At 34.3% G+C, this 72,089-nt stretch overlaps 1 protein-coding gene and 1 long non-coding RNA gene across 2 annotated transcripts; one reads left to right on the top strand and one right to left on the bottom strand.

Moving 5' to 3' along the window:
* Positions 1–42,215: 42,215 nt before the first annotated feature.
* LOC125779967 (uncharacterized) lies at positions 42,216–61,818 on the top strand. The gene is made up of 3 exons (XR_007423481.1): positions 42,216–42,426; positions 45,229–46,390; positions 61,544–61,818. It is a non-coding gene; the product is annotated as an uncharacterized LOC125779967 (long non-coding RNA).
* Positions 61,819–65,772: 3,954 nt separating this feature from the next.
* LOC125779965 (uncharacterized) lies at positions 65,773–68,163 on the bottom strand. Its single transcript, XM_049461272.1, has 2 exons — positions 66,064–68,163; positions 65,773–65,984 (listed from the first exon to the last, which is right to left on the bottom strand). Exon 1 carries the CDS (start codon positions 67,911–67,913, stop codon positions 66,228–66,230), a length of 1,686 nt encoding a protein of 561 aa, XP_049317229.1. The 5' UTR covers positions 67,914–68,163; the 3' UTR covers positions 65,773–65,984; positions 66,064–66,227.
* Between the last annotated feature and the right edge of the window lie 3,926 nt (positions 68,164–72,089).

The raw sequence follows: 72,089 nt of genomic DNA, 5'->3' as shown, positions 1-72,089 counted from the left end.
GTCATATAGCCATAACGACAGTGTATTTGGAAAAATTTCACAATCTTATATTAAGGTGTAGAATCGATTTTGTAGTACATATGCACTAAGCAATCTATACCAAGCTGCGTAAAAATACGAACTATACATATTTGTGCTAATTAACCGTTTTGAGGTTATTGGAGTTGTCATATAGCCGTAACGACAGTGTATTTGGAAAAATTTCACAATCTTATATTAAGGTGTAGAATCCATTTTTTAGTACATATGCACTAAGCAATCGATACCAAGTTGCGTAAAAATATGAACTATACATATTTATGATAATTAACCGTTTTGAGGTTATTGGAGTTGTCATATAGCCATAACGACAGTGTATTTGGAAAAATTTCACAATCTTATATTAAGGTGTAGAATCGATTTTGTAGTACATATGCACTAAGCAATCTATACCAAGTTGCGTAAAAATATGAACTATACATATTTATGCTAATTAACCGTTTTGAGGTTATTGGAGATGTCATATAGCCGTAACGACAGTGTATTTGGAAAAAATTTCACAATCTTATATTAAGGTGTAGAATCCATTTTTTAGTACATATACATTAAGCACTCGATACCAAGTTGCGTAAAAATATGAACTATACATATTTATGCTAATTAACCGTTTTGAGGTTATTGGAGATGTCATATAGCCGTAACGACAGTGTATTTGGAAAAATTTCACAATCTTATATTAAGGTGTATAATCGATTTTTTAGTACAGATGCACTAAGCAATCTATACCAAGCTGCGTAAAAATATGAACTATACATATGTATGCTAATTAACCGTTTTGAGGTTATTGGAGTTGTCATATAGCCATAACGACAGTGTATTTGGAAAAATTTCACAATCTTATATTAAGGTGTAGAATCGATTTTTTAGTACACATGCACTAAGCAATCGATACCAAGTTGCGTATAAATATGAACTATACATATTTATGCTTATTAGCCGTTTTGAGGTTATTGGAGATGTCATATAGCCGTAACGGCAGTGTATTTGGAAAAATTTCACAATCTTATATTAAGGTGTAGAATCCATTTTTTAGTACATATACATTAAGCAATCGATACCAAGTTGCGTAAAAATATGAACTATACATATTTATGCTAATTAACCCTTTTGAGGTTATTGGAAATGTCATATAGCCGTAACGACAGTGTATTTGGAAAAATTTCACAATATTACATTAAGGCGTAGAATCGATTTTTTAGTACATATGCTCTAAGTAATCGATACCAAGTTGCGTAAAAATATGAACTCTACATGTTTATGTTAATTAGCTGTTTTGAGGTTATTGGAGTTGTCATATAGCCGTAACGACAGTGTATTTGGAAAAATTTCACAATCTTATATTAAGTTGTAGAATCGATTTTGTAGTACATATGCACTAAGCAATCTATACCAAGTTGCGTAAAAATATGAACTATACATATTTATGCTAATTAACCGTTTTGAGGTTATTGGAGATGTCATATAGCCGTAACGACAGTGTATTTGGAAAAATTTCACAATCTTTTATTAAGGTGTAGAATCCATTTTTTAGTACATATACATTAAGCAATCGATACCAAGTTGCGTAAAAATATGAACTATACATATTTATGCTAATTAACCGTTTTGAGGTTATTGGAGGTGTCATATAGCCGTAACGACAGTGAATTTGGAAAAATTTCACAATCTTATATTAAGGTGTAGAATCGATTTTTTAGTACAGATGCACTAAGCAATCTATACCAAGATGCGTAAAAATATGAACTATACATATTTATGCTAATTAACCGTTTTAAGGTTTTTGGAGTTATCATATAGCCGTAACGACAGTGTATTTGGAAAAATTTCACAATCTTATATTAAGGTGTAGAATCGATTTTTTAGTACACATGCACTAAGCAATCGATACCAAGTTGCGTGAAATTATGAACTATACATATTTATGCTAATTTGCTGTTTTGAGGTTATTGGAGTTGTCATATAGCCGTAACGACAGTGTATTTGGAAAAATTTCACAATCTTATATTAAGGTGTAGAATCCATTTTTTAGTACATATACATTAAGCAATCTATACCAAGTTGCGTAAAAATATGAACTATACATATTTCTGCTAATTAACCGTTTTGAGGTTATTGGAGTTGTCATATAGCCGTAACGACATTGTATTTGGAAAAATTTCACAATCTTATATTAGGGTGTAGAATCCATTTTTTAGTACATATACATTAAGCAATCTATACTGAGTTGCGTAAAAATATGAACTTTACATGTTTATGTTAATTAGCCTTTTTGAAGTTATTGGGGTTGTCATATAGCCATAACGACAGTGCATTAGGAAAAATTTCACAATCTTATGTTAAGGTATAGAATCGATTTTTTAGTTCATATGCACTAAGCAATCGATACCAAGTTTCGTGAAAATATGAACTATACATATTTATGTTAATTAACCGTTTTGAGGTTATTGGAGTTGTCATATAGCCATAACGACAGTGTATTTGGAAAAATTTCACAATCTCATATTAAGGTGTAGAATCGATTTTGTAGTACATATGCACTAAGTAACCGATACCAAGTTGCAGAAAAATATGAACTATACATATTTATGCTAATTAGCTGTTTTGAGGTTTTTGGAGATGTCCTACAGCCGTAACGAGAGTGTATTTGGAAAAATTACACAATCTTATATTAAGGTGTAGAATCCATTTTTTAGAACATATGCATTAAGCAATCGATCCCAAGTTGCGTAAAAATTCGAACTATACATATTTATGATAATTAACCGTTTCGAGGTTATTGGAGTTGTCATATAGCCATAACGACAGTGTATTTGGAAAAATTTCACAATCTTATATTAAGGTGTAGAATCGATTTTGTAGTACATATGCACTAAGCAATCTATACCAAGTTGCGTAAAAATATGAACTATACATATTTATGCTAATTAACCGTTTTGAGATTTTTGGAGATGTCATATAGCCGTAACGACAGTGTATTTGGAAAAATTTCACAATCTTATATTAAGGTGTAGAATCCATTTTTTAGTACATATACATTAAGCAATCGATACCAAGTTGCGTAAAAATATGAACTATACATATTTATGCTAATTAACCGTTTTGAGGTTATTGGAGGTGTCATCTAGCCGTAACGACAGTGAATTTGGAAAAATTTCACAATCTTATATTAAGGTGTAGAATCGATTTTTTAGTACAGATGCACTAAGCAATCTATACCAAGCTGCGTAAAAATATGAACTATACATATGTATGCTAATTAACCGTTTTGAGGTTATTGGAGATGTCATATAGCCATAACGACAGTGTATTTGGAAAAATTTCACAATCTTATATTAAGGTGTAGAATCGATTTTTTAGTACACATGCACTAAGCAATCGATACCAAGTTGCGTATAAATATGAACTATACATATTTATGCTTATTAGCCGTTTTGAGGTTATTGGAGATGTCATATAGCCTTAACGACAGTGTATTTGGAAAAATTTCACAATCTTATATTAAGTTGTAGAATCCATTTTTTAGTACATATACATTAAGCAATCGATACCAAGTTGCGTAAAAATATGAACTGTACATATTTATGCTAATTAACCCTTTTGAGGTTATTGGAAATGTCATATAGCCGTAACGACAGTGTATTTGGAAAAATTTCACAATATTACATTAAGGCGTAGAATCGATTTTTTAGTACATATGCTCTAAGTAATCGATACCAAGTTGCGTAAAAATATGAGCTGTACATATTTATGCTAATTAGCTGTTTTGAGTTTATTGGAAATGTCAAATAGCCGTAACGACAGTGTATTTGGAAAAATTTCACAATATTACATTAAGGCGTAGAATTCATTTTTTAGAACAGATGCACTAAGTAACCGATCCCAAGTTGCGTAAAAATATGAACTATACATATTTATGCTAATTAGCTGTTTTGAGGTTATTGGAGTTGTCATATAGCCATAACGACAGTGTATTTGGAAAAATTTCACAATATTACATTAAGGCGTAGAAACAATTTTTTAGTACATATGCTCTAAGTAATCGATACCAAGTTGCGTAAAAATATGAACTTTACATGTTTATGTTAATCAGCTGTTTTGAGGTTATTGGAGTTGTCATATAGCCATAACGACAGTGTATTTGGAAAATTTTCACATTCTTATTTTAAGGTGTGGAATCGATTTTTTAGTACATATGCACTAAGCACTCGATACCAAGTTGCGTAAAAATATGAACTATACATATTTATGCTAATTAACCGTTTTGAGGTTATTGGAGGTGTCATATAGCCGTAACGACAGTGTATTTGGAAAAATTTCACAATCTTATATTAAGGTGTAGAATCGATCTTTTAGTACAGATGCACTAAGCAATCTATACCAAGTTGCGTAAAAATATGAACTATACATATATATGCTAATCAGCCGTTTTAAGGTTTTTGGAGTTATCATATAGCCATAACGACAGTGTATTTGGAAAAATTTCACAATATTACATTAAGGCGTAGAATCGATTTTTTAGTACATATGCACTAAGTAACCGATACCAAGTTGCGTAAAAATATGAACTATACATATTTATGTTAATTAGCTGTTTTGAGGTTATTGGAGTTGTCATATAGCCATAACGACAGTGTATTTGGAAAAATTTCACAATCTTATATTAAGGTGTAGAATCGATTTTTTAGTACATATGCACTAAGCATTCGATACCAAGTTGCGTAAAAATATGAACTATACATACAGGGTAGGCCATTTAAAGTTGACCCATTTGTTTCTAAAAAAAAAGAACAAAAGAAAACAATGTTTTTTGTTCATTTCAAAAATAATTTATTTTGGTCCAAGGGGATTTGTTTCAGCTAATATTTAAAAATTAGATCGCGTAAATGGGCACCTTTAGCTTTGACAGCTAAATGCACTCTTTTTTCGACATTTTCCATGACTTTGGCCAATGTTTCGGATGATATGGCGGCTGTTTCACGTCGAATGTTGGCTTTCAGTTGAGCTAAGGTCTTTGGCTTATTAGCGTATACCTTGGATTTCAAATAACCCCACAAATAAAAGTCTGGTGGCGTCAAATCTGGTGATCTCGGTGGCCAGTCAACATCACCATTTTTCGATATCAATCGCCCGGGGAAGAATGGTCGCAATACATTGATTGTTGGTCGAGCTGTATGGCATGTAGCCCCGTCCTGTTGAAACCAGAAGTTATCCATGTCATTTTCGCGAATAATGGGTATCACAAAATCCGTTATCATGGCTCGATAACGCTCACCATTGACTGTTGTCGTGGCTCCATCATCGTCTTCGAAAAAATACGGTCCGATGATCATATTCGCGCAAACACCGCACCAAACTGTTACTTTTTGGTCGTAAAGAGGCTGTTCTTCAATTAATTGAGGATTTTCGGTGGCATAAAATCGGCAATTTTGCTTGTTTACGCCTCCATTCAACGAGAAATGTGCCTCGTCTGACATGATGAGTTTTCGCCAAAAGTCAAGTTCGTTTTCAGCCATTTCGATGGCCCATTTGCCAAAATTAAGGCGTCGCAGATAATCAGCTGGGTTTAGTTTTTGTGCCATTTGAATTTTATATGGAAACATCTTCAAATCTTTATGAATTATGCGTCGGAGAGTGGTGCGAGAGATGTCTAATTCCTGAGAGCGGCGATAACTCGATGTCGATGGAGTCTCCTCAATACTGGCTCGTACAGCTTCGATATTTTCATCAGAACGTCTTGTGCGTTGTCTGGATGCATGACTGGCATTACTGAGATTACCGGTGTTCACAAATTTTGCGTATAAAGACTTAATTGTGTTCTTAACTGGAGCACTTTTCACTTTATTTTTTTTGCGAAACGCACGTTGAGTTAACACAATTGAAAAGTTATTTTGAATATAAAGCTGAACAATTTCAACGCGTTCTTTTGGAGTGTACTGTTCCATGGTATAAATTGTCTCGAATGACGCTTCTAACGCGGTATGACATTAGCCGATTTGTCAGCGCTGTTAAAAGTTACAGCGTTGCCAGATGGGTCAACTTTAAATGGCCTACCCTGTATATATGCTAATCAGCCGTTTCAAGGTTTTTGGAGTTATCATATAGCCATAACGACAGTGTATTTGGAAAAATTTCACAATCTTATATTAAGGTGTAGAATCGATTTTTTAGTACATATGCACTAAGCAATCTATACCAAGTTGCGTAAAAATATGAACTATACATATTTATGCTTATTAGCCGTTTTGAGGTTTTTGGAGATGTCATATAGCCGTAACGACAGTGTATTTGGAAAAATTACACATTCTTATATTAAGTTGTATAATCGATTTTTTAGTCCAAATTCACTAAAAAATCGATAACAAGTTGCGTAAAAATATGAACTGTACATATTTATGCTAATTAACCCTTTTCAGGTTATTGGAAATGTCATATAGCCGTAACGAGAGTGTATTTGGAAAAATTTCACAATATTACATTAAGGCGTAGAATCGATTTTTTAGTACATATGCTCTAAGTAATCGATACCAAGTTGCTTAAAAATATGAACTTTACACGTTTATGTTAATCAGCTGTTTTGAGGTTATTGGAGATATCATATAGCCATAACGACAGTGTATTAGGAAAAATTTCGCAATCTTATATTAAGGTGTAGAATCGATTTTTTAGTACATATGCACTAAGTAATCTATACTGAGTTGCGTAGAAATATGAACTTTACATGTTTATGTTAATTAGCTGTTTTGAGGTTATTGGAGTTGTCATATAGCCATAACGACAGTGTATTTGGAAAAATTTCACAATCTTATATTAAGGTGTAGAATCGATTTTTTAGTACATATGCACTAAGCAATCTATACCAAGCTGCGTAAAAATACGAACTATACATATTTATGCTAATTAACCGTTTTGAGGTTATTGGAGATGTCATATAGCCGTAACGACAGTGTATTTTGAAAAATTTCACAATCGTATATTAAGTTGTAGAATCCATTTTTTAGTACACGTGTACTAAGCAATCGATACCAAGATGCGTCAAAATATGAAATATAAATATTTATGATAATTAAACCTTTTTAGGATATTGGAAATGTCATATAGCTATAACGACAGTGTATTTGGAAAAATTTCACAATCTTATATTAAGTTGTAGAACCGATTTTTTAGTACAGATGCACTAAGCAATCGATACCAAGTTGCGCAAAAATATGAACTATACATATTTATGCTTATTAGCCGTTTTGAGGTTATTGGAGATGTCATATAGCCGTAACGACAGTGTATTTGGAAAAATTTGACAATCTTATATTAAGGCGTAGAATCGATTTTTTAGTACATATACATTAAGCAATCGGTACCAAGTTGCGTGAAAATATGAACTATATATATTTATGCTAATTAACCCTTTTGAGGTTATTGGAAATGTCATATAGCCGTAACGACAGTGTATTTGGAAAAATTTCACAATATTTCATTAAGGCGTAGAATCGATTTTTTAGTACATATGCACTAAGCAATCTATACAAAGTTGCTTAAAAATATGAACTTTACACGTTTATGTTAATCAGCTGTTTTGAGGTTATTGGAAATATCATATAGCCGTAACGACAGTGCATTTGGAAAATTTGTACAATATTATATTTAGGCGTATAATCGATTTTTTAGTACATAGTTATGCACTAAGTAATCGATACCAAGTTGCGTAAAAATATGAACTATACATATTTATGCTAATTAACCGTTTTGAGGTTATTGGAGTTGTCATATAGCCATAACGACAGTGTATTTGGAAAAATTTCACAATCTTATATTAAGGTGTAGAATCCATTTTTTAGTACACATGCACTAAGCAATCGATACCAAGTTGCGTCAAAATATGAACTATACATATTTATGCTAATTAACCCTTTTGAGGTTATTGGAAATGTCATATAGCCGTAACGACAGTGTATTTGGAAAAATTTCACAATCTTATATTAAGGTGTAGAATCCATTTTTTAGTACATATACATTAAGCAATCGATACCAAGTTGCGTAAAAATATGAACTATACATATTTATGCTAATTAACCGTTTTGAGGTTATTGGAGTTGTCATATAGCCATAACGACAGTGTATTTGGAAAAATTTCACAATCTTATATTAAGGTGTAGAATCGATTTTTTAGTACACATGCACTAAGCAATCGATACCAAGTTGCGTAAAAATATGAACTATACATATTTATGCTTATTAGCCGTTTTGAGGTTATTGGAGATGTCATATAGCCGTAACGACAGTGTATTTGGAAAAATTTCACAATCTTATATTAAGGTGTAGAATCGATTTTTTAGTACAGATGCACTAAGCAATCTATACCAAGTTGCGTAAAAATATGAACTATACATATTTATGCTAATTAACCGTTTTGAGGTTATTGGAGTTGTCATATAGCCATAACGACAGTGTATTTGGAAAAATTTCACAATCTTATATTAAGGTGTAGAATCCATTTTTTAGTACATATACATTAAGCACTCGATACCAAGTTGCGTAAAAATATGAACTATACATATTTATGATAATTAACCGTTTCGAGGTTATTGGAGATGTCATATAGCCGTAACGACAGTGTATTTGGAAAAAATTTCACAATCTTATATTAAGGTGTAGAATCGATTTTTTAGTACATATGCACTAAGCACTCGATACCAAGTTGCGTAAAAATATGAACTATACATATTTATGCTAATTAACCGTTTTGAGGTTATTGGAGTTGTCATATAGCCATAACGACAGTGTATTTGGAAAAATTTCACAATCTTATATTAAGGTGTAGAATCTATTTTTTAGTCCATATGCACTAAACAATCGATACCAAGTTTCGTAAAAATATGAACAATACATATTTATTCTAATTAGCTGTTTTGAGGTTATTGGAGTTGCCATACAGCCATAACGACAGTGTATTTGGAAAAATTTCACAATCTTATATTAAGGTGTAGAATCGATTTTGTAGTACATATGCACTAAGAAATCGATACCAAGTTGCGTAAAAATATGAACTATACATATTTATGCTAATTAACCGTTTTGAGGTTATTGGAGTTGTCATATAGCCGTAACGACAGTGTATTTGGAAAAATTTCACAATCTTATATTAAGGTGTAGAATCGATTTTTTAGTACATATGCACTAAGCAATCTATACCAAGTTGCGTAAAAATATGAACTATACATATTTATGCTAATTAACCGTTTTGAGGTTATTGGAGTTGTCATATAGCCATAACGACAGTGTATTTGGAAAAATTTCACAATCTTATATTAAGGTGTAGAATCGATTTTTTAGTACATATACATTAAGCAATCGATACCAAGTTGCGTAAAAATATGAACTATACATATTTATGCTAATTAACCGTTTTGAGGTTATTGGAGATGTCATATAGCCGTAACGACAGTGTATTTGGAAAAAATTTCACAATCTTATATTAAGGTGTAGAATCGATTTTTTAGTACATATGCACTAAGCACTCGATACCAAGTTGCGTAAAAATATGAACTATACATATTTATGCTAATTAGCTGTTTTGAGGTTATTGGAGTTGTCATATAGCCGTAACGACAGTGTATTTGGAAAAATTTCACAATCTTATATTAAGGCGTAAAAGGAAAAATTTCACAATCTTATATTAAGGTGTAGAATCGATTTTGTAGTACATATGCACTAAGTAACCGATACCAAGTTGCGTAAAAATATGAACTATACATATTTATGCTAATTAGCTGTTTTGAGGTTATTGGAGTTGTCATATAGCCATAACGACAGTGTATTTGGAAAAATTTCACAATCTTATATTAAGGTGTAGAATCCATTTTTTAGTACATATACATTAAGCAATCGATACCAAGTTGCGTAAAAATATGAACTATACATATTTATGCTAATTAACCGTTTTGAGGTTATTGGAGATGTCATATAGCCGTAACGACAGTGTATTTGGAAAAAATTTCACAATCTTATATTAAGGTGTAGAATCAATTTTTTAGTACATATGCACTAAGAAATCGATACCAAGTTGCGTAAAAATATGAACTATACATATTTATGCTAATTAGCTGTTTTGAGGTTATTGGAGATGTCATATAGCCGTAACGACAGTGTATTTGGAAAAATTTCACAATCTTATATTAAGGTGTAGAATCGATTTTTTAGTACACATGCACTAAGCAATCGATACCAAGTTGCGTGAAAATATGAACTATACATATTTATGCTAATTAGCTGTTTTGAGGTTATTGGAGATGTCATATAGCCGTAACGACAGTGTATTTGGAAAAATTTCGCAATCTTATATTAAGGTGTAGAATCGATTTTTTAGTACATATGCACTAAGCAATCTATACCAAGTTGCGTAAAAATATGAACTATACATATTTATGCTAATTAACCGTTTTGAGGTTATTGGAGTTGTCATATAGCCATAACGACAGTGTATTTGGAAAAATTTCACAATCTTATATTAAGGCGTAGAATCGATTTTGTAGTACATATGCACTAAGAAATCGATACCAAGTTGCGTAAAAATATGAACTTTACATATTTATACTAATTAGCTGTATTGAGGTTATTGGAGTTGTCATATAGCCATAACGACAGTAAGCGATCTATACCAAGTTGCGTAAAAATATGAACTGTACATATTTACGCTAATTAACCGTTTTGAGGTTATTGGAGTTGTCATATAGCCATAACAACAGTGTATTTGGAAAAATTTCACAATCTTATATTAAGGTGTAGAATCGATTTTTTTAGTACAGATGCACTAAGCAATCTATACCAAGTTGCGTAAAAATATGAACTATACATATTTATGCTAATTAACCGTTTTGAGATTATTGGAGATGTCATATAGCCGTAACGATAGTGCATTTGGAAAAATTTCACAATCTTATATTTAGGTGTAGAATCGATTTTTAAGTACATATACATTTAGCACTCGATACCAAGTTGCGTAAAAATATGAACTTTACATATTAATACTAATTAGCTGTATTGAGGTTAATGGAATTGTCATATAGCCGTAACGACAGTTCATTTGGACAAATTTCACAATCTTATATTAAGGTGTAGAATCCATTTTTTAGTACATATACATTAAGCAATCGATACCAAGTTGCGTAAAAATATAAACTATACATATATATGCTAATTAGCAGTTTTAAGGTTATTGGAGTTATCATATAGCCGTAACGACAGTGTATTTGGAAAAATTTCACAATCTTATATTAAGGTGTAGAATCGATTTTTTAGTACACATGCACTAAGCAATCGATACCAAGTTGCGTGAAAATATGAACTATACATATTTATGCTAATTAGCTGTTTTGAGGTTATTGGAGTTGTCATATAGCCGTAACGACAGTGTATTTGGAAAAATTTCACAATCTTATATTAAGGTGTAGAATCGATTTTTTAAGTACATATGCACTAAGCAATCTATACCAAGCTGCGTAAAAATATGAACTATACATATTCATGCTAATAAGCCTCTTTGAAGTTATTTGAGTTGTCATATAGCCATAACGACAGTGTATTTGGAAAAATTTCACAATCTTATATTAAGGTGTAGAATCCATTTTTTAGTACATATACATTAAGCAATCGATACCAAGTTGCGTAAAAATATGAACTATACATATTTATGCTAATTAACCGTTTTGAGGTTATTGGAGTTGTCATATAGCCATAACGACAGTGTATTTGGAAAAATTTCACAATCTTATATTAAGGTGTAGAATCCATTTTTTAGTACATATATATTAAGCAATCGATACCAAGTTGCGTAAAAATATGAACTATACATATTTATGCTAATTAACCGTTTTGAGGTTATTGGAGATGTCATATAGCCGTAACGACAGTGTATTTGGAAAAATTTCACAATCTTATATTAAGGTGTAGAATCGATTTTGTAGTACACATACATTAAGCACTCGATACCAAGTTGCGTAAAAATATGAACTATACATATTTATGCTAATTAACCGTTTTGAGGTTATTGGAGATGTCATATAGCCGTAACGACAGTGTATTTGGAAAAATTTCACAATCTTATATTAAGGTGTAGAATCCATTTTTTAGTACATATACATTAAGAAATCGATACCAAGTTGCGTAAAAATATGAACTATACATATTTATGCTAATTAGCTGTTTTGAGGTTATTGGAGATGTCATATAGCCATAACGACAGTGTATTTGGAAAAATTTCACAATCTTATATTAAGGTGTAGAATCGATTTTTTAGTACATATGCACTAAGCACTCGATACCAAGTTGCGTAAAAATATGAACTATACATATTTATGCTAATTAACCGTTTTGAGGTTATTGGAGATGTCATATAGCCATAACGACAGTGTATTTGAAAAAATTTCACAATCTTATATTAAGGTGTAGAATCCATTTTTTAGTACATATACATTAAGCAATCGATACCAAGTTGCGTAAAAATATGAACTATACATATTTATGCTAATTAACCGTTTTGAGGTTATTGGAGTTGTCATATAGCCGTAACGACAGTGTATTTGGAAAAATTTCACAATCTTATATTAAGGTGTAGAATCGATTTTTTAGTACATATACATTAAGCAATCGATACCAAGTTGCGTAAAAATATGAACTATACATATTTATGCTAATTAACCGTTTTGAGGTTATTGGAGATGTCATATAGCCATAACGACAGTGTATTTGAAAAAATTTCACAATCTTATATTAAGGTGTAGAATCCATTTTTTAGTACATATACATTAAGCAATCGATACCAAGTTGCGTAAAAATATGAACTATACATATTTATGCTAATTAGCCGTTTTGAGGTTATTGGAGTTGTCATATAGCCATAACGACAGTGTATTTAGAAAAATTTCACAATCTTATATTAAGGTGTAGAATCCATTTTTTAGTACATATACATTAAGCAATCGATACCAAGTTGCGTAAAAATATGAACTATACATATTTATGCTAATTAACCGTTTTAAGGTTTTTGGAGTTATCATATAGCCGTAACGACAGTGTATTTGGAAAAATTTCACAATCTTATATTAAGGCGGAGAATCGATATTTTAGTACACATGCACTAAGCAATCGATACCAAGTTGCGTAAAAATATGAACTATACATATTTATGCTAATTAACCGTTTTGAGGTTATTGGAGATGTCATATAGCCGTAACGATAGTGTATTTGGAAAAATTTCACAATCTTATATTAAGGTGTAGAATCGATTTTTTAGCACACATACATTAAGCAATCGATACCAAGTTGCGTAAAAATATGAACTATACATATTTATGCTAATTAACCGTTTTGAGGTTATTGGAGTTGTCATATAGCCATAACGACAGTGTATTTGGAAAAATTTCACAATCTTATATTAAGGTGTAGAATCCATTTTTTAGTACATATACATTAAGAAATCGATACCAAGTTGCGTAAAAATATGAACAATACATATTTATGCTAATTAGCTGTTTTGAGGTTATTGGAAATGTTATATAGCCATAACGACAGTGTATTTGGAAAAGTTTCACAATCTTATATTAAGGTGTAGAATCGATTTTTTAGTACATATGCACTAAGCAATCGATACCAAGTTGCGTAAAAATATGAACTATACATATTTATGCTAATTAACCGTTTTGAGGTTATTGGAGATGTCATATAGCCATAACGACAGTGCGTTTGAAAAAATTTCACAATCTTATATTGAGGTGTAGAATCCATTTTTTAGCACATATACATTAAGCAATCGATACCAAGTTGCGTAAAAATATGAACTATACATATTTATGCTAATTAACCGTTTTGAGGTTATTGGAGTTGTCATATAGCCATAACGACAGTGTATTTGGAAAAATTTCACAATCTTATATTAAGGTGTAGAATCCATTTTTTAGTACATATACATTAAGCAATCGATACCAAGTTGCGTAAAAATATGAACTATACATATTTATGCTAATTAACCGTTTTGAGGTTATTGGAGTTGTCATATAGCCGTAACGACAGTGTATTTGGAAAAATTTCACAATCTTATATTAAGGTGTAGAATCGATTTTTTAGTACATATACATTAAGCAATCGATACCAAGTTGCGTAAAAATATGAACTATACATATTTATGCTAATTAACCGTTTTGAGGTTATTGGAGATGTCATATAGCCATAACGACAGTGCGTTTGAAAAAATTTCACAATCTTATATTAAGGTGTAGAATCCATTTTTTAGTACATATACATTAAGCAATCGATACCAAGTTGCGTAAAAATATGAACTATACATATGTATGCTAATTAACCGTTTTGAGGTTATTGGAGTTGTCATATAGCCATAACGACAGTGTATTTGGAAAAATTTCACAATCTTATATTAAGGTGTAGAATCGATTTTTTAGTACATATACATTAAGCAATCTATACCAAGTTGCGTAAAAATATGAACTATACATATTTATGCTAATTAACCGTTTTAAGGTTTTTGGAGTTATCATATAGCCGTAACGACAGCGTATTTGGAAAAATTTCACAATCTTATATTAAGGCGGAGAATCGATATTTTAGTACACATGCACTAAGCAATCGATACCAAGTTGCGTAAAAATATGAACTATACATATTTATGCTAATTAACCGTTTTGAGGTTATTGGAGTTGTCATATAGCCGTAACGACAGTGTATTTGGAAAAATTTCACAATCTTATATTAAGGTGTAGAATCGATTTTTTAGTACAGATGCACTAAGCAATCTATACCAAGCTGCGTAAAAATACGAACTATACATATTTATGCTAATTAACCGTTTTGAGGTTATTGGAGTTCCCATATAGCCATAACGACAGTGTATTTGGAAAAATTTCACAATCTTATATTAAAAAGGCTAATTACTTTTTGAAGTTATTGGAGTTGTCATATAGCTGTAACGACAGTGTATTTGGAAAAATTTCACAATCTTATATTAACCTTTATGTCAACAGCAGAACTTTTTTACGCACGTCAACAGCAACACACCCGGGTATGTACATACGTTTTGTATGGCAAATGGCATGCCGTTATAACTCGGCAGGTACACATTCAACTAATCGCTTGCTATTCAGATTTTTTTTTACTAATAATTCAATAATAATATTTCTAATAATTCAATAAATAATGATTCAGTAGTTGGTGACGAGGCTTTAGATGAATGTGTAGGTGATATTGGTGGTGAAGACTCAGACTTAGAAGAGCCCACGTTACCAGAATATGACCCAGAGGACGACAGTGATTCTGATGAAGAACTTGAAGATGCACCAATTGAAGCTGGGGAATATTTTACTGCCAGAGATGGTAATGTTTGGTCTTCGATACAACCACAACCTGTAAGATTCCGTACGCACAACATTCTAAGAAGTGCACAATCTGGACCAGTACGGGCAACGCAAGGTTTGACCATTTCAGAAACGTTCAAATTGATAATTTCAGACGAAATATGCGACATAATTTTTCGTGAATCAAATCGAAAGGCAAGGCTATTCTTTGATGATGGCAATGCAAAACATCCAACAAGAGAACCGAGATCATGGATTTCCATAACAGAAAGTGAATTTGATGCATATTTGGGCGTACTTTTGCTAAGTGGCGTTACACATTCTGGTTACGTGCATACGAAAGATTTGTGGAATACTAAATCACATCCATTATATCGTGCTGCAATGAGTGTACGACGATTTTGGGAAATTAGCCGCTTCATTCGTTTTGATAATGGAAACACACGCCAGCAACGCAAACAAACTGACAAAGCACCAGCAATATCGAACGTTTTTTTTGATGCTAAACAGCTGTCTTCGTAGATATTACGTGGCAGAAGCCAACGTCACCGTAGTTGAACAATTGTATGCTTATCGTGGTGGAACTGGCTTCACGCAATACATACCATCAAAACCTGCCAAATATGGGATAAAAGTGTGGTGGGTGTGCGACTCCATTTCGTCCTATCCATTGCTGGTACTATCAATATTGTTGAAAGTATAAATAACTAAATTAAATTTAATTTTTCAATGCAGGGACAAATCTATACAGGAATAGCACCGTCTGGTGAACGTGAAAGAAACGTTGACGAAAGAATAGTCAAAGATTTATGTATCAACCTTTTTGATGGAAGTGGAAGAAATATTGTATGTGACAACTTTTTCACCAGCTACAACTTGGCAAAATCTTTGATGATAGACAATAATTTATCCATCGCCATCGAAGCCATGATAGGTAGGCCCATCCGAGTTGTGGATGATGGAGCATATGAAGCGGAGGAGCGTGATAGTACGGGACGCCTAAAAGTAAAGGAGAATTGCTACATCTGCTCCAAACGACGCCCTATTCGTAAAGCATGCACATTATGCAACAAACCAGTGTGCGCAGAGCATTCCAAAGACTTGCCGCAATGCGATAGATGTAATTGAATTTCAATAATTTTAAATTTTTTCGTAGTTTTTTTAATATTTTTTATAAGTATTTTATAATTTATAATAATTTTTATGCCATAAGTATTTTTTTCACTCAAAATAAACTATATTTTTCAAATATTATCATATTTGCATGCGTTTTACTATACATATGGTATGGTATACCCAGGTATGTATGCTGTTGACGTAAGGGTGCAACTTTGTAAATGGGCTTTATCTACCAAACGGATGATCCAATCCTAACCAAAATTGAGACTATTGCGTAGAACAGTTTTCGCTAGGATATCACGAAATTTCAAGTCGATCCGATTATCCAGTTCAGAGCTAGAGCGTTTTGAAAACGCAAAACATACCCAGGTATGTTGCCGTTGACATAAGGGTTAAGGCGTAAAAAGAAAAATTTCACAATCTAATATTAAGGTGTAGAATCGATTTTGTAGTACATATGCACTAAGTACAAGATACCAAGTTGCGTAAAAATATGAACTATACAAATTTATACTAATTAGCTGTTTTGAGGTTATTGGAGTTTTCATATAGCCATAACGACAGTGCATTTGGAAAAATTTCACAATCTTATATTAAGGTGTAGAATCGATTTTTTAGTACAAGTGCACTGAGCAATCGATACCAAGTTGCGCAAAAATATGAACTAAACATATTTATGCTAATTAACCGTTTTGAGGTTATTGGAGATGTCATATAGCCATAACGACAGTGCATTTAGAAAAATTTCACAATCTTATATTAAGGTGTAGAATCGATTTGGTAGCACATATACATTAAGCAATCGATACCAAGTTGCGCAAAAATATGAACTATACATATTTATGCTAATTAACCGTTTTGAGGTTATTGGAGATGTCATATAGCCATAACGACAGTACGTTTGAAAAAATTTCACAATCTTATATTAAGGTGTAGAATCCATTTTTTAGTACATATAAAGGGTGATTTTTTAAGAGCTTGATAACTTTTTTTTAAAAATAAACGCATAAAATTTGCAAAATCTCATCGGTTCTTTATTTGAAACGTTAGATTGGTTCATGACATTTACTTTTTGAAGATAATTTCATTTAAATGTTGACCGCGGCTGCGTCTTAGGTGGTCCATTCGGAAAGTCCAATTTTGGGCAACTTTTTCGAGCATTTCGGCCGGAATAGCCCGAATTTCTTCGGAAATGTTGTCTTCCAAAGCTGGAATAGTTGCTGGCTTATTTCTGTAGACTTTAGACTTGACGTAGCCCCACAAAAAATAGTCTAAAGGCGTTAAATCGCATGATCTTGGTGGCCAACTTACGGGTCCATTTCTTGAGATGAATTGTTGTCCGAAGTTTTCCCTCAAAATGGCCATAGAATCGCGAGCTGTGTGGCATGTAGCGCCATCTTGTTGAAACCACATGTCAACCAAGTTCAGTTCTTCCATTTTTGGCAACAAAAAGTTTGTTAGCATCGAACGATAGCGATCGCCATTCACCGTAACGTTGCGTCCAACAGCATCTTTGAAAAAATACGGTCCAATGATTCCACCAGCGTACAAACCACACCAAACAGTGCATTTTTCGGGATGCATGGGCAGTTCTTGAACGGCTTCTGGTTGCTCTTCACCCCAAATGCGGCAATTTTGCTTATTTACGTAGCCATTCAACCAGAAATGAGCCTCATCGCTGAACAAAATTTGTCCGAAAAAAAAAAAAACCGAACACTGATTTTGGTAATAAAATTCAATGATTTGCAAGCGTTGCTCGTTAGTAAGTCTATTCATGATGAAATGTCAAAGCATACTGAGCATCTTTCTCTTTGACACCATGTCTGAAATCCCACGTGATCTGTCAAATACTAATGCATGAAAATCCTAACCTCAAAAAAATCACCCGTTACATTAAGCAGTCGATACCAAGTTGCGTAAAAATATGAACTATACATATGTATGCTAATTAACCGTTTTGAGGTTATTGGAGTTGTCATATAGCCATAACGACAGTGTATTTGGAAAAATTTCACAATCTTATATTAAGGTGTAGAATCCATTTTTTAGTACATATACATTAAGCAGTCGATACCAAGTTGCGTAAAAATATGCACTATACATATGTATGCTAATTAACCGTTTTGAGGTTATTTGAGTTGTCATATAGCTATAACGACAGTGCGTTTGGAAAAATTTCGCAATCTTATATTAACCTTTATGTCAACAGCAGAACTTTTTTACGCACGTCAACAGCAACACACCCGGGTATGTACATACGTTTTGTATGGCAAATGGCATGCCGTTATAACTCGGCAGGTACACATTCAACTAATCGCTTGCTATTCAGATTTTTTTTTACTAATAATTCAATAATAATATTTCTAATAATTCAATAAATAATGATTCAGTAGTTGGTGACGAGGCTTTAGATGAATGTGTAGGTGATATTGGTGGTGAAGACTCAGACTTAGAAGAGCCCACGTTACCAGAATATGACCCAGAGGACGACAGTGATTCTGATGAAGAACTTGAAGATGCACCAATTGAAGCTGGGGAATATTTTACTGCCAGAGATGGTAATGTTTGGTCTTCGATACAACCACAACCTGTAAGATTCCGTACGCACAACATTCTAAGAAGTGCACAATCTGGACCAGTACGGGCAACGCAAGGTTTGACCATTTCAGAAACGTTCAAATTGATAATGTCAGACGAAATATGCGACATAATTTTTCGTGAATCAAATCGAAAGGCAAGGCTATTCTTTGATGATGGCAATGCAAAACATCCAACAAGAGAACCGAGATCATGGATTTCCATAACAGAAAGTGAATTTGATGCATATTTGGGCGTACTTTTGCTAAGTGGCGTTACACATTCTGGTTACGTGCATACGAAAGATTTGTGGAATACTAAATCACATCCATTATATCGTGCTGCAATGAGTGTACGACGATTTTGGGAAATTAGCCGCTTCATTCGTTTTGATAATGGAAACACACGCCAGCAACGCAAACAAACTGACAAAGCACCAGCAATATCGGACGTTTTTTTGATGCTAAACAGCTGTCTTCGTAGATATTACGTGGCAGAAGCCAACGTCACCGTAGTTGAACAATTGTATGCTTATCGTGGTGGAACTGGCTTCACGCAATACATACCATCAAAACCTGCCAAATATGGGATAAAAGTGTGGTGGGTGTGCGACTCCATTTCGTCCTATCCATTGCTGGTACTATCAATATTGTTGAAAGTATAAATAACTAAATTAAATTTAATTTTTCAATGCAGGGACAAATCTATACAGGAATAGCACCGTCTGGTGAACGTGAAAGAAACGTTGACGAAAGAATAGTCAAAGATTTATGTATCAACCTTTTTGATGGAAGTGGAAGAAATATTGTATGTGACAACTTTTTCACCAGCTACAACTTGGCAAAATCTTTGATGATAGACAAAAATTTATCCATCGCCATCGAAGCCATGATAGGTAGACCCATCCGAGTTGTGGATGATGGAGCATATGAAGCGGAGGAGCGTGATAGTACGGGACGCCTAAAAGTAAAGGAGAATTGCTACATCTGCTCCAAACGACGCCCTATTCGTAAAGCATGCACATTATGCAACAAACCAGTGTGCGCAGAGCATTCCAAAGACTTGCCGCAATGCGATAGATGTAATTGAATTTCAATAATTTTAAATTTTTTCGTAGTTTTTTTAATATTTTTTATAAGTATTTTATAATTTATAGTAATTTTTATGCCATAAATATTTTTTTCACTCAAAATAAACTATATTTTTCAAATATTATCATATTTGCATGCGTTTTACTATACATATGGTATGGTATACCCAGGTATGTATGCTGTTGACGTAAGGGTGCAACTTTGTAAATGGGCTTTATCTACCAAACGGATGATCCAATCCTAACCAAAATTGAGACTATTGCGTAGAACAGTTTTCGCTAGGATATCACGAAATTTCAAGTCGATCCGATTATCCAGTTCAGAGCTAGAGCGTTTTGAAAACGCAAAACATTCGCATGTTTGTTGCCGTTGACATAAGGGTTAAGGCGTAAAAGGAAAAATTTCACAATCTTATATTAAGGTGTGGAATCGATTTTTTAGTACATATGCACTAAGTACAAGATACCAAGTTGCGTAAAAATATGAACTATACATATTTATGCTAATTAGCTGTTTTGAGGTTATTGGAGTTGTCATATAGCCATAACGACAGTGCATTTGGAAAAATTTCACAATCTTATATTAAGGTGTAGAATCCATTTTTTAGTACAAGTGCACTGAGCAATCGATACCAAGTTGCGCAAAAATATGAACTAAACATATTTATGCTAATTAACCGTTTTGAGGTTATTGGAGATGTCATATAGCCGTAACGATAGTGTATTTGGAAAAATTTCACAATCTTATATTAAGGTGTAGAATCGATTTTTTAGTACTGATGCACTAAGCAATCTATACCAAGTTGCGTAAAAATATGAACTATACATATATATGCTAATTAGGCTTTTTGAGGTTATTGGAGTTGTCATATAGCCATAAAGACAGTGTATTTGGAAAAATTTCACAATCTTATATTAAGGTGTAGAATCCATTTTTTTAAGTACATGTGCACTAAGCAATCTATACCAAGTTGCGTAAAAAAATGAACTGTACATATTTATGCTAATTAGCTGTTTTGAGGTTATTGGAGTTGTCATATAGCCGTAACGACAGTGTATTTGGAAAAATTTCACAATCTTATATTAAGGTGTAGAATCGATTTTGTAGTATATATGCACTAAGCACTCGATACCAAGTTGCGTAAAAATATGAACTATATATATTTATGCTAATTAACCGTTTTGAGGTTATTGGAGATGTCATATAGCCATAACGACAGTGCATTTGGAAAAATTTCACAATCTTATATTTAGATGTAGAATCGATTTTTTAGTACATATGCACTAAGCAATCGATACCAAGTTGCGTAAAAATATGAACTTTACATATTTATACTAATTAGCTGTATTGAGGTTATTGGAGATGTCATATAGCCATAACGACAGTGTATTTGGAAAAATTTCACAATCTTATATTAAGGTGTAGAATCCATTTTTTAGTACATATGGAGTAAGAAATCGATACCAAGTTGCGTAAAAATATGAACTATACATATTTATGCTAATTAGCTGTTTTGAGGTTATTGGAGTTGTCATATAGCCATAACGACAGTGTATTTGGAAAAATTTCGCAATCTTATATTAAGGTGTAGAATCGATTTTTTAGTACATATGTACTACGCAATAGATACCAAGTTGCGTAAAAATATGAACTATACATATTTATGCTAATTAACCGTTTTGAGGTTATTGGAGATGTCATATAGCCGTAACGACAGTGTATTTGGAAAAATTTCACAATCTTATATTAAGGTGTAGAATCGATTTTGTAGTACATATGCACTAAGTAGCCGATACCAAGTTACGTAAAAATATGAACTGTACATATTTATGCTAATTAGCTGTTTTGAGGTTTTTGGAGATGTCATATAGCCGTAACAACAGAGTATTAGGAAAAATTTCACAATCTTATATTAAGGTGTAGAATCGATTTTTTAGTACATATGCACTAAGCAATCGATACCAAGTTGCGTGAAAATATGAACTATACATATTTATGCTAATTAGCTGTTTTGAGGTTATTGGAGATGTCATATAGCCGTAACGACAGTGTATTTGGAAAAATTTCGCAATCTTATATTAAGGTGTAGAATCGATTTTTTAGTACATATGCACTAAGCAATCTATACCAAGTTGCGTAAAAATATGAACTATACATATTTATGCTAATTAACCGTTTTGAGGTTATTGGAGTTGTCATATAGCCATAACAACAGTGTATTTGGAAAAATTTCACAATCTTATATTAAGGCGTAGAATCGATTTTGTAGTACATATGCACTAAGCAATCGATACCAAGTTGCGTAAAAATATGAACTGTACATATTTATGCTAATTAACCGTTTTGAGGTTATTGGAGTTGTCATATAGCCATAACAACAGTGTATTTGGAAAAATTTCACAATCTTATATTAAGGTGTAGAATCCATTTTTTAGTACAGATGCACTAAGCAATCTATACCAAGTTGCGTAAAAATATGAACTATACATATTTATGCTAATTAACCGTTTTGAGGTTATTGGAGATGTCATATAGCCGTAACGATAGTGTATTTGGAAAAATTTCACAATCTTATATTAAGGTGTAGAATCGATTTTTTAGTACATATACATTAAGCACTCGATACCAAGTTGCGTAAAAATATGAACTATACATATTTATACTAATTAGCTGTTTTGAGGTTATTGGAGTTGTCATATAGCCATAACGACAGTGTATTTGGAAAAATTTCACAATCTTATATTAAGGTGTAGAATCCATTTTTTAGTACATATACATTAAGCAATCTATACCAAGTTGCGTAAAAATATGAACTATACATATATATGCTAATTAGCCGTTTTAAGGTTTTTGGAGTTATCATATAGCCGTAACGACAGTGTATTTGGAAAAATTTCACAATCTTATATTAAGGCGGAGAATCGATATTTTAGTACACATGCACTAAGCAATCGATACCAAGTTGCGTGAAAATATGAACTATACATATTTATGCTAATTAGCTGTTTTGAGGTTATTGGAGTTGTCATATAGCCGTAACGACAGTGTATTTGGAAAAATTTCACAATCTTATATTAAGGTGTAGAATCCATTTTTTAGTACATATACATTAAGCACTCGATACCAAGTTGCGTAAAAATATGAACTTTACAAATTTATTTAATAATTAGCTGTTTTGAAGTTATTGGAGTTGCCACATAACCATAATGACAGTGAATTTGGAAAAATTTCACAATCTTATATTAAGGTGTAGAATCCATTTTTTAGTACATATACATTAAGCAATCGATACCAAGTTGCGTAAAAATATGAACTATACATATTTATGCTAATTAACCGTTTTGAGGTTATTGGAGATGTCATATAGCCGTAACGATAGTGTATTTGGAAAAATTTCACAATCTTATATTAAGGTGTAGAATCCATTTTTTAGCACACATACATTAAGCAATCGATACCAAGTTGCGTAAAAATATGAACTATACATATTTATGCTAATTAACCGTTTTGAGGTTATTGGAGTTGTCATATAGCCATAACGACAGTGTATTTGGAAAAATTTCACAATCTTATATTAAGGTGTAGAATCCATTTTTTAGTACATATACATTAAGAAATCGATACCAAGTTGCGTAAAAATATGAACTATACATATTTATGCTAATTAGCTGTTTTGAGGTTATTGGAGATGTCATATAGCCATAACGACAGTGTATTTGGAAAAATTTCACAATCTTATATTAAGGTGTGGAATCGATTTTTTAGTACATATGCACTAAGCACTCGATACCAAGTTGCGTAAAAATATGAACTATACATATTTATGCTAATTAACCGTTTTGAGGTTATTGGAGTTGTCATATAGCCATAACGACAGTGTATTTGGAAAAATTTCACAATCTTATATTAAGGTGTAGAATCCATTTTTTAGTACATATACATTAAGCAATCGATACCAAGTTGCGTAAAAATATGAACTATACATATTTATGCTAATTAACCGTTTTGAGGTTATTGGAGTTGTCATATAGCCGTAACGACAGTGTATTTGGAAAAATTTCACAATCTTATATTAAGGTGTAGAATCGATTTTTTAGCACAGATGCACTAAGCAATCTATACCAAGCTGCGTAAAAATATGAACTATACATATGTATGCTAATTAACCGTTTTGAGGTTATTGGAGTTGTCATATAGCCATAACGACAGTGTATTTGGAAAAATTTCACAATCTTATATTAAGGCGTAGAATCGCTCTTTTAGTACAGATTCACAAAGCAAAATATAACAAGTTGCGTAAAAATATTAACTATACATAAATATTCTAATTATCCGGTTTAATGTTTTTGGAGTTGTCATATAGCCATAACGACAGTGTTTTTGGAAAAATTTCACAATCTTATATTAAGGCGGAGAATTGATATTTTAGTACACATGCACTAAGCAATCGATACCAAGTTGCGTGAAAATATGAAATATACATATTTATGCTTATTAGCCGTTTTGAGGTTATTGGAGTTGTCATATAGCCATAACGACAGTGTATTTGGAAAAATTTCACAATCTTATATTAAGGTGTAGAATCCATTTTTTAGTACATATACATTAAGCAATCTATACCAAGTTGCGTAAAAATATAAACTATACATATATATGCTAATTAGCAGTTTTAAGGTTATTGGAGTTATCATATAGCCGTAACGACAGTGTATTTGGAAAAATTTCACAATCTTATATTAAGGCGGAGAATCGATATTTTAGTACACATGCACTAAGCAATCGATACCAAGTTGCGTGAAAATATGAACTATACATATTTATGCTAATTAGCTGTTTTGAGGTTATTGGAGTTGTCATATAGCCGTAACGACAGTGTATTTGGAAAAATTTCACAATCTTATATTAAGGTGTAGAATCCATTTTTTAAGTACATATACACTAAGCAATCTATACCAAGTTGCGTAAAAATATGAACTATACATATTTATGCTAATTAGCCTTTTTGAAGTTATTGGAGTTGTCAAATAACCATAACGATAGTGTATTTGGAAAAATTTCACAATCTTATATTAAGGTGTAGAATCCATTTTTTAGTACATATACATTAAGCACTCGATACCAAGTTGCGTAAAAATATGAACTATACATATTTATGCTAATTAACCGTTTTGAGGTTATTGGAGATGTCATATAGCCGTAACGATAGCGTATTTGGAAAAATTTCACAATCTTATATCAAGGTGTAGAATCGATTGTTTAGCACACAGACATTAAGCACTCGAGACCAAGTTGCGTAAAACTATGAACTATACATATTTATGCTAATTAACCGTTATTAAGTTATTGGAGTTGTCATATAGCCATAACGACAGTGTATTTGGAAAAATTTCACAATCTTATATTAAGGTGTAGAATCCATTTTTTAGTACATATACATTAAGAAATCGATACCAAGTTGCGTAAAAATATGAACTATACATATTTATGCTAATTAGCTGTTTTGAGGTTATTGGAGATGTCATATAGCCATAACGACAGTGTATTTGGAAAAATTTCACAATCTTATATTAAGGTGTAGAATCCATTTTTTAGTACATATATATTAAGCAATCGATACCAAGTTGCGTAAAAATATGAACTATACATATTTATGCTAATTAACCGTTTTGAGGTTATTGGAGATGTCATATAGCCGTAACGATAGTGTATTTGGAAAAATTTCACAATCTTATATTAAGGTGTAGAATCGATTTTTTAGCACACATACATTAAGCAATCGATACCAAGTTGCGTAAAAATATGAACTATACATATTTATGCTAATTAACCGTTTTGAGGTTATTGGAGTTGTCATATAGCCACAACGACAGTGTATTTGGAAAAATTTCACAATCTTATATTAAGGTGTAGAATCCATTTTTTAGTACATATACATTAAGCAATCGATACCAAGTTGCGTAAAAATATGAACTATACATATTTATGCTAATTAGCTGTTTTGAGGTTATTGGAGATGTCATATAGCCATAACGACAGTGTATTTGGAAAAATTTCACAATCTTATATTAAGGTGTGGAATCGATTTTTTAGTACATATGCACTAAGCACTCGATACCAAGTTGCGTAAAAATATGAACTATACATATTTATGCTAATTAACCGTTTTGAGGTTATTGGAGTTGTCATATAGCCATAACGACAGTGCGTTTGAAAAAATTTCACAATTTTATATTAAGGTGTAGAATCCATTTTTTAGTACATATACATTAAGTAATCTATACCAAGTTGCATAAAAATATGAACTATACATATTTATGCTAATTAACCGTTTTGAGGTTATTGGAGATGTCATATAGCCGTAACGACAGTGTATTTGGAAAAATTTCACAATCTTATATTAAGGTGTAGAATCGATTTTTTAGTACAGATGCACTAAGCAATCTATACCAAGCTGCGTAAAAATATGATCTATACATATTTATGCTAATTAGCCGTTTTAAGGTTTTTGGAGTTATCATATAGCCATAACGACAGTGTATTTGGAAAAATTTCACAATCTTATATTAAGGCGGAGAATCGATATTTTAGTACACATGCACTAAGCAATCGATACCAAGTTGCGTAAAAATATGAACTATACATATTTATGCTAATTAACCCTTTTGAGGTTATTGGAGTTGTCATATAGCCATAACGACAGTGCGTTTGGAAAAATTTCACAATCTTATATTAAGGTGTAGAATCCATTTTTTAGTACATATACATTAAGCAATCGATACCAAGTTGCGTAAAAATATGAACTATACATATTTATGCTAATTAACCGTTTTGAGGTTATTGGAGTTGTCACATAGCCTTAACGACAGTGTATTTGGAAAAATTTCACAATCTTATATTAAGGTGTAGAATCCATTTTTTAGTACATATGCATTAAGTAACCGATACCAAGTTACGTAAAAATATGAACTATACATATATATGCTAATTAGCCGTTTTAAGGTTTTTGGAGTTATCATATAGCCATAACGACAGTGTATTTGGAAAAATTTCACAATCTTATATTAAGGCGGAGAATCGATATTTTAGTACACATGCACTAAGCAATCTATACCAAGCTGCGTAAAAATATCAACTATACATATATATGCTAATTAGCCGTTTTAAGGTTTTTGGAGTTGTCATATAGCCATAACGACAGTGTATTTGGAAAAATTTCACAATCTTATATTAAGGTGTAGAATCCATTTTTTAGTACATATACATTAAGCAATCGATACCAAGTTGCGTAAAAATATGAACTATACATATATATGCTAATCAGCCGTTTTGAGGTTATTGGAGATGTCATATAGCCGTAACGATAGTGTATTTGGAAAAATTTCACAATCTTATATTAAGGTGTAGAATCCATTTTTTAGTACATAGGCACTAAGTAACCGATCCCAAGTTGCATAAAAATATGAACTATACATATTTATGCTAATTAACCGTTTTGAGGTTATTGGAGTTGTCATATAGCCATAACGACAGTGTATTTGGAAAAATTTCACAATCTTATATTAAGGTGTAGAATCCATTTTGTAGCACACATACATTAAGCAATCGATACCAAGTTGCGTAAAAATATGAACTGTACATTTTTATGCTAATTAGCTGTTTTGAGGTTATTGGAGTTGTCATATAGCCATAACGACAGTGTATTTGGAAAAATTTCACAATCTTATATTAAGGTGTAGAATCCATTTTTTAAGTACATATGCACTAAGCAATCTATACCAAGTTGCGTAAAAATATGAACTATACATATTTATGCTTATTAGCCGTTTTGAGGTTATTGGAGATGTCATATAGCCGTAACGACAGTGTATTTGGAAAAAATTTCACAATCTTATATTAAGGTGTAGAATCGATTTTTTAGTACATATGCACTAAGAAATCGATACCAAGTTGCGTAAAAATATGAACTATACATATTTATGCTTATTAGCCGTTTTGAGGTTATTGGAGATGTCATATAGCCATAACGACAGTGCGTTTGAAAAAATTTCACAATCTTATATTAAGGTGTAGAATCCATTTTTTAGTACATATACATTAAGCAATCGATACCAAGTTGCGTAAAAATATGAACTATACATATTTATGCTAATTAACCGTTTTGAGGTTATTGGAGTTGTCATATAGCCGTAACGACAGTGTATTTGGAAAAATTTCACAATCTTATATTAAGGTGTAGAATCGATTTTTTAGTACAGATGCACTAAGCAATCTATACCAAGCTACGTAAAAGTATGAACTATTCATATATATGCAAATTAGCCGCTTAAAGGTTATTGGAGTTGTCATATAGCCATAACGACAGTGTATTTGGAAAAATTTCACAATCTTATATTAAGGTGTAGAATCGATTTTTTAGTACACATGCACTAAGCAATCGATACCAAGTTGCGTAAAAATATGAACTATACATATTTATGCTTATTAGCCGTTTTGAGGTTATTGGAGATGTCATATAGCCGTAACGACAGTGTATTTGGAAAAATTTCACAATCTTATATTAAGTTGTAGAATCCATTTTTTAGTACATATACATTAAGCAATCGATACCAAGTTGCGTAAAAATATGAACTATACATATTTATGCTAATTAACCCTTTTGAGGTTATTGGAAATGTCATATAGCCGTAACGACAGTGTATTTGGAAAAATTTCACAATATTACATTAAGGCGTAGAATCGATTTTTTAGTACATATGCCCTAAGTAATCGATACCAAGTTGCGTAAAAATATGAACTTTACATGTTTATGTTAATTAGATGTTTTGAGGTTATTGGAGTTGTCATATAGCCATAACGACAGTGTATTTGGAAAAATTTCACAATCTTATATTAAGGTGTAGAATCCATTTTTTAAGTACATATGCACTAAGCACTCGATACCAAGTTGCGTAAAAATATGAACTATACATATTTATGCTAATTAACCGTTTTGAGGTTATTGGAGATGTCATATAGCCGTAACGACAGTGTATTTGGAAAAAATTTCACAATCTTATATTAAGGTGTAGAATCGATTTTTTAGTACATATGCACTAAGCACTCGATACCAAGTTGCGTAAAAATATGAACTATACATATTTATGCTAATTAACCGTTTTGAGGTTATTGGAGATGTCATATAGCCGTAACGACAGTGTATTTGGAAAAATTTCACAATCTTATATTAAGGTGTAGAATCGATTTTTTAGTACATATGCACTAAGCACTCGATACCAAGTTGCGTAAAAATATGAACTATACATATTTATGCTAATTAACCGTTTTGAGATTATAAGAGTTGCCATACAGCCATAACGACAGTGTATTTGGAAAAATTTCACAATCTTATATTAAGGTGTAGAATCCATTTTTTAGTACATATGCACTAAGCAATCGATACCAAGTTGCGTAAAAATATGAACTATACATATTTGTACTAATTAGCTGTTTTGAGGTTATTGGAGTTGCCATACAGCCATAACGACAGTGTATTTGGAAAAATTTCACAATCTTATATTAAGGTGTAGAATCGATTTTGTATTACATATGCACTAAGTAGCCGATACCAAGTTGCGTAAAATTATGAACTATACATATTTATGCTAAATAACCGTTTTGAGATTATTGGAGTTGCCATACAGCCATAACGACAGTGTATTTGGAAAAATTTCACAATCTTATATTAAGGTGTAGAATCGATTTTTTAGTACAGATGCACTAAGCAATCTATACCAAGCTGCGTAAAAATACGAACTATACATATTTATGCTAATTAACCGTTTTGAGGTTATTGGAGTTGTCATATAGCCATAACGACAGTGTATTTGGAAAAATTTCACAATCTTATATTAAGGTGTAGAATCGATTTTTTAGTACATATACATTAAGCAATCGATACCAAGTTGCGTAAAAATATGAACTATACATATTTATGCTAATTAACCGTTTTGAGGTTATTGGAGTTGTCATATAGCCACAACAACAGTGCATTTGGAAAAATTTCACAATCATATATTAAGTTGTAGAATCCATTTTTTATTACATATACATTAAGCATTCGATACTGAGTTGCGTAAAAATATGAACTATACATGTTTATGTTAATTAGCCTTTTTGAAGTTATTGGAGTTGTCATATAGCCGTAACGACAGTTTATTTGGAAAAATTTCACAATCTTATATTAAGGTGTAGAATCCATTTTTTAGAACATATACAATAAGCAATCTATACCAAGCTGCGTAAAAATATGAACTATACATGTTTATGTTAATTAGCCTTTTTGAAGTTATTGGAGTTGTCATATAGCCATAACGACAGTGTATTTGGAAAAATTTCACAATCTTATATTAAGGTGTAGAATCCATTTTTTAGCACACATACATTAAGCACTCGATACCAAGCTGCGTAAAAATACGAACTATACATATTTATGCTAATTAACCGTTTTGAGCTTATTGGAGATGTCATATAGCCGTAACGATAGTGTATTTGGAAAAATTTCACAATCTTATATTAAGGTGTAGAATCGATTTTGTAGTACATATGCACTAAGCACTCGATATTAAGTTGCGTAAAAATATGAACTATACATATTTATGCTAATTAACCGTTTTGAATTTATTGGAGTTGTCATATAGCCACAACAACAGTGCATTTGGAAAAATTTCACAATCTTATATTAAGGTGTAGAATCCATTTTTTAGTACATATACATTAAGCAATCGATACCAAGTTGCGTAAAAATATGAACTTTACATGTTTATGTTAATTAGCCTTTTTGAAGTTATTGGAGTGGTCATATAGCCATAACGACAGTGCGTTTGGAAAAAATTTCACAATCTTATATTAAGGTGTAGAATTGATTTTTTAGTACACATGCATTAAGCAATCTATACCAAGTTGCGTAAAAATATGAACTATACATATTTATGCTAATTAACCGTTTTGAGATTATTGGAGTTGTCATATAGCCGTAACGACAGTGTATTTGGAAAAATTTCACAATCTTATATTAAGGAGTAGAATCCATTTTTTAAGTACATATACACTAAGCAATCTATACCAAGTTGCTTAAAAATATGCATTATACATATATAATGCTAATTAGCAGTTTTAAGGTTATTGGAGTTATCATATAGCCGTAACGACAGTGTATTTGGAAAAATTTCACAATCTTATATTAAGGTGTAGAATCGATTTTATAGTACATATGGAGTAAGAAATCGATACCAAGTTGCGTAAAAATATGCAGTATACATATAAAGGGTGATTTTTTAAGAGCTTGATAACTTTTAAAAAAAAAAAAACGCATAAAATTTGCAAAATCTCATCGGTTCTTTATTTGAAACGTTAGATTGGTTCATGACATTTACTTTTTGAAGATAATTTCATTTAAATGTTGACCGCGGCTGCGTCTTAGGTGGTCCATTCGGAAAGTCCAATTTTGGGCAACTTTTTCGAGCATTTCGGCCTGAATAGCCCGAATTTCTTCGGAAATGTTGTCTTCCAAAGCTGGAATAGTTGCTGGCTTATTTCTGTAGACTTTAGACTTGACGTAGCCCCACAAAAAATAGTCTAAAGGCGTTAAATCGCATGATCTTGGTGGCCAACTTACGGGTCCATTTCTTGAGATGAATTGTTGTCCGAAGTTTTCCCTCAAAATGGCCATAGAATCGCGAGCTGTGTGGCATGTAGCGCCATCTTGTTGAAACCACATGTCAACCAAGTTCAGTTCTTCCATTTTTGGCAACAAAAAGTTTGTTAGCATCGAACGATAGCGATCGCCATTCACCGTAACGTTGCGTCCAACAGCATCTTTGAAAAAATACGGTCCAATGATTCCACCAGCGTACAAACCACACCAAACAGTGCATTTTTCGGGATGCATGGGCAGTTCTTGAACGGCTTCTGGTTGCTCTTCACCCCAAATGCGGCAATTTTGCTTATTTACGTAGCCATTCAACCAGAAATGAGCCTCATCGCTGAACAAAATTTGTCGATAAAACACATTTCGAACCGAACACTGATTTTGGTAATAAAATTCAATGATTTGCAAGCGTTGCTCGTTAGTAAGTCTATTCATGATGAAATGTCAAAGCATACTGAGCATCTTTCTCTTTGACACCATGTCTGAAATCCCACGTGATCTGTCAAATACTAATGCATGAAAATCCTAACCTCAAAAAAATCGCCCGTTATAAGAGGTCTGAACGGTAACTTACCCAGTCTGTTAAGTGTAAAGGAACCAACCAGTTTACCACAGGCTCTCAATATGTGTCTCAAATTAGGCAACATGAATTACAGGACGAACCATACAAATAGTATCAGTCGCTTGCCGACCAATACCAAACCTATTAGCCACAATCAACCCATTAGCCACAATCAACCAAGGTCATACTCATTCAAACCCCAAGTAAGACCCTTTTACCCAGAACTTACAAATGTTCACAACCAATCCCTTAGACCAAATTCGTATCAACAGTACGGACAAAACCGACACTACGTCACAGTGCAACCAAACTTTAGACCACCTCTTCCTCCAAAACCTCCTACACCAATGGAAGTTGATCGCTCTGTTCAAACGAAGCAAATAAATTATCAGAATAGGCCTCAGTATCAACAAAATCAAACATTTTATAATAGGCAGCAAACATTCAGTAACAAACCACAAGCATTTAGTAATGGACCAGCGCAGGCTATTAATAATCAAGCTAGTAAGAGACCACCATCACAGATAATACAGACTCCTAATAAAATGCAACGGATCTACAATACTGAAGTTACAGAAACTGACCCAATAGAATACAATAATGAAATATTAGAATATCCTGAAGGGTACTACGAGTCTTCACAGGACTACCAACCCGAATACAACGAAGAACAAGAAGAGGTCGAAGCAACCCCTAGTGACAATATCAATTTTTTAGACTAAACTCCTCATTGCCATACTATCGTTTCAAAATGAAAAATGGACTAAAATTTTTATTAGATACCGGATCGAACAAAAATTATATTAGTCCAACTTATATTAGGAACCCCATTCCGAACAAACCCTTCATTGCAAATTCTGTTGGTGGACCCGTCAAAATTACTCATCATGCTAATATCAGTGTTTTCGGTGATGAAATAGGTAAATTAAAATTTCACATTTTGCCCAAGTTAAGAACCTTTGATGCCATAATAGGTAACGATACAATGAAAAGTTTAAACGCAGTAATTTTTACTAAGGAGAACTATTTTACATTACTCAATAAATATGAATACCCCATCCACCAGTTAGCAATTAACTCTATTGCACACACTACATTAAGGCTAAATCATTTGAGTCCCGAAGATAACGAAAGATTAAAACAACTCTTTAACTCTTGCCCAACATTATTTGCTGAACCAGATAAAAAATTAACATATGTCACGAACGTTAAAGCCGAAATTAGGACTAAAAGCGATAGACCAATATATTCCAAAACTTACCCCTATCCAATGCCTTTAAAAAAAGAAATAGACAAACAAATTGAGGAATTACTTAAAGATGGCATTATTCGACCATCGAAATCTCCCTACAATTCTCCGGTATGGGTCGTACCGAAGAAAGAAGACGCCTCAGGATTAAAAAAATTTCGTATGGTTATCGACTATCGTAAATTGAACGAGGATACCATACCAGATAAATATCCCATTCCAGATATTACCACTATTCTAACTAATCTAGGATCAAATAAGTATTTTTCTACAATTGACCTTAAGAGTGGATTCCATCAGATTGCTCTCAACGAAGCAGATATTGAGAAGACCGCCTTCTCTATTGCCAATGGGAAATTCGAATTTACTCGACTTCCATTCGGCTTAAGAAATGCGCCTGCCATTTTCCAACGCACTTTGGATGATGTGCTACGGAAACACATCGGCGTTCGGTGCTACGTTTATGTTGACGACATAATTATCTTTAGCAAAAGCAAAGAAGACCATTTTAGAGATCTTGCAATTATATTTGACACTCTCGAAAAAGCGCATTTAAAGGTACAGTTCGATAAATGTGAATTTATCAAAAAGGAAATCGAGTTCCTCGGTATAATAGTTGGCCAAAATGGAATTCGCACTACACAAAAAAAGATAGAAGCTATAATAAATTTTCCACGGCCCAAAACTGTCCACGATTTACGCTCCTTTTTAGGAATGACCGGACATTATCGCAGATTTATAAAGGCGTACGCACAAATTGCAAAACCCCTGACTGAAATACTGAGAGGAGAGCTTGGAAGAGTTTCCAAGAATCAGTCTAAAAGGACACTTTTAAATCTAACAGCACAACAAGTAGAAGCTTTTAAAGACCTGAAAAATTGCCTGACGTCAGACGATGTTATACTTCACTATCCAGATTTCGAAAAAGCTTTTGAGCTTACCACGGATGCTTCAAATTACGCTCTAGGAGCCGTACTCTCCCAAGACGGTAGGCCAATATCCTTTCTGTCAAGAACTCTAAGCAGAGCAGAGGAAACTTTTGCCGCCAATGAAAAAGAAATGTTGGCAATAATTTGGGCACTACAGTCCCTGAAATGCTTCCTATACGGATCAAAAAAGGTTAAGATTTACACTGATCACCAACCATTGACCTTTGCTCTCAGCAACAAAAATACTAATGCAAAAATGAAGAGATGGAAGGCACAATTGGAAGAATATAACCACGAAATCATTTATAAACCAGGCAACACAAACATCGTCGCAGACCTACTCACACGACCACCAATCGCTAATTTAAATTCAATGACTGTCCACAGTAGTGACAGCTCTTCCGAAAATTTAATTTCTTCAGTAGAAATACCCATTAACGTTTTCAAAAACCAAATTTTCATATCAGAAGATTCCAAAAATCCATACAAATTCGAAATAGTTTTCCCTACGTACCATAGGCACTTAATAACTGAGACAACCTACAATGAAGAATCGCTAAAATCGCTTTTAAAGAAATATCTTAATCCATCGGTAATCAATGGTATAAAAACCACAGAGCCCATTATGCTAAAAATCCAATCAATCTACCCTCTACATTTCGCAAATTACAAAATTCGTTTCACACAAATAGTAGTTGAAGATATTACTCAGACCGAGGCCCAAGATAAAATAATAATCGAGGAACATAATCGTGCTCACAGAAACGAAAAAGAAAATAAGCTACAGATTTTGGAAAAATATTATTTCCCCGCTATGTCGAAAAAAATAAAAAAAATAACAAAATTATGCAAAGTTTGTAAAGAAAATAAGTATGATCGCCACCCAAACAATGTAAAATTAGGAGCTACACCCTTACCAGAATATTCAGGTCATACTATTCACATAGACATTTTCTCAACAGACAAACATAAAGTACTGACTTCTATTGACAAGTTTTCCAAATTAGCCATTATAAAGAAAATATACGGGAAAAGTATAGACAGTATAAGAAAACCCTTAAGAGAGATAATATTTTATTTTGGAATTCCGAAGGCTATAGTTTTCGATAACGAAAGGACATTTAATTCTCAACCAATAAAATTCATGTTAGAAAACTAATTCAATATAAAAATATTAACTACACCACCATAAAAGCGAGGTGAATGGACAAATAGAACGGTTCCATTCAACAATATCAGTAATTTTGAGATGCTTAAAACAGGAACACTCTGATAAAAATTTCGACGAGTTAATGGAATGGTCTGTAAACGAATACAACCATTCTGTTCATTCTGTTACAGGAAAAAAACCCGTTGACATATTCTTCGGTAGACCTACCTCAAATGCCACTAACAGAGAAGAAACTATGAAAAAGGTTCTAGAAAAATTAAAAGAGAAACAGGAAAAGGACCTGCAATATCATAACAAATATAGAAAGGAAACTATTGACTATAGAACAGGAGACAAAATTTTTGTTAAACAGAATAAAAGATTAGGAACAAAACTTTCAAAAAGGTACAAAGAGGAAATAGTTAAGGAAAACAGACATTCCACGGTAAAAACAGAATCAGGCAAAATAGTTCACAAGGACCGCATACGAAACTAACTCAGAACATTTTTATTATTTTTAGATCTCTCTTTTTCCTGAACTTTATTTTAAGCGATGGTTCGGTTGAGGTGTTAGATTACACTCAGTCAGAAATCGTAATGATGGAGGAAGGAATTGGCAAAATTCAAACAGGAACATACCGGATTATCCACATGACAAACATAACAGAATACTCTACAATATTACGGGAACTGAACAGAAACTTCATACGAAACATTCCAGCTAACAACCCTCTTTACCCATTTATAACAGACGAAATCAGTAATATCAACATAACAATTAATAACATTTTACCTAAATACAAAAATAAAAGATCACTAGACTACATAGGATCAGCCTGGAAATGGATAGCTGGCAACCCTGACCATGACGATTTAATAGCCATCAACAGCAAATTTAAAGAAGTAATCGAGAATAACAACCAACAATTAATAATCAACAAAAACATTTTAGAAAGAATAAACAATATAACAGAAATTAGCAACTCAATAATAAAGTCTCTAGGAAGTAGTAACGAATTTCAAACCGCCCTAATACTTCAATATAAATTTAAAATTGACATAATCAAAGATGAGTTAGAAAATATTAAAAGAGCAATTCATTTAACTAAAGCGAACATTATTAACTCAGTTATTATTAACAATCAAGAAGCTCATAGAATAAATAAAATTTTTATCGAAGAGAATCTGCAATTTGGTTCGTTAGAAGAATCTCTAAATTTTGCAGACGTTCAAATTGCTGTAAAACAAAACTTACTAATTTATATGATAAAAATACCGAAAACCGGTAAAGAAATTTGCAAATCTATTATAATTAAGCCTTTAAGTAAAAACGAAACTATTTTAAAGATAAATTTTGAAAAAATACTGAAATGTAATGAAGAATATTATGGTATAGAAAAAGATTGTAAAATAATAAATGAAATACAAATTTGCAAACAAACCCAAATTGTTAATTTGGAAAACGAAAATTGTATAAAAAATTTAATAAGGAATAAACCATATAAGTGCACCGTAACAAATACGGAACATGTTAAAAATATTGTAGAAATAAATAATGGATTAATACTTTTAAATAATTTCGAAGGAAATATTACTACAAATAATAATACTAGAAAATTAAGAGGATCATATTTGATAAGAATCTTTAATGAAACTATAAGAATAAATAACATGAATTTTACAACTTTAGAACAACATAGCTTGAGACCACTGCCTGCTTTAATCCAACATTCAAACTCAAATTCAGAGTTCGAGGAAGTTTTATCCTTAAAACTTATGAAAGAGCTTAATATAAAAAACATTAAAAAAATAAGTTCTCTGAATCTTTTAGTGAAATCCAGTTTATTCACTCATTTTGGGCTATTAGCCCTAGTACTTACCATAATTGCAATTTTCAGATGCAAAAAGCGCGTAAAGCCTGAAATAATTATTAGCAAACCGGAATCATTTCAAATGCCAGTAATTAAAAGGACGCAGCATAGAAGTCTTAACGACATCCCATTTTTTTAATTAATCAAGCGGGGACGCTTGATATTTCGGAGGGAGGAGTTAACACAATATTTTATTCCCACATTATATGCTAGAAACATATAAACCGTTTGCATACTTTGGAGTCCTATTACAACCAAAAGTGCAACTGCGCTAAACGCGCATCAGCTAAAATCTTAAGTGAGCGAAACACGCGCAACCATGTCTTCTCCCCCAAAACCAAATAGCTGCAGGTGAGCGCTACACGCGCAAACCCTTTTAGCTGACCAAGCATCTTTGGTCACGTAGGCCGGCTCAAGCATAGGTTAGATTATAAGCTTTAAAGTTAAGTGTAGTCAGTTTTATAATAAAGCTCAAGAGAAGCACATAGTGCTGATTTATAAACGCATTGTTTTATTTTTTATGTTATACATTAAGCAATCGATACTGAGTTGCGTAAAAATATGAACTTTACATGTTTATGTTCATTAGCTGTTTTGAGGTTATTAGAGTTGTCATATAGCCATAATGACAGTGCGTTTGAAAAAATTTCACAATCTTATATTAAGGTGTAGAATCGATTTTTTAGTACAGATGCACTAAGCAATCTATACCAAGTTGCGTAAAAATATGAACTATACATATTTATGCTAATTAACCGTTTTGAGATTATTGGAGTTGCCATATAGCCGTAACGACAGTGTATTTGGAAAAATTTCACAATCTTATATTAAGGTGTAGAATCCATTTTTTAGTACATATACATTAAGCACTCGATACCAAGTTGCGTAAAAATATGAACTATACATATTTATGCTAATTAACCGTTTTGAGGTTATTGGAGTTGTCATATAGCCGTAACGACAGTGTATTTGGAAAAATTTCACAATCTTATATTAAGGTGTAGAATCGATTTTTTAGTACAGATGCACTAAGCAATCTATACCAAGCTGCGTTAAAATACGAACTATACATATTTATGCTAATTAACCGTTTTGAGGTTATTGGAGTTGTCATATAGCCATAACGACAGTGTATTTGGAAAAATTTCACAATCTTATATTAAGGTGTAGAATCGATTTTTTAGTACATATACATTAAGCAATCGATACCAAGTTGCGTAAAAATATGAACTATACATATTTATGCTAATTAACCGTTTTGAGGTTATTGGAGTTGTCATATAGCCATAACAACAGTGCATTTGGAAAAATTTCACAATCTTATATTAAGGTTTAGAATCCATTTTTTAGTACATATACATTAAGAAATCGATACTGACTTGCGTAAAAATATGAACTTTACATGTTTATGTTAATTAGCATTTTTGAAGTGACTGGAGTTGTCGCATAGCCATAACGACAGTGTATTTGGAAAAATTTCACAATCTTATATTAAGGTGTAGAATCCATTTTTTAAGTACATATGCACTAAGCAATCTATACCAAGTTGCGTAAAAATATGAACTATACATATTTATGCTAATTAACCGTTTTGAGGTTATTGGAGATGTCATATAGCCACAACAACAGTGCATTTGGAAAAATTTCACAATCTTATATTAAGTTGTAGAATCCATTTTTTAGTACATATACATTAAGCAATCGGTACCAAGTTGCGTATAAATATGAACTATACATATTTATGTTAATTAGCCTTTTTGAAGTTATTGGAGATGTCATATAGCCACAACAACAGTGCATTTGGAAAAATTTCACAATCTTATATTAAGGTGTAGAATCCATTTTTTAGTACATATACATTAAGCACTCGATACCAAGTTGCGTAAAAATACGAACTATACATATTTATGCTAATTAACCGTTTTGAGGTTATTGGAGATGTCATATAGCCGTAACGACAGTGTATTTGGAAAAATTTCACAATCTTATAACGGGTGATTTTTTTGAGGTTAGGATTTTCATGCATTAGTATTTGACAGATCACGTGGGATTTCAGACATGGTGTCAAAGAGAAAGATGCTCAGTATGCTTTGACATTTCATCGTGAATAGACTTACTAACGAGCAACGCTTGCAAATCATTGAATTTTATTACCAAAATCAGTGTTCGGTTCGAAATGTGTTTCGCGCTTTACGTCCGATTTATGGTCTACATAATCGACCAAGTGAGCAAACAATTAATGCGATTGTGACCAAGTTTCGCACTCAGTTTACTTTATTGGACATTAAACCAACCACACGAATGCGTACAGTGCGTACAGAAGAGAATATTGCGTCTGTTTCTGAGAGTGTGGCTGAAGACCGTGAAATGTCGATACGTCGCCGTTCGCAGCAATTGGGTTTGTGTTATTCGACCACATGGAAGATTTTACGCAAAGATCTTGGTGTAAAACCGTATAAAATACAGCTCGTGCAAGAACTGAAGCCGAACGATCTGCCACAACGTCGAATTTTCAGTGAATGGGCCCTAGAAAAGTTGGCAGAAAATCCGCTTTTTTATCGACAAATTTTGTTCAGCGATGAGGCTCATTTCTGGTTGAATGGCTACGTAAATAAGCAAAATTGCCGCATTTGGGGTGAAGAGCAACCAGAAGCCGTTCAAGAACTGCCCATGCATCCCGAAAAATGCACTGTTTGGTGTGGTTTGTACGCTGGTGGAATCATTGGACCGTATTTTTTCAAAGATGCTGTTGGACGCAACGTTACGGTGAATGGCGATCGCTATCGTTCGATGCTAACAAACTTTTTGTTGCCAAAAATGGAAGAACTGAACTTGGTTGACATGTGGTTTCAACAAGATGGCGCTACATGCCACACAGCTCGCGATTCTATGGCCATTTTGAGGGAAAACTTCGGACAACAATTCATCTCAAGAAATGGACCCGTAAGTTGGCCACCAAGATCATGCGATTTAACGCCTTTAGACTATTTTTTGTGGGGCTACGTCAAGTCTAAAGTCTACAGAAATAAGCCAGCAACTATTCCAGCTTTGGAAGACAACATTTCCGAAGAAATTCGGGCTATTCCGGCCGAAATGCTCGAAAAAGTTGCCCAAAATTGGACTTTCCGAATGGACCACCTAAGACGCAGCCGCGGTCAACATTTAAATGAAATTATCTTCAAAAAGTAAATGTCATGAATCAATCTAACGTTTCAAATAAAGAACCGATGAGATTTTGCAAATTTTATGCGTTTTTTTTTTTTAAAAAGTTATCAAGCTCTTAAAAAATCACCCTTTATTAAGGTGTAGAATCGATTTTTTAGTACAGATGCACTAAGCAATCTATACCAAGCTGCGTAAAAATATGAACTATACATATTTATGCTAATTAACCGTTTTGAGGTTATTGGAGATGTCATATAGCCGTAACGACAGTGTATTTGGAAAAAATTTCACAATCTTATATTAAGGTGTAGAATCGATTTTTTAGTACAGATGCACTAAGCAATCGATACCAAGTTGCGTAAAAATATGAACTATACATATTTATGCTAATTAACCGTTTTGAGGTTATTGGAGTTGTCATATAGCCACAACAACAGTGCATTTGGAAAAATTTCACAATCTTATATTAAGGTGTAGAATCCATTTTTTAGTCCATATACATTAAGCAATCGATACTGAGTTGCGTAAAAATATGAACTTTACATGTTTATGTTAATTAGCCTTTTTGAAGTTATTGGAGTTGTCATATAGCCATAACGACAGTGCATTTGGAAAAATTTCACAATCTTATATTAAGGTGTAGAATCGATTTTTTAGTACAGATGCACTAAGCAATCTATACCAAGTTGCGTAAAAATATGAACTATACATATTTATGCTAATTAACCGTTTTGAGATTATTGGAGTTGTCATATAGCCATAACGACAGTGTATTTGGAAAAAAATCACAATCTTATATTAAGGTGTAGAATCGATTTTTTAGTACATATACATTAAGCACTCGATACCAAGTTGCGTAAAAATATGAACTATACATATTTGTGCTAATTAACCGTTTTGAGGTTATTGGAGTTGTCATATAGCCGTAACGACAGTGTATTTGGAAAAATTTCACAATCTTATATTAAGGTGTAGAATCGATTTTTTGGTACAGATGCACTAAGCAATCTATACCAAGCTGCGTAAAAATACGAACTATACATATTTATGCTAATTAACCGTTTTGAGGTTATTGGAGTTGTCATATAGCCATAACGACAGTGTATTTGGAAAAATTTCACAATTTTATATTAAGGTGTAGAATCGATTTTTTAGTACATATACATTAAGCAATCGATACCAAGTTGCGTAAAAATATGAACTATACATATTTATGCTAATTAACCGTTTTGAGGTTATTGGAGTTGTCATATAGCCACAACAACAGTGCATTTGGAAAAATTTCACAATCTTATATTAAGGTGTAGAATCGATTTTTTAGTACAGATGCACTAAGCAATCTATACCAAGCTGCGTAGAAAGATGAACTTACATGTTTATGTTAATTAGCCTTTTTGAAGTTATTGGAGTTGTCATATAGCCGTAACGATAGTGTATTTGGAAAAACTTCACAATCTTATATTAAGGTGTAGATTCCATTTTTTAGTACATATACATTAAGCAATCGATACCAAGTGGCGTAAAAATATGAACTATACATTTGTATGCTAATTAGCTGTTTCGAGGTTATTGGAGTTGTCATACAGCCATAACGACAGTGCATTAGGAAAAATTTCGCAATCTTATATTAAGGTGTAGAATCGATTTTTTAGGACATATGCACTAAGTCATCGATACTGAGTTGCGTAAAAATATGAACTTTACATGTTTATGTTAATTAGCCTTTTTGAAGTTATTGGAGTTGTCATATAGCCATAACGGCAGTGCATTTGGAAAAATTTCACAATATTACATTAAGGCGTAGAATCGATTTTTTAGTACATATGCACTAAGCAATCGATACCCAGTTTCGTAAAAATATGAACTATACATATTTATGCTAAATAACCGTTTTGAGATTATTGGAGTTGCCATATAGAAATAAAGACAGTGTATTTGGAAAAATTTCACAATCTTATATTAAGGTGTAGAATCGAACTTTTAGTACATATACATTAAGCACTCGATACCAAGTTTCGTAAAAATACTAACTATACATATTTATGCTAATTAGCTGTATTGAGGTTATTGGAGTTGTCATATAGCCGTAACGACAGTGTATTTGGAAAAATTTCACAATCTTATATTAAGGCGTAGAATCGATTTTGTAGTACACATGCACTTAGTAACCGATACCCAGTTGCGTAAAAATATGAACTTTACATGTTTATGTTAATTAGCCTTTTTTAAGTTATTGGAGTTGTCATATAGCCATAACGACAGTGGATTTGGAAAAATTTCGCAGTCTTATATTAAGGTGTAGAATCGATCTTTTAGTACAGATGCACTAAGCAATCTATACCAAGTTGCGTAAAAATATGAACTATACATATTTATGCTAATTAGCTGTTTTGAGGTTATTGGAGATGTCATATAGCCGTAACGACAGTGTGTTTGGAAAAATTTCACAATCTTATATTAAGGTGTAGAATCGATTTTGTAGTACATATGCACTAAGTAGCCGATACCAAGTTGCGTAAAAATATGAACTATACATATTTATGCTAATTAACCGTTTTGAGGTTATTGGAGTTGTCATATAGCCGTAACGATAGTGTATTTGGAAAAATTTCACAATCTTATATTAAGGTGTAGAATCCATTTTTTAGTACATATACATTAAGCAATCGATACCAAGTTGCGTAAAAATATGAACTATACATATTTATACTAATTAGCTGTTTTGAGGTTATTGGAGTTGTCATATAGCCATAACGACAGTGCATTTGGAAAAATTTCACAATCTTATATTAAGGTGTAGAATCAATTTTTTTAGTACAGATGCACTAAGCAATCTATACCAAGCTGCGTAAAAATACGAACTATACATATTTATGCTAATTAACCGTTTTGAGGTTATTGGAGTTGTCATATAGCCATAACGACAGTGTATTTGGAAAAATTTCACAATCTTATATTAAGGTGTACAATCCATTTTTTAGTACATATACATTAAGCAATCGATACTAAGTTGCGTAAAAATATGAACTAAACATATTTATGCTAATTAGGCTTTTTGAGGTTATTGGAGTTGTCATATAGCCACAACAACAGTGCATTTGGAAAAATTTCACAATCTTATATTAAGGTGTAGAATCCATTTTTTAGTACATATGCACTAAGTAAACGATACTGAGTTGTGTAAAATTATGAACTTTGCATGTTTATGTTAATTAGCCTTTTTGAGGTTATTGGAGTTGTCATATAGCCATAACGGCAGTGCATTTGGAAAAATTTCACAATCTTATATTAAGGTGAAGAATCGATTTTTAAGTACAGATGCACTAAGCAATCTATACCAAACTGCGTAAAAATATGAACTATACATATTTATGCTAAATAACCGTTTTGAGATTATTGGACAGTGTATTTGGAAAAATTTCACAATCTTATATTAAGGTGTAAAATCGATTATTTAGTCCATATGCACTAAGCAATCTCTACCAAGTTGCGTAAAAATACGAACTATACATATTTATGCTAATTAACCGTTTTGAGGTTATTGGAGTTGTCATATAGCCATAACGACAGTGTATTTGGAAAAATTTCACAATCTTATATTAAGGTGTAGAACCGATTTTTTAGTACATATGCACTAAGTAGCCGATACCAAGTTGCGTCAAAATATGAACTATACATATTTATGCTAATTAGCTGTTTTGAGGTTATTGGAGTTGTCATATAGCCATAACGACAGTGTATTTGGAAAAATTTCACAATATTACATTAAGGTGTAGAATCGATTTTTTAGTACACATACATTAAGCAATCGATACCAAGTTGCGTCAAAATATGAACTATACATATTTATGCTAATTAACCGTTTTGAGGTTATTGGAGTTGTCATATAGCCACAACAACAGTGCATTTGGAAAAATTTCACAATCTTATATTAAGGTGTAGAATCCATTTTTTAGTACATATACATTAAGCAATCGATACCAAGTTGCGTAAAAATATGAACTTTACATGTTTATGTTAATTAGCCTTTTTGAGGTTATTGGAGATGTCATATAGCCATAACGACAGTGCGTTTGGAAAAATTTCACAATCTTATGTTAAGTTGTAGAATCCATTTTTTAGTACATATACATTAAGCAATTTATACCTTGCTGCGTAAAAATATGAACTATACATATTTATGCTAATTAGCTGTTTTGAGATTATTGGAGATGTCATATAGTCATAACGACAGTGCATTTGGAAAAATTTCACAACCTTATATTTAGATGTAGAATCCATTTTTTAGTCCATATACATTAAGCAATCGATACTGAGTTGCGTAAAAATATGAACTTTACATGTTTATGTTAATTAGCCTTTTTGAAGTTATTGGAGTTGTCATATAGCCATAACGACAGTGTATTTGGAAAAATTTCACAATCTTATATTAAGGTGTAGAATCGATTTTTTAGTACAGATGCACTAAGCAATCTATACCAAGTTGCGTAAAAATATGAACTATACATATTTATGCTAAATAACCGTTTTGAGATTATTGGAGTTGCCATACAGCCATAACGACAGTGTATTTGGAAAAATTTCACAATCTTATATTAAGGTGTAGAATCGGTTTTTTAGTACAGATGCACTAAGCAATCTATACCAAGTGTCGTAAAAATACGAACTATACATATTTATGCTAATTAGCTGTTTTGAGGTTATTGGAGTTGTCATATAGCCGTAACGACAGTGTATTTGGAAAAATTTCACAATCTTATATTAAGGTGTAGAATCGATTTTTTAGTACATATGCACTAAGTAACCGATACCAAGTTACGTAAAAATATGAACTTTACATGTTTATGTTAAATAGCCTTTTTGAAGTTATTGGAGTTGTCATATAGCCATAACGACAGTGTATTTGGAAAAATTTCACAATCTTATATTTAGATGTAGAATCGATTTTTTAGTACAGATGCACTAAGCAATCTATACCAAGTTGCGTAAAAATATGAACTATACATATTTATGCTAATTAGCTGTTTTGAGGTTATTGGAGATGTCATATAGCCATAACGACAGTGTATTTAGAAAAATTTCACAATCTTATATTAAGGTGTAGAATCGATTTTGTAGTACATATGCACTAAGTAGCCGATACCAAGTTGCAGAAAAATATGAACTATACATATTTATGCTAATTAACCGTTTTGAGGTTATTGGAGTTGTCATATAGCCATAACGACAGTGTATTTGGAAAAATTTCACAATCTTATATTAAGGTGTAGAATCCATTTTTTAGTACATATACATTAAGCAATCGATACCAAGTTGCGTAAAAATATGAACTATACATATTTATACTAATTAGCTGTTTTGAGGTTATTGGAGTTGTCATATAGCCATAACGACAGTGCATTTGGAAAAATTTCACAATCTTATATTAAGGTGTAGAATCGATTTTTTAGTACAGATGTACTAAGCAATCTATACCAAGCTGCGTAAAAATACGAACTATACATATTTATGCTAATTAACCGTTTTGAGGTTATTGGAGTTGTCATATAGCCATAACGACAGTGTATTTCCAAAAATTTCACAATCTTATATTAAGGTGTAGAATCGATTTTTTAGTACATATACATTAAGCAATCGATACCAAGTTGCGTAAAAATATGAACTATACATATTTATGCTAATTAACCGTTTTGAGGTTATTGGAGTTGTCATATAGCCACAACAACAGTGCATTTGGAAAAATTTCACAATCTTATATTAAAGTGTAGAATCCATTTTTTAGTTCATATGCACTAAGCAATCGATACTGAGTTGCGTAAAAATATGAACTTTACATGTTTATGTTAATTAGCCTTTTCGAGGTTATTGGAGATGTCATATAGCCGTAAGGACACTGTATTTGGAAAAATTTCACAATTTTATATTAAGGTGTAGAACCGATTTTTTAGTACATATGCACTAAGCAATCTATACCAAGTTGCGTAAAAATATGAACTATACATATTTATGCTAAATAACCGTTTTGAGATTATTGGAGTTGCCATATAGCCGTAACGACAGTGTATTTGGAAAAATTTCGCAATCCTATATTAAGTTGTAGAATCGATTTTTTAGTACAGATGCACAAAACAATCTGTAACAAGTTTCGTAAAAATAAGAACTATACATATTTATGCTAATTAGCCGTTTTAAGGTTTTTGGAGATGTCATATAGCCGTAACGACAGTGTATTTGGAAAAATTTCGCAATCTTATATTAAGGTGTAGAACCGATTTTTTAGTACATATGCACTAAGTAGCCGATACCAAGTTGCGTTAAAATATGAACTATACATATTTATGCTAATTAGCTGTTTTGAGGTTATTGGAGTTGTCATATAGCCATAACGACAGTGCATTTGGAAAAATTTCACAATCTTATATTAAGGTGTAGAATCGATTTTGTAGTACATATGCACTAAGTAGCCGATACCAAGTTGCGTCAAAATATGAACTATACATATTTATGCTAATTAGCCGTTTTGAGGTTATTGGAGTTGTCATATAGCCATAACGACAGTGCATTTGGAAAAATTTCACAATCTTATATTAAGGTGTAGAATCTATTTTGTAGTACAAGTGCCCTGAGCAATCGATACCAATTTGATTAAAAATATGAACTATACATATTTATGCTAATTAGCTGTTTTGAGGTTATTGGAGATGTCATATAGCCACAACAACAGTGCATTTGGAAAAATTTCACAATCTTATATTAAGTTGTAGAATCCATTTTTTAGTACATATACATTAAGCAATCGATACCAAGTTGCGTAAAAATATGAACTAGACATGTTTATGTTAATTAGCCTTTTTGAAGTTATTGGAGTTGTCATATAGCCATAACGACAGTGCGTTTGAAAAAATTTCACAATCTTATATTAAGGTGTAGAATCGATTTTTTAGTACATATGCACTAAGCAATCTATACCAAGTTGCGTAAAAATATGAACTATACATATTTATGCTAATTAACCGTTTTGAGATTATTGGAGTTGCCATACAGCCATAACGACAGTGTATTTGGAAAAATTTCACAATCTTATAAAGGGTGATTTTTTAAGAGCTTGATAACTTTTTTTAAAAAAAAAACGCATAAAATTTGCAAAATCTCATCGGTTCTTTATTTGAAACGTTAGATTGGTTCATGACATTTACTTTTTGAAGATAATTTCATTTAAATGTTGACCGCGGCTGCGTCTTAGGTGGTCCATTCGGAAAGTCCAATTTTGGGCAACTTTTTCGAGCATTTCGGCCGGAATAGCCCGAATTTCTTCGGAAATGTTGTCTTCCAAAGCTGGAATAGTTGCTGGCTTATTTCTGTAGACTTTAGACTTGACGTAGCCCCACAAAAAATAGTCTAAAGGCGTTAAATCGCATGATCTTGGTGGCCAACTTACGGGTCCATTTCTTGAGATGAATTGTTGTCCGAAGTTTTCCCTCAAAATGGCCATAGAATCGCGAGCTGTGTGGCATGTAGCGCCATCTTGTTGAAACCACATGTCAACCAAGTTCAGTTCTTCCATTTTTGGCAACAAAAAGTTTGTTAGCATCGAACGATAGCGATCGCCATTCACCGTAACGTTGCGTCCAACAGCATCTTTGAAAAAATACGGTCCAATGATTCCACCAGCGTACAAACCACACCAAACAGTGCATTTTTCGGGATGCATGGGCAGTTCTTGAACGGCTTCTGGTTGCTCTTCACCCCAAATGCGGCAATTTTGCTTATTTACGTAGCCATTCAACCAGAAATGAGCCTCATCGCTGAACAAAATTTGTCGATAAACACATTTCGAACCGAACACTGATTTTGGTAATAAAATTCAATGATTTGCAAGCGTTGCTCGTTAGTAAGTCTATTCATGATGAAATGTCAAAGCATACTGAGCATCTTTCTCTTTGACACCATGTCTGAAATCCCACGTGATCTGTCAAATACTAATGCATGAAAATCCTAACCTCAAAAAAATCACCCGTTATTAAGGTGTAGGATCCATTTTTTAGTACATATGCACTAAGCAATCTATACCAAGCTGCGTAAAAATATGAACTATACATATTTATGCTAATTAACCATTTTGAGGTTATTGGAGATTTCATATAGCCGTAACGATAGTGTATTTGGAAAAATTTCACAATCTTATAATAAGGGGTAGAATCAATTTTTTGGTACAGATTCACTAAGCAATCTATACCAAGCTGCGTAAAAATACGAACTATACATATTTATGCTAATTAACTGTTTTGAGGTTATTGGAGTTGTCATATAGCCATAACGACAGTGTATTTGGAAAAATTTCACAATCTTATATTAAGGTGTAGAATCGATTTTTTAGTACATATACATTAAGCACTCGATACCAAGTTGCGTAAAAATATGAACTATACATATTTATGCTAATTAACCGTTTTGAGGTTATTGGAGTTGTCATATAGCCACAACAACAGTGCATTTGGAAAAATTTCACAATCTTATATTAAGGTGTAGAATCCATTTTTTAGTACATTTACATTATGCACTTGAAACCAAGTTGCGTAAAAATATGAACTATACATATTTATGCCAATTAACCCTTTTGACTTTACTGGAGTTGTCATATAGCCATAACGACAGTGTATTTGGAAAAATTTCACAATCTTATATTTAGGTGTAGAATCCAGTTTTTAGTACATATACATTAAGCACTCGATACCAAGTTGCGTAAAAATATGAACTATACATATTTATGCTAATTAACCGTTTTGAGGTTATTGGAGTTGTCATATAGCCACAACAACAGTGCATTTGGAAAAATTTCACAATCTTATATTAAGGTGTAGAATCGATTTTTTAGTACAGATGCACTAAGCAATCTATACCAAGTTGCGTAAAAATATGAACTATACATATTTATGCTAATTAACCGTTTTGAGATTATTGGAGTTGCCATACAGCCATAACGACAGTGTATTTGGAAAAATTTCACAATCTTATATTAAGGTGTAGAATCCATTTTTTAGTACATATACATTAAGCACTCGATACCAAGTTGCGTAAAAATATGAACTGTACATATTTATACTAATTAGCTGTTTTGAGGTTATTGGAGTTGTCATATAGCCATAACGACAGTGTATTTGGAAAAATTTCACAATCTTATATTAAGGTGTAGAATCGATTTTTTAGTACATATACATTAAGCACTCGATACCAAGTTGCGTAAAAATATGAACTATACATATTTATGCTAATTAACCGTTTTGAGGTTATTGGAGTTGTCATATAGCCATAACGACAGTGCATTAGGAAAAATTTCACAATCTTATATTAAGGTGTAGAATCCATTTTTTAGTACATATACATTAAGCACTCGATACCAAGTTGCGTAAAAATATGAACTATACATATTTATGCTAATTAGTCTTTTTGAGGTTATTAGAGTTGTCATACAGCCACAACGACAGTGCATTTGGAAAAATTTCACAATCTTATATTAAGGTGTAGAATCGATTTTGTAGTACATATACATTAAGCACTCGATACCAAGTTGCGTAAAAATATGAACTTTACAATTTTATACTAATTGATAGGATTGCAGAGATAATTAAGTATATATTTAGAGACAAACTAAAAGTTGATGTTCACTCCACGAGGTTTTAATCCAGAAGAAAGAATGTTATATTACAAGAAGAATTAAAGAACAAAGTAATAACTAATACTTATACATGTAAATGTGAGAATGACAGTATGTAAAGAATGTAATGACGTAAATAATGCAATGACATGCATAGTGTTAGTAAACGACTATCTTCAACACGCCCCTTCAATATGCAGGTCATTCGGTGGACAAACCAAGTCCGTTAAGACATCTGTCGTGGCTTCCTCGCGTCAATAGTTTCGTCATCACATCCGCAGTCATCTCTTGAGAAGATACGTGCCTCAATGAAAATAATCCTGCGCTAATGCACTCTCTCACAAAATGATGTTTGATATCAATGTGCTTGGTACGCGCATGAAAAACAGGATCATTAGCCAGACACTGCGCACCTCTGTTGTCCACATAAATTATTACATCAGCGAGTTTTTGTAAACCAATCTCATTTAAGAGACTACGCAAATACACTGCTTCTTTTGCTGATTCCGCCAAGCTCACATATTCAGCTTCTGTGGACGAAAGAGCGACTGTGCGTTGTTTTTGTGACTTCCAGCTAATCGCAGCACCGCTGAGCAAGAAAACGTATCCCGTGTAGGAATGGCGATCAGTTGTGCAGCCTCCCCAATCAGCATCAGCGTACCCAACTAGCTGCAAATCGGATTTTTGATACAGCAAGCTTCTATTGGCAGTACCGGCAAGATACCTTAAAATACGTTTGGCAGCATTCCAATGACATTTCAATGGATTCGTGACAAACTGCGCTAGTCTTGACACGGTGTTTGCTATGTCTGGCCTTGATGCAATGGACATACACATTAGAGCTCCAATTAATTCACGATATGGACAGAGTTTATCAATTGAATTATTTTCAACTAAATTTATCTTTAACTCTGAAGGTGTAGCAACCGGGTTGCACTCACTCATTCCAAATCTCCTTAATAATGCTTTTATGTAGCCACTTTGCTTTAAAGTAATCTTACCATCCATTTGGTTAATCTCTAGTCCAAGACAATAATTTGCTCTACCAAGGTCCTTAATATCAAAATATTTCAAAAGTTGTTGCTTTAATTTGTGAATAATATTCACTTCACGTGACGCAATAAGTAGATCGTCTACATATACAAGGAGTAAAACTAAGTTATTCTCAAAATAACCATAAAATAAACATGATTCATTTTCAGTGGGCTTTAATCCCATACTTATCAACTTCGATTTAAGTTTGGCATACCACTGCCTACCAGCTTGCTTAAGGCCATAGAGGGCTTTCTTAAGTCGACACGCATTACCTCCTTCGTTTAGTTCTTTTATCATTTTTGATGCTTTAATGCCAACGTCGCAATTTTTATCAAATTTCATTGTTATTCGTTGCAAAATATCATATAGCATGTCTGGTACCTTCATGAGCACTTTTTCGTTCAACGTTCCATTCAGATATGCGCTTACAACATCAAACTGCCAGATAGTGAGATTAAAATGAGCCGACAATGCAAGTAATAACCGAATCGATTCTAAACGTGCTACTGGAGCATAAGTGCCAGTATAATTTATACCATATTTTTGACCGTACCCTTTGGCTACAAGACGCGCTTTGCGTCGCTCGATCTTACCGTCTGACCCATACTTATTTGTCAAAACGAAACGGCATCCCACTATATTTTTGTTGTGATCGACCGGAACAATATCCCATGTATCATTTTTAATAATATTAATTACTTCACATTCCAATCCGTCGCGCCATTCATCACTCTCAGGCCCATTTAAAGCATCTTGTAAGCTAACCTCAGCCATACCAGCAAACACAACATCGTCTCCTGCACTATCGTTGCCGCTCTCTGGATGTGCCGTTTTCAGTGATGGCTCTGAATTAACACGACTACGAAACACTTTTCGCGGTCTTCCTCTATTTCCCATTCGCATCAGTTTTGGCCTACCTGGCGCTCTCCGAATTTCTTCTAATTCACAATCCGCAACTGCTGTTGGTTCGCTAATTCCGTTTTCATCGGTTTGAGAATGAGAAAAATCTACAAATTTACGACAATTACTGTAATTCTCTTCAGGAATTTTAAGTGGTAGCAGCAGATCACTAGATTTATTTATTGGATTCGAAATCAGTTGATGTTCGCTAACAAACCGGACATCACGTGCACATATGACTTTATGCGCCTTCGGTATCCACACACGATAACCCTTTGTTTCTCTGGGATACCCAACAAACACACCTTCTTGACATCTAGGCGCCAGTTTATTTTTATCTGGTATTTTATCAAGCACCATTACCTTTGATCCAAACGATTTGAAGTGTTTAACACTTGGCTTTACCTTATTTAGGCATTCATAAGGCGATTTCCCACCTAACGTTCGGGATGGACATCTGTTTCTTATATGGCAAGCAGATGCCACAGCTTCTGACCAAAAAGTATGACCGAGACCAGACTGCAATAACAAACACCTAGTCATGTCCAGCAGTGTTCTATTCATTCGTTCTGCGACTCCATTCTGTTGAGGCGTCCTGGGAACACTTAGCCGACGAGCTATGCCACATTCTGAAAGATACTTATCAAATTCATTATTTAGATACTCACGTCCATTATCGGACTGCAAACATTTAATTTTAAACCCAGTCTGTCTTTCCATGAAACTTTGGTACATCTTGAATGCTTCGAAAACGTCAGACTTCTGTCTTAGTAAGTATATTTCGCACCACCTTGTACAATCATCTATAAAGGTGACAAAATATCGAGCTCGTCCAATGGATTCTTCTCTGAACGGTCCCACAACATCAGAATGTATAATTCTCATTGGTTCTGAACAAGGCACTCTGCCTCTATTGAACGGTAACGCAGACATTTTGCCTAATATACACACTTCGCACTGTATCAGTTGCTTCACCTCGTCAATATCAGAGACAGGAACTATGCCATCTCTTACCAATTTTGATAAATCAGCCCCGTTAAGATGACCCAGACGATAATGCCACTTCAACAGTTCGGAGCACTTCGCCTGAATAGAAGCACACTCGCTGCTTTCTCTGACGTAATATAAATCACCCATGCGATCAGCAATCAAGGTAATTTCATCACTTGCGTTGGATACAAACGCTCCATCTTTGGTAAATGTCACTTTATGTCCCTTGTTAGTAATTTTTGCCACCGAAACTAAATTTGTGCGCAGTTCCGGAACCAACAACGTATTTTGTAACTCAACTACTCGCTGGCCATCTGCGCCTGTCACTGACAAATTTACCACACCTTCACCTCGTACATCTGCACACGCCTGTTGACTTGCCAAATTCAACTTGACTTTGGATGATTTTTCCACGGTCTTAAACATGCACTCGTCACTACACAAATGAGCAGTACACCCACTATCCAATACCCAAGCTCGTCTTCCACGCATATCCCCAAGAAATTTTTCTTCTATTGCAGAATGATATGCTGCATACGTTTCATCAACACAATATGCCAAATGTTTGGAATTATTGGAATCTTTTCCGTGAACACCATTATTACTCCTAACAGAACAAGAGCTCGCCTTGTGTCCTAATGCGCCGCACTTAAAGCATCGGAATTCCCTTTTATTCTTTATGAACTTTTTCCTACTCAGCTTATCTTGCACATGTGATTTCGCGGCCATAGCCATTACTGTATTACTAGCCGATTGCTTACGCGCTTCGCTCTCCTCTATTATTTTTATTTTCAGTACCTCAGCTGATGGAAGCGCATCGCGTGATTCTATTGCGCACCGAAAGTTTTCATAAGTAGACGGTAAACTATACAATAGCATGATACATAACAGATCACCGTTTATCTGCACATTCATGCTCTCCAACTTATCTACCGCATCGAAAAATTTCGCCATGTGCTCTTTCACGTCATCGCTTTCATCTAACTTTTGCAACATCAACTGCTTCAATAATGTTGCTTTACGTGCTGGTCCTTTTGACGCATAAATCGATTCTAGTTTCAGCCACACTTCCCGCGAAGTCTCACAACCCCTGACTTGCTTTAGTTCGGATGGCTGAATTGACAAAACCAAATCTGCTTTAGCTTTCTTGTCAGCTTTCAACCAAGCGCTTCTTGCTGCAGTGTCAGTCTCTGCCGGTATCAAATTAGAACCATTTACATACTCCCACAAATCATTTTTAGTCAGCAATGCTTCCACTTGCATGCTCCAAGTGTCGAAATTGTCCTTGGAAAGCAACTCGATCCGAGAAGATGTTGACGAAGTAATCGTAGCCATTACTTCAGCCGTATCAAAGCACCTGCTAGCTTTACTGATTTCAATTTTTGGCAAAAACGCTTCTGAATTCTCGATATCACTCATTAGTCTTATAAACTCTCAAAATTTAAACAAATTTGCGATCCTGGGCCCATAACCTGATAGGATTGCAGAGATAATTAAGTATATATTTAGAGACAAACTAAAAGTTGATGTTCACTCCACGAGGTTTTAATCCAGAAGAAAGAATGTTATATTACAAGAAGAATTAAAGAACAAAGTAATAACTAATACTTATACATGTAAATGTGAGAATGACAGTATGTAAAGAATGTAATGACGTAAATAATGCAATGACATGCATAGTGTTAGTAAACGACTATCTTCAACACTAATTAGCTGTTTCGAGGTTATTGGAGATGTCATATAGCCATAACGACAGTGTATTTGGAAAAATTTCACAATCTTATATTAAGGTGTAGAATCCATTTTTTAGTACATATGCACTAAGTAGTCGATACCAAGTTGCGTAAAAATATGAACTTTACATATTTATACTAATTAGCTGTATTGAAGTTATTGGAGTTGTCATATAGCCATAACAACAGTGCGTTTGGAAAAATTTCACAATCTTATATTAAGGTGTAGAATCGATTTTTTAGTACATATACATTAAGCAATCGATACCAAGTTGCGTAAAAATATGAACTTTACAAATTTATACTAATTAGCTGTTTTGAGGTTTTTGGAGATGTCATATAGCCATAACGACAGTGCATTAGGAAAAATTTCACAATCTTATATTAAGGTGTAGAATCGATTTTTTAGTTCATATGCACTAAGCAATCGATACCAAGTTGCGCAAAAATATGAACTATACATATTTATGCTAATTAGCTGTTTTGAGGTTTTTGGAGTTCCCATATAGCCATAACGACAGTGTATTTGGAAAAATTTCACAATCTTATATTAAGGTGTAGAATACATTTTTTAGTACATATACATTAAACAATCGATACCAAGTTGCGTGAAAATATGAACTATACATATTTATGTTAATTAGCCTTTTTGAAGTTATTGGAGTTGTCATATAGCCATAACGACAGTGCATTTGGAAAAATTTCACAATCTTATATTAAGGTGTAGAATCGATTTTTTAGTACAGATGCACTAAGCAATCGATACCAAGTTGCGTAAAAATATGAACTATACATATTTATGCTAATTAACCGTTTTGAGGTTATTGGAGTTGCCATATAGCCATAACGACAGTGTATTTGGAAAAATTTCACAATCTTATATTAAGGTGTAGAATCCATTTTTTAGTACATATACATTAAGCACTCGATACCAAGTTGCGTAAAAATATGAACTATACATATTTATGCTAATTAACCGTTTTGAGGTTATTGGAGTTGTCATATAGCCGTAACGACAGTGTATTTGGAAAAATTTCACAATCTTATATTAAGGTGTAGAATCGATTTTTTAGTACAGATGCACTAAGCAATCTATACCAAGCTGCGTAAAAATATGAACTATACATATTTATGCTAATTAACCGTTTTGAGGTTATTGGAGTTGTCATATAGCCATAACGACAGTGTATTTGGAAAAATTTCACAATCTTATATTAAGGTGTAGAATCGATTTTTTAGTACATATACATTAAGCAATCGATACCAAGTTGCGTAAAAATATGAACTATACATATTTATGCTAATTAACCGTTTTGAGGTTATTGGAGTTGTCATATAGCCATATCGACAGTGTATTTGGAAAAATTTCACAATCTTATATTAAGGTGTAGAATCGATTTTTTAGTACATATACATTAAGCACTCGATACCAAGTTGCGTAAAAATATGAACTATACATATTTATGCTAATTAACCGTTTTGAGGTTATTGGAGTTGTCATATAGCCGTAACGACAGTGTATTTGGAAAAATTTCACAATCTTATATTAAGGTGTAGAATCGATTTTTTAGTACAGATGCACTAAGCAATCGATACCAAGTTGCGTAAAAATATGAACTATACATATTTATGCTAATTAACCGTTTTGAGGTTATTGGAGTTGTCATATAGCCATAACGACAGTGTATTTGGAAAAATTTCACAATCTTATATTAAGGTGTAGAATCCATTTTTTAGTACATATACATTAAGCAATCGATACCAAGTTGCGTAAAAATATGAACTATCTATACAAAGTTGCGTAAAAATACGAACTATACATATTTATGCTAATTAGCTGTTTTGAGGTTATTGGAGATGTCATATAGCCGTAACGACAGTGTATTTGGAAAAATTTCACAATCTTATATTAAGGTGTAGAATCGATTTTTTAGTACATATGCACTAAGCAATCGATACCAAGTTGCGCAAAAATATGAACTATACATTTATGCTAATTAGCTGTTTTGAGGTTATTGGAGTTGTCATATAGCCATAACGACAGTGCATTTGGAAAAATTTCACAATCTTATATTAAGGTGTAGAATCGATTTTTTAGTACATATGCACTAAGCAATCGATACCAAGTTGCGTAAAAATATGAACTATACACATTTATGCTAATTAGCTGTTTTGAGGTTATTGGAGTTGTCATATAGCCATAACGACAGTGTATTTGGAAAAATTTCACAATCTTATATTAAGGTGTAGAATCGATTTTTTAGTACATATGCACTAAGCAATCGATACCAAGTTGCGTAAAAATATGAACTTTACATATTTATGCTAATTAGCTGTTTTGAGGTTATTGGAGTTCCCATATAGCCATAACGACAGTGTATTTGGAAAAATTTCACAATCTTATATTAAGGTGTAGAATCCATTTTTTAGTACATATACATTAAGCACTCGATACCAAGTTGCGTAAAAATATGAACTATATATATTTATGCTAATTAACCGTTTTGAGGTTATTGGAGATGTCATATAGCCGTAGCGACAGTGCATTTGGAAAAATTTCACAATCTTATATTAAGGTGTAGAATCCATTTTTTAGTACATATGCACTAAGCAATCTATACCAAGCTGCGTAAAAATATGAACTATACATATTTATGCTAATTAGCTGTTTTAAGGTTTTTGGAGTTATCATATAGCCGTAACGACAGTGTATTTGGAAAAATTTCACAATCTTATATTAAGGCGTAGAATCGATTTTTTAGTACAGATGCACTAAGTAGCCGATACCAAGTTGCGTAAAAATATGAACTATACATATTTATGCTAATTAACCGTTTTGAAGTTTTTGGAGATGTCATATAGCCATAACGACAGTGTATTTAGAAAAATTTCACAATCTTATATTAAGGTGTAGAATCCATTTTTTAGTACATATACATTAAGCAATCGATACCAAGTTGCGTAAAAATATGAACTGTACATATTTATGCTAATTAACCGTTTTGAGGTTATTGGAGTTGTCATATAGCCACAACGACAGTGTATTTGGAAAAATTTCACAATCTTATATTAAGGTGTAGAATCCATTTTTTAGTACATATACATTAAGCAATCGATACCAAGTTGCGTAAAAATATGAACTATACATATTTATGCTAATTAGCTGTTTTAAGGTTTTTGGAGATGTCATATAGCCATAACGACAGTGCATTTGGAAAAATTTCACAATCTTATATTAAGGTGTAGAATCAATTTTTTAGTACAAGTGCACTAAGCAATCGATACCAAGTTGCGTATAAATACGAACTTTACATATTTATGCTAATTAACCGTTTTGAGGTTATTGGAGATGTCATATAGCCATAACGACAGTGTATTTGGAAAAATTTCACAATCTTATATTAAGGTGTAGAATCGATTTTTTAGTACATATACATTAAGCACTCGATACCAAGTTGCGTAAAAATATGAACTATACATATTTATGCTAATTAACCGTTTTGAGATTATTGGAGTTGTCATATAGCCGTAACGATAGTGTATTTGGAAAAATTTCACAATCTTATATTAAGGTGTAGAATCGATTTTTTAGTACATATGCACTAAGCAATCGATACCAAGTTGCGTAAAAATATAAACTATACATATTTATGCTAATTAACCGTTTTGAGGTTATTGGAGTTGTCATATAGCCATAACGACAGTGCATTTGGAAAAATTTCACAATCTTATATTAAGGTGTAGAATCAATTTTTTAGTACAAGTGCACTAAGCAATCGATACCAAGTTGCGCAAAAATATGAACTATACATATGTATGCTAATTAACCGTTTTGAGGTTATTGGAGTTGTCATATAGCCATAACGACAGTGTATTTGGAAAAATTTCACAATCTTATATTAAGGTGTAGAATCGATTTTTTAGTACATATACATTAAGCACTCGATACCAAGTTGCGTAAAAATATGAACTATACATATTTATGCTAATTAACCGTTTTGAGGTTATTGGAGTTGTCATATAGCCATAACGACAGTGTATTTGGAAAAATTTCACAATCTTATATTAAGGTGTAGAATCCATTTTTTAGTACAGATACACTAAGCACTCGATACCAAGTTGCGTTAAAATACGAACTATATATATTTACCAAGTTGCGTAAAAATATGAACTATACATATTTATGCTAATTAGCTGTTTTGAGATTATTGGAGATGTCATATAGCCGTAACGACAGTGTATTTGGAAAAATTTCACAATCTTATATTAAGGTGTAGAATCGATTTTTTAGTACATATGCACTAAGCAATCGATACCAAGTTGCGCAAAAATATGAACTATACATATTTATGCTAATTAGCTGTTTTGAGGTTATTGGAGATGTCATATAGCCATAACGACAGTGCATTTGGAAAAATTTCACAATCTTATATTAAGGTGTAGAATCGATTTGTTAGTACATATGCACTAGGTAATCGATACCAAGTTGCGTAAATATATGAACTATACATATTTATGCTAATTAACCGTTTTGAGGTTATTGGAGTTCCCATATAGCCATAACGACAGTGCATTAGGAAAAATTTCACAATCTTTTAATCAGGTGCAGAATCAATTTTTTAGTACATATGCGCTAAGCAATCGATACCCAGTTTCGTAAAAATATTAACTATACATATTTATGCTAATTAACCGTTTTGAGGTTATTGGAGTTGTCATATAGCCATAACGACAGTGTATTTGGAAAAATTACACAATCTTATATTAAGGTGTAGAATCCATTTTTTAGTACATATACATTAAGCAATCGATCCCAAGTTGCGTAAAATTATGAACTTTACAAATTTATACTAATTAGCTGTTTTGATGCTATTGGAGTTTTCATATAGCCATAACGACAGTGTATTTGGAAAAATTTCACAATCTTATATTAAGGTGTATAATCGATTTTTTAGTACATATGCACTGAGTAGTCGATACCAAGTTGCGTTAAAATATGAACTATACATATTTATGCTAATTAACCGTTTTGAAGTTATTGGAGTTGTCATATAGCCATAACGACAGTGCATTAGGAAAAATTTCACAATCTTATATTAAGGTGTAGAATCCATTTTTTAGTACATATACATTAAGCACTCGATACCCCATTGCCTAAAATATGAACTATACATATTTATGCTAATTAACCGTTTTGAGGTTATTGGAGATGTCATATAGCCATAACGACAGTACGTTTGAAAAAATTTCACAATCTTATATTAAGGTGTAGAATCGATTTTTTAGTACAAGTGCACTGAGCAATCGATACTAAGTTGCGCAAAAATATGAACTAAACATATTTATGCTAATTAACCGTTTTGAGGTTATTGGAGATGTCATATAGCCGTAACGACAGTGTGTTTGGAAAAATTTCACAATCTTATATTAAGGTGTAGAATCGATTTTTTAGTATGTAAAGATGCACTAAGCAATCTATACCAAGTTGCGTAAAAATATGAACTATACATATTTATGCTAATTAACCGTTTTGAGGTTATTGGAGTTGTCATATAGCCACAACAACAGTGCATTTGGAAAAATTTCACAATCTTATATTTAGGTGTAGAATCGATTTTGTAGTACATATGCACTAAGTAGCCGATACCAAGTTGCGTAAAAATATGAACTATACATATTTATGCTAATTAACCGTTTTGAGGTTATTGGAGTTGTCATATAGCCATAACGACAGTGTATTTGGAAAAATTTCACAATCTTATATTAAGGTGTAGAATCGATTTTTTAGTACATATACATTAAGCAATCGATACCAAGTTGCGTAAAAATATGAACTATATATATTTATGCTAATTAACCGTTTTGAGGTTATTGGAGTTGTCATATAGCCACAACAACAGTGCATTTGGAAAAATTTCACAATGTTATATTAAGGCGTAGAATCGATTTTGTAGTACATATGCACTAAGTAGCCGATACCAAGTTGCGTAAAAATATGAACTATACATATTAATACTAATTAGCTGTTTTGATGTTATTGGAGTTGTCATATAGACAAAACGACTGTGCGGTAGGAAAAATTTCAAAATGTTATATTAAGGTGTAGAATCGATTTTTTAGTACAGATGCACTAAGCAATCTATACCAAGTTGCGTAAAAATATGAACTGTACATATTTATGCTAATTAGCTGTTTTGAGGTTTTTGGAGATGTCATATAGCCATAACGACAGTGTATTTGGAAAAATTTCACAATCTTATATTAAGGTTTAGAATCGATTTTTTAGTATGTAAAGATGCACTAAGCAATCTATACCAAGATGCGTAAAAATATGAACTATACATATTTATGCTAATTAACCGTTTTGAGGTTATTGGAGTTGTCATATAGCCACAACAACAGTGCATTTGGAAAAATTTCACAATCTTATATTAAGGTGTAGAATCGATTTTGTAGTACATATGCACTAAGTAGCCGATACCAAGTTGCGTAAAAATACGAACTATACATATTTATGCTAATTAACCGTTTTGAGGTTATTGGAGTTGTCATATAGCCATAACGACAGTGTATTTGGAAAAATTTCACAATCTTATATTAAGGTGTAGAATCGATTTTTTAGTACATATACATTAAGCAATCTATACCAAGTTGCGTAAAAATATGAACTATACATATTTATGCTAATTAACCGTTTTGAGGTTATTGGAGTTGTCATATAGCCACAACAACAGTGCATTTGGAAAAATTTCACAATATTATATTAAGGTATAGAATCGATTTTTTAGTACATATACATTAAGCAATCGATACCAAGTTGCGTAAAAATATGAACTATATATATATATGCTAATTAACCGTTTTGAGGTTATTGGAGTTGTCATATAGCCACAACAACAGTGCATTTGGAAAAATTTCACAATCTTATATTTAGGTGTAGAATCGATTTTGTAGTACATATGCACTAAGTAGCCGATACCAAGTTGCGTAAAAATATGAACTATACATATTTATACTAATTAGCTGTTTTGAGGTTATTGGAGTTGTCATATAGCCATAACGACAGTGTATTTGGAAAAATTTCACAATCTTATATTAAGGTGTAGAATCGATTTTTTAGTACATATGCACTAAGTAACCGATACCAAGTTGCGTAAAAATATGAACTTTACATATTTATACTAATTAGCTGTATTGAGGTTATTGGAGTTGTCGTATAGCCATAACGACAGTGTATTTCCAAAAGTTTCACAATCTTATATTAAGGTGTAGAATCGATTTTGTAGTACATATGCACTAAGAAATCGATACCAAGTTGCGTAAAAATATGAACTATACATATTTATGCTAATTAGCTGTTTTGAGGTTATTGGAGTTCCCATATAGCCATAACGACAGTGCATTTGGAAAAATTTCACAATCTTATATTAATAGACAATAGACAATAGAATAGATTGAGGTAAGCACTGCGACCTTGGGTCTATTGTGCCCTCTCCTAACTCACAGCAACTCACCAAGCCCCAACAATTCAATGAATTTTAACATTTTGCTGGGAGCTAGTGAGTCGATGTGATCCCTATCCGGAAATGTAGTTCCAAGGGCCTTAGACCTGCGTCTGCAGACTGCATTGCAATCGATCAGCAGGTGCTCCGGGGTTTCAGGTTCCCTGTCGCAGAACCGGCAGTTAGAGCAAGAGGCAAGTCCTAAATTGTACATATGCCTTTTCAACTTGCAGTGGCCGGTGTAGAATGCGACCAGGAGCCTGAGCTTGATCCTTGGGAGGTTGATTATTGATTTAAACCTTTTGAGGTTGTACCCCCCTATCAGCAGCTTTGCATGCCGCATGCCATGCGCCCGTTGCCAATGACCTTCTCTGCCCTCTCTTTCCTCTTTGCGGAGCAGCTCCTTTATCGTATGGGGGCCCACCCCGGTAAATGGTTCGGGCCCTACCATACTTGTGGAGGCTGCAGAGCGGGCGAGCTCGTCAGCCAGTTCATTTCCGGCTATGCCTCTATGACCAGGTACCCAAACTAGGTGCACCTGATTCAATTCCGCTAGGCTGTTTAGCCGTTCTCTACACTCCTGCACTAGCTGCGATTTGATCTCGTAGGCCGAGATCGCTTTTAGTGCCGCTTGGCTATCGCTGAGTATGGTTATCCGCTCATTGCGATAGCCGCGGTGGAGGTTTATCTCTGTACACCGACTTATTGCTAAGACTTCGGCCTGGAAGATACTTGGGAAGCGGCCCATCGGTATGGATAGCCTTGTGCGTGGGCCCGCGATCCCTGCACCAATACCTTCCGACGTCTTCGAGCCATCGGTGTACCACTTTAGTGTACTGTCCCTCAGCAACAGCTCAAGAGTGGAGTCATTCCACTCGTTCTTGCTGCCCAGGGTTACCTTGAATTTTCTCGTGAAGTTAACTGTCTTTGTAATCCCGTCCTTCGGGAGGAGGGCAATTGGATTATCGCCACTTATCACCTCCATCCTCTGGGTCGAGATTATTTTTCCTTTACCGCATCCCTCTGCCGTTATTTGCAGGAGTGAATGCTTGGCTACTTGGCCGATCACTATGTGGAGCGGTGTGAGTTCCAACAGGACCTCCAGCGCCGCTGTTGGGCAGGTTCGCATAGCGCCCGTCATGCAGACGCATGCTAGCCGTTGGAGCCTCGATAGTCTCATCACCACCGAGGCCTGTGCCGCCACAGAGGCCCAGGACACCGCTCCATATGTCACTATCGGTCGCACAATCATGGTGTACAACCACCTGACAATCCTAGGCTTGCAACCCCAGGATTTACCTGCCAGCCGATTGCACACCATTAAAGCCTTTGTCGCCTTGACCAAGGTTTGGTCCACATGCTGCTTCCACCGCAAAGTGGAATCCAGAGTGAGACCGAGATATTTAACATTGCTGGTCATCTCAATCACTCTCCCCCCAAGTGTGAGGTTTCTAAGCCCGGGTAGGGATCTTCGCCTTGTAAAAGGGACGATGGTAGTCTTCGAGGGGTTGATGCTGAGATCAACTCCCCTGCACCACTCCTTTGCCAGATTTAGACCTCGTTGCACTAGGTCACAGAGAGTGTCCTCGAACTTGCCTTTCGCTATGATCACAATATCGTCCGCATATCCCTGGCAGCGGATGCCGTTGTCGGTTAGCAGTGCTAACAGGTCATCCACGACAAGGCTCCACAGCAAGGGCGATAGTACACCACCCTGCGGACAGCCCCTTGTTGTGCCTAGGCGAATCTTTGTGCCCCCTGCAGTAGTCTCAGCAATCCTGGTGCGGAGTACCGCCTCTATCCATCTACGCACTGGTGCCGCCACATTCCTACCTTCCAGTGCCATTGCCACACTTCTATGAGAAGTGTTGTCAAAAGCTCCTTCAATATCCAGGAAGGCGCATAGCATGACTTCCCCTTTCTCCAGTGAACTCTCTATTTCGGAGGTCAACTGGTACAGAGCTGTGCTGGTTGATCTGCCAGCTCTGTATGCATGCTGAGCTGCATGCAGGGGTACGGTCCTCAGCGCCTTAGACCTTAGATGATGATCTATAATCTTCTCCATAGTTTTCAGTAGGAAGGAGGTTAGGCTAATCGGTCTGAACGATTTGGCCAACGAGTAGTCCTTCCTCCCCACTTTCGGTATGAAGATTACCTCAGCTGTCCTCCATGATTCTGGGATGTAGGCCAGCGCCAGGCTCTCCCTCAGCAGCCTAATCAGGTGTGGCAACAGAATCTGCTCACCCTGTTGTAGAAGCGCTGGGAAGATGCCGTCCACTCCCGGAGACTTGAACCTTTCGAACGAGGCCATTGCCCACCTGATCGAGTCCGCAGTAAACAGCTGTTTGGCGATAGCCCAATCAGTGCGGGACGGCCTATGTTCGGATGCGGGCAGACACCGATAAACCGGGACAGTCTCCGGGAAGTGAGCACGCAAGAGCTCTGTAGCTCTGTCCTCCGCGCTGGTCGTTAATGTCCCGTCGTTCCTTTTGATGGCTAGCACTGTGTCCGTCTTCCCTTTAGCCAGAGCTTTGTGCAGCCTGGCAGCTTCTGGTGTGGAGGAGACGTTTTCACAGAATCTCCTGAAGCTAGCCTGTTTTGCAGACCTGATTTCTTTATTATATAACGTCAGGTTGCTCCTGTACTCCTCCCAGACCCCCGTACGTTTTGCCTTATTAAATAGCCTCCGTACTTTCTTCCTCAGGTCTGAGAGTTTCCGTGTCCACCAAGAGCATTTGCGCCTGTCTGTGGGTGCAACTAAGGGGCAGCTGTCGTTATACGCGCTAATAATGGACTCACTAAGTGCGGTCAATCTGACCTCAATGCCCCGGCCCGTAGCGCTATTGTCAGTCTGCCCCTTCCTCCTTAACTCCTCGTCCAGCCTCTCCTTGAAGGTAACCCAGTTGGTCCTTCGAGGGTTGCGTCTAGGGGGGAATAGCTTGACCTCTGCCCTCAGCACGAACCTTACAATTCTATGGTCCGACAGGGAGGGCTCCGTTGAGACTCTCCACTGCGAGACCATCCCTGTTGCCGGCTCATTACTGAGGGTGATGTCCAGCACCTCCCTCCTGCTTATAGTTACGAATGTGGGTTCGCACCCTACATTCTCTACCGCTAAATTTCTACCTACTAGATATTCTAAAAGGGACTCACCTCTCGCGTTGCAGTCGGTACTGCCCCATTCCGTGTGGTGGGCGTTCGCATCGCAGCCGATGATAAGCGGGAGCTTGTGCAGCCTGCAGTGCTCCACCAACCTTTCCACCGCCTCCGGGGGTGCCGTTGCTGCCTCTCCCGGAAAGTATGCTGAGGCTAGGACGAAGTCTTTGCCCTCACTGTCCCTAGCCTGCACCGCCACCAAGTCCTGCGTCAGAAACTCTGAAATGCAAAAGAAATCAATATTGTTTCTGACAACTATACACGTCCTAGGCCTCTCGCTTGAGAGGTCCCAGATTACCTTGTTTGCCTCCGTCTTGAGGCCCTTTACCTCGCCTTTATGGATCCAAGGCTCTTGGATCAGCAGCGTGCCCAGTTTATCCGCAGTGAACCTGCTTGTTATGACAGCGGAGGCTGCCGCCGCATGATGCAGGTTCACTTGGGCAATCTCCATGTTGACGGCCATCATAAGTTGGGCTCGAGGAGTGAAAGATCCTCTACCCTGCTGTCAACCGCGCTGCTGTCGATTGAGTCTCCAAGTCCGTCCAGGAGCTCCTGTGTTGAGGGTAGCTCCATGCTCCGGCCATCGTCGGGGACGTCTGAAGTCGGCCCTGGCACTGCCAGTTCAGTCCTGCTCCCGCAGGGCTGCTCCGACGACTCGTCCACCTCCATCTTCGTTTCCTCCGAGGCGGATACCGGCACTGCCTGGCTAACGACGCCTTTGTCCTGTGGAGGCGCGGGCGTCTTGGCTTCCTTGCTCCCGGCGTCAGCAGTCTTGTACGGCCGCATAACGACCGTGCTATACCTGTAAAACAGGCGGAAGCCCGCGGCCCGAACGTACTTATATGACTCGTCGTCAATAAACACGTTCAACCTCCAACCCTCCATATCGCCTAGCTTTTCTTTCTTGCTACTGGCGACACACCAGGCCGAGATACTGAGCCCCCTGTTCTGGTTCCTCACCAGACTCAGGGCGTACTCGTAGGACCTGTCCCCACACCGAGGGAGGAAAACTGTCATGCTGTGCATGATAGGCACGTCCTCCACCCTCTTAGCACAGAGGACAGGGCCCGACCAGCCTCCCAGCTTTGGAGCGTGCTCCTTCAGCCAGTTGGCGGACGCCTCGTCGTGGCAGTCAACCTGCATCATACCTCCCCTGAAGTCGATGCCCAGGAAGGACGCCGTGTAGTCCACTCCTTGACACACCTCGTCCATGAGGATGTCCTGCAGCACGGTAAGCTCCTCCGGTTTTAGCGCCTCCGCCGGGTACTTGAGAGGCAGAACAGCCATGCGGATGCCTCTGACAGCGTCCGCATACCCGCGCCGCACCTCCTCCACCCGGTGAGGAGCCGATCCAGGTTGTTGGCCCCCGGTTTCCTTTACGTCTGTGCCCCGCACCCTCTTGGATCGTGGGGGCTCCTGTGGCGTGATTTGGCCGCTTTTCCGTTTTTCGGCCTGGGCGCTTGTGCCTGCGGGCAATGCCCTGCTGTCGCCCCGCCGCACGGACAGCGTAGTGCTGACCGGGCCACGGCCGCCGCTGCCGCTGCCCTGCGCGCGAGCTGGCACATTGTGGTCGCGTCCAGTCGCCGGGTTGACGTTACTCCTTTGGCTCTTGCTCCTGGCTAGAGCCTCCGCCTCCTCCGGGGTTTTCCCATCATGTAGGTGGCGTAGGTACCACCTCATGGTGGAGCCACTCATTCCTCTCCTACGTGGATCCCCACCCCCGCCGGGTTGGCCAGCTTCTGGGAGGGGGCGTTGCCCACCTCTCCTGCGCCTTCTCCTCCTTCTCCTCTTGGCGCCGTCAGGCTCTGCCCGACTCGATTCACCAGAGGCCGACCCACTGCACCCTCCGGCAGGGGATTTGCCGATGCTCCTAGGTACTGCTTCAGCTCCAGGCGTACCCCCCAGGTGAGCTCCGCTGCCAGAGGGCACGTCGTCGTCATCCTCCCTGGCGTGCTCCTCGAACAGCGAGCGCTCCTCTGGCGTGAGATCGTCGAAGTATTTAGGCTTACGCCTGGCACCTCGACCCCCCTTGCCTTCCGCTGCTACAGTTTCCTTCTCCGTATCCGCTACCGTTGTCCTCTGTCGTTGGCCTTTGTCCGTCATCAAATCCGGTTTTGTTGTTGTTATTTTTTGTTTTTGGTCGTTCATCTTGTTCGTACGACCCTTGGCTCAACAAGGTGAGCTGTCGGGTCTATAGTCTATATGGGGAACGGGAAGGTCCGCCACACCAGAGCCCCTTGGCGTGGTAAGGCCACCGTTACTTCCCAATTCGGCCCGGTGTTGGGAAGGCTCCGTTAAAATACAGCCGAATTTACCTCCTGGCTGCAAATCATCCAATGGGCACGGGTCGCATGACACCCTGGATTAGGAGGTGGTAGACCTTGGTCGTCGCACGCATGCAGCTTCCGACAACCCGCCTGAATAGCGCTAGTCTGCACTATCCATGCCGGTTGGGGGGCGCCGAGTATGCCTTGCGACTAAGCCTCTGCACCACGGCAAGGTGCCTACCAAGGTAGAGGATCTTATATTAAGGTGTAGAATCGATTTTTTAGTTCATATGCACTAAGCAATCGATACCAAGTTGCGCAAAAATATGAACTATTTATACATATTTATGCTAATTAGCTGTTTTGAGGTTATTGGAGTTCCCATATAGCCATAACGACAGTGTATTTGGAAAAATTTCACAATCTTATATTAAGGTGTAGAATCCATTTTTTAGTACATATGCACTAAGTAATCGATACTGAGTTGCGTAAAAATATGAACTTTACATGTTTATGTTAATTAGCCTTTTTGAAGTTATTGGAGTTGTCATATAGCCATAACGACAGTGCATTAGGAAAAATTCCACAATCTTATATTAAGGTGTAGAATCGATTTTTTAGTTCATATGCACTAAACAATCTATACCAAGTTGCGTAAAAATATGAAACTATACATATTTATGCTAATTAACCGTTTTGAGGTTATTGGAGATCCCATAGAGCCATAACGACAGTGTATTTGGAAAAATTTCACAATCTTATATTAAGGTGTATCATCCATTTTTTAGTACATATACATTAAGCACTCGATACCAAGTTGCGTAAAAATATGAACTATACATATTTATGCTAATTAACCGTTTTGAGGTTATTGGAGTTGTCATATAGCCGTAACGACAGTGTATTTGGAAAAATTTCACAATCTTATATTAAGGTGTAGAATCGATTTTTTAGTACAGATGCACTAAGCAATCTATACCAAGCTGCGTAAAATTACGAACTATACATATTTATGCTAATTAACCGTTTTGAGGTTATTGGAGTTGTCATATAGCCATAACGACAGTGTATTTGGAAAAATTTCACAATCTTATATTAAGGTGTAGAATCGATTTTTTAGTACATATACATTAAGCACTCGATACCAAGTTGCGTAAAAATATGAACTATACATATTTATGCTAATTAACCGTTTTGAGGTTATTGGAGTTGTCATATAGCCGTAACGACAGTGTATTTGGAAAAATTTCACAATCTTATATTAAGGTGTAGAATCGATTTTTTAGTACATATACATTAAGCACTCGATACCAAGTTGCGTAAAAATATGAACTATACATATTTATGCTAATTAACCGTTTTGAGATTATTGGAGTTGTCATATAGCCGTAACGACAGTGTATTTGGAAAAATTTCACAATCTTATATTAAGGTGTAGAATCGATTTTTTAGTACAGATGCACTAAGCAATCTATACCAAGCTGCGTAAAAATACGAACTATACATATTTATGCTAATTAACCGTTTTGAGGTTATTGGAGTTGTCATATAGCCATAACGACAGTGTATTTGGAAAAATTTCACAATCTTATATTAAGGTGTAGAATCCATTTTTTAGTACATATACATTAAGCACTCGATACCAAGTTGCGTAAAAATATGAACTATATATATTTATGCTAATTAACCGTTTTGAGGTTATTGGAGTTGTCATATAGCCGTAACGACAGTGTATTTGGAAAAATTTCACAATCTTATATTAAGGTGTAGAATCGATTTTTTAGTACAGATGCACTAAGCAATCTATACCAAGTTGCGTAAAAATACGAACTATACATATTTATGCTAATTAGCTGTTTTGAGGTTATTGGAGATGTCACATAGCCGTAACGACAGTGTATTTGGAAAAATTTCACAATCTTATATTAAGGTGTAGAATCGATTTTTTAGTACAGATGCACTAAGCAATCGATACCAAGTTGCGTAAAAATATGAACTATACATATTTATGCTAATTAGCTGTTTTGAGGTTATTGGAGATGTCATATAGCCGTAACGACAGTGTATTTGGAAAAAATTCACAATCTTATATTAAGGCGTAGAATCGATTTTTTAGAACATATGCACTAAGTAACCGATACCAAGTTGCGTAAAAATATGAACTATACGTATTTATACTAATTAACCGTTTTGAGGTTATTGGAGTTGTCATATAGCCATAACGACAGTGTATTTGGAAAAATTTCACAATCTTATATTAAGGCGTAGAATCCATTTTTTAGTACATATACATTAAGCAATAGATACCAAGTTGAGTAAAAATATAAACTATACATATTTATGTTAATTAGCTCTTTTGAGGTTATTGGAGTTCCCATATAGCCATAACGACAGTGCATTTGGAAAAATTTCACAATCATATATTAAGGTTTAGAATCGATATTTTAGTACACATGCACTAAGCAATCGATACCAACTTGCGTAAAAATATGCACTATTTATACATATTTATGCTAATTAGCTGTTTTGAGGTTATTGGAGTTGTCATATAGCCATAACGACAGTGTATTTGGAGAAATTTCACAATCTTACATTAAGGTGTAGAATCCGATTTTTTAGTACATATACTCTAAGCACTCGATACCAAGTTGCGTAAAAATATGAACTATATATATTTATGCTAATTAACCGTTTTGAGGTTATTGAAGATGTCATATAGCCGTAACGACAGTTCATTTGGATAAATTTCCCAATAATAAATTAAGGCGTAGAATCGAATTTTTAAACCATATGCAATATGTAGTAGATACCAAGATGCTTAAAAATATGAACTATACATTTTTATGCTTATTAGCTGTTTTGATGCTATTGGAGTTTTCATATAGCCATAACGACAGTGTATTTGGAAAAATTTCACAATCTTATATTAAGGTGTATAATCGATTTTTTAGTACATATGCACTGAGTAGTCGATACCAAGTTGCGTTAAAATATGAACTATACATATTTATGCTAATTAGCCGTTTTGAGGTTATTGGAGTTCCCATATAGCCATAACGACAGTGAATTTGGAAAAATTTCACAATCTTATATTAAGGTGTAGAATCGATTTTTTAGTACATATACATTAAGCAATCGATACCAAGTTGCGTAAAAATATGAACTATACATATTTATGCTAATTAACCGTTTTAAAGTTATTGGAGTTGTCATATAGCCATAACGACAGTGCATTAGGAAAAAGTTCACAATCTTATATTAAGGTGTAGAATCCATTTTTTAGTACATGTACATTAAGCACTCGATACCAAGTTGCCTAAAAATATAAACTATACATATTTATGCTAATTAATCGTTTTGAGGTTATTGGAGTTGTCATGTAGCCACAACAACAGTGCATTGGGAAAAATTTCACAATCTTATATTAAGGTGTAGAATCCATTTTTTAGTACATATGCACTAAGTAATCGATACTAAGTTGCGTAAAAATATGAACTTTACATGTTTATGTTAATTAGCCTTTTTGAAGTTATTGGAGTTGTCATATAGCCATAACGATAGTGCATTAGGAAAAATTTCGCAATCTTATATTAAGGTGTAGAATCCATTTTTTAGTACATATCGATACCAAGTTGCGTAAAAATATAAACTATTCATATTTATGCTAATTAACCGTTTTGAGGTTATTGGAGTTGTCATATAGCCATAACGACAGTGTATTTGGAAAAATTTCACAATCTTATATTAAGGTGTAGAATCCATTTTTTAGTACATCTACATTAAGCACTCGATACCAAGTTGCGTAAAAATATGAACTATACATATTTGTGCTAATTAACCGTTTTGAGGTTATTGGAGATGTCATATAGCCGTAACGACAGTGTATTTGGAAAAAATTTCGCAATCTTATATTAAGGTGTAGAATCGATTTTTTAGTACATATGCACTAAGCACTAACCCAGTTGCGTAAAAATATGAACTATACATATTTATGCTAATTAACCGTTTTGAGGTTATTGGAGTTGTCATATAGCCATAACGACAGTGTATTTGGAAA

Source organism: Bactrocera dorsalis, unplaced genomic scaffold (assembly GCF_023373825.1).
Source record: "Bactrocera dorsalis isolate Fly_Bdor unplaced genomic scaffold, ASM2337382v1 BdCtg019, whole genome shotgun sequence".
Classification (NCBI taxonomy): Eukaryota; Metazoa; Arthropoda; class Insecta; order Diptera; family Tephritidae; genus Bactrocera; species Bactrocera dorsalis.
This window is presented reverse-complemented; position numbering and strand designations above follow the sequence as displayed.

What these genes read in the sequence shown, in the direction of transcription:
- LOC125779965 (XM_049461272.1), bottom strand. Translation starts at nt 67,913, where the DNA reads ATGAACGACCAAAAACAAAAAATAACAACAACAAAACCGGATTTGATG.